The sequence below is a fragment of the Benincasa hispida genome, chromosome 4, assembly GCF_009727055.1.
Source record: "Benincasa hispida cultivar B227 chromosome 4, ASM972705v1, whole genome shotgun sequence".
In the NCBI taxonomy this organism is placed as follows: domain Eukaryota; kingdom Viridiplantae; phylum Streptophyta; class Magnoliopsida; order Cucurbitales; family Cucurbitaceae; genus Benincasa; species Benincasa hispida.
The window spans coordinates 48,350,156-48,422,244 of NC_052352.1; the positions used below are offsets into that span (position 1 = coordinate 48,350,156).

The 72,089-nt window shown below is 31.8% G+C and overlaps 3 protein-coding genes across 3 annotated transcripts; 1 reads left to right on the top strand and 2 right to left on the bottom strand.

The window, feature by feature from the left end:
- The first annotated feature begins 17,733 nt into the window (after positions 1 to 17,733).
- LOC120075637 (photosystem II 22 kDa protein, chloroplastic) lies at positions 17,734 to 21,625 on the top strand. The gene is made up of 4 exons (XM_039029215.1): positions 17,734 to 18,030; positions 18,124 to 18,237; positions 20,847 to 21,096; positions 21,183 to 21,625. Exons 1-4 carry the CDS (start codon positions 17,827 to 17,829, stop codon positions 21,428 to 21,430), a joined length of 816 nt encoding a protein of 271 aa, XP_038885143.1. The 5' UTR covers positions 17,734 to 17,826; the 3' UTR covers positions 21,431 to 21,625.
- Positions 21,626 to 31,350: 9,725 nt separating this feature from the next.
- Positions 31,351 to 32,964, bottom strand: LOC120075175. Its single transcript, XM_039028368.1, has 2 exons — positions 32,556 to 32,964; positions 31,351 to 31,823 (listed from the first exon to the last, which is right to left on the bottom strand). The coding sequence occupies exons 1-2, from the start codon at positions 32,812 to 32,814 to the stop codon at positions 31,513 to 31,515; spliced, it is 570 nt and encodes a 189-aa protein (XP_038884296.1). The 5' UTR covers positions 32,815 to 32,964; the 3' UTR covers positions 31,351 to 31,512.
- Positions 32,965 to 42,644: 9,680 nt separating this feature from the next.
- On the bottom strand, positions 42,645 to 44,424 carry LOC120075267. Its single transcript, XM_039028484.1, has 3 exons — positions 43,645 to 44,424; positions 43,071 to 43,189; positions 42,645 to 42,958 (listed from the first exon to the last, which is right to left on the bottom strand). Exons 1-3 carry the CDS (start codon positions 44,053 to 44,055, stop codon positions 42,808 to 42,810), a joined length of 681 nt encoding a protein of 226 aa, XP_038884412.1. The 5' UTR covers positions 44,056 to 44,424; the 3' UTR covers positions 42,645 to 42,807.
- Between the last annotated feature and the right edge of the window lie 27,665 nt (positions 44,425 to 72,089).

Genomic DNA, 72,089 nt, shown 5'->3' on the forward strand with positions numbered 1-72,089 from the left:
TCACAGTCACCTCGTAAATCAACGACTCTAATTAATTAGACAGCTAAATCCAAATTCAAATTTCAATTTGGTTAATTCAAATTTCAATTTGGTTAATTCAAATTTCAATTTGGTTAATTCAAATTTTAAAATTAATTTCAATAATTGATTTTAAATAAAGAAATAATAACGGAATCTTTTTTTTCTCTTTCTTTAATGCGAGATTTGAATTTATTGCTGCATTCAAGTTATAGTATAGCTTGAATAATTGGCTATTATTACTTATTTCTCATAAATATTGTTTTTCTTTTTATAAAATTCAGATTTTAACAATTAATTGTAATCCCGCGTGCTCTTTTACCTCATAATTGCATTGTTTTAATTTTAAGAATAAAACTCCCTTTTTCTTTTTTACCACTAATTTGGTTTGAGTATTTTTCTACGGCAAAAAGAATCAAATTTTTAGCTTCAAGATTATTAGTACCAATTAATTTTATGTCAATTGTATTGTATTCGTTTTAAATATAGCATTATAAATTATTTATATTGAATATTTAAATTTAAGAATAAAACTCTTTTCTTAGTAGTTAATCTCACCGACTTAATAATATCATTTTCTTATGGTAAACTTAAAAAATAGTAGATTGAGAGATTGTCATTCTTGTTTTTCTCTTAACTTTAAGGCTAACTAGTGAGTTGTTAATAAAATAATCGATCATTAGATTCATCGGGTGTTTTTTTTCAACGAATATTTTGTCATTCCTGAGCCAATTAAAATCGTTGATGTCTAATTACAAGTTCACATGGAGTTTTTAGAAAAGTCAAATTGTGTATTCTATTGATAAATTGAATAAGCTTTCAAAAGTAAACTAATTTAGACCATCTATTAAGATTCCATTCAAAGGTCGTTAATGCACAATTTTTACATGTGTGTAAAACTCTTTTTTAAGGAAGAGATTAGCACAATATCAAAGAAAGGTGCTTTTTGTATCAAGTGGTAGTAGCATATTTCATTAATATAAACAGTCTTTTCTCATCTTTTCTTATTCTTCTATTCTTTTATCTGCTTGTTTATGAAGAATTACTTGGTTATTTTCCTTAGTATCTTAACTTAGTTTTTTTTTTCCTTTGAGACTAATATTGTTATTTAAGTGCTTCCGATTAGGGGTGTCCATGAGTTGGTTGAAGGGTTTTTTGGACTAAATCCAATTGTTTGAGTTGTTAATTTCTTCGATCCAAATAACTCTTATTAAAAGATGAACTCAACATTTGGGTTGGGCTGGTTCGGGTTGATCGGATTATTTTTGTTTTAAAAGAAAGTAAGTTGTTAATATGTAAAAATTTGATTTAATTGTTTTCAAATATTGAATTAAGATTAACAACACAATTTCAATTTTTATAATGAATATTTTCTTTCCAAAGTACTAAAAAACTGTTTTTAGGAGTTGCTGGAGAACAAATTATCCAAAAAAAAAAAAAAAAAAAGATCAAACTTAAATAAATATATGTATATATGATTGTATCATAAGTAAAAAAATATACATTGTAAAGTTAATAATAAGTACGAGTTGGTTCGGATCATTTTAGGTAAACCCATGAACCAACTTAACCCATAAAAATTTCATTTATTTGAACCCAACCTAACCCAAATGAGTTGATAACCCAACCCAAATTGTATGGGTTGGGTTGGGTTAATCGATTCTTTCGGGTCATCAAGTTTTTTGAACACCCCTACTTCCGAAATTAACACATCAATATCAGATAGTATGTCAAAACGCGCATAAATAATTAACATATGTTACAACCAACTATGAAATTAGAAATTCAATTCTCCAAACCCACATATTGTAAAACAAAAAGAGATGGTCTAAATTGGTTTAACTATGAAAGTTTAAGATTTTAATTGGTACAACTATTAGTTTAAAACCAATTTACTGTTGCGACTCATTAAGTTTAAGGATATAGTTGATATTTATCTAATACTTAATTAATTATATTTCTATATACCTGGTTGTGTTTATCCTATAGTTCAACTGACTTAAAATTTGTATAATTAAAGTTAGAAGTTTGATTCTCTACCTAATGATCATCTTTTGTAATAAGTAGACTCATGATATGGATTAATAGATGTTCATACACTTATCCGATGAAAGGTTTTTTGTTATAACAGTTTTCTATTTTTAGCTTTCTGTTTCCAGCTTGCTGAATTGTAGTAAGAGTGGGTTGCTATTTTTTCTCCTTTATTTTCGTGGATGTAGTTTAGCTACTATTTAAGCTTAACAGCATTATCAATAAAAGACAGTTTGTTGTGCAATTCTTTTTTGTTCTCAACATTCTGGTATCAGAGCCAAGGTGGTTTTGATTTTTCAAAGCAACAGTCTTTGAAACTCTGCAGCAAAATGACTACGGAAGGAAATAAGAATGAAGGAAGTTTTGTACAGCCGAAAATTCCACGTTTCGATGGTCATTATGATCATTGGAGCATGTTGATGGAAAACTTCCTTCGATCCAAGGAATACTGGGAGTTGGTCGAACCTGGATATGTTGAACCAGCTAGCGAATTGTTGCAAACAGAAGCCCAGCAAAAGAAAAATGATGAGATGAAGCTGAAAGACTTGAAAGTAAAGAATTATCTCTTTCAGCCATTGATCGTGACAGTTTTAGAAAACCATTCTCAAGAAGAACACTTCTAAAGAAATATGGAATGCAAATGAAGAAAAAGTTTGAAGGCAATGCAAGTCAAGAGGTCTCATCTACAAGCTCTTCGTAGAGAATTTGTAAACTAAGTGCTCATTACCCTTCTTTTGAATACCCTTTTGGTTGCTCTACATAAACATCTTCAGTTAACTCACCATGAGAAAAAGCTGACTTAACATCAAGCTGAAAATAATTCCAATCCTTTTGGGCAGCTAGAGCAATAATCAATTCTTACTGTATCCATCTTGCCACTGGTGCAAAACTTCTGTGTAGTCTACTCCATATTGTTGAGAGTAGCCTTAGCAACCAATCGAGCCTTGTACTTACAATTTTTCCGTGCTCATTGTAATTTGGTTTTGTAGCACCACTTTACTCCAATCCTTTTAGCTCCAATTGGTAGTTCAACAAAGTGTCCACGTTTTGTTCTTTTCAATGGATCTGATTTCATTGTCCCATGGCCAGCCTCCAATTCCATCCTGTATAGCCATCTTCAAAAACAAATGGATCAGTTGATATCCCTATGTGCACAAAGCCTTTATAACGGATTAAAACAAGCTCCACGTGCTTGGTTAGTCGAATTGAAACAACATTTCATCATGAAGGATTTCAAAGGTGCGATAGCGAACAAACATTATTCACCAAAGAAAGTTTGGAAGGAAAAATTATCATTAAAGTGTGTATGTTGATGATTTAATTTTTACTGGTGATGATGAAACTATGATGTATTTATTTTAAAAATTCCATGTTGCGTGAATTCGATATGACCAACCGATTTGGGAAAAATGCGATCTTTCCTTGGATGAAGTGTTACAGACACAGTCTTCTGGTTTTTATATGTCAAAGAAAAATATTGCATTGAGGTTTTTGAAAAAGGTTTGGCATGCTGGAAAGTTAACTTCTGTGAAACAGCCAATTGTTCCTAAGTCCAAATGAAGTAAAGCTGGAATGGGGTCCCTGTTGAATGATACATATCAAAAATTATGTGGAAAGTTATTATCTACCTGCCACAAAGACCCGATATGATGTTGCTACTGCCTATATAATAGGTACATGAAAAACCAATGGAGATCAATCTTCAAGCAGCTTAAAAGAATACTTCGTACTTAAAAGGACTGTTGAACTATGAATTCATTACATAAAAGGAGAGAATGCCTGATTATTGGCATATACCTAATAGTGACTATTCTGGAGATTTGAAATCGAAAAAAGTATCAATCTGGTATGTATTTTATATGAGTTAGGTGCTGTTTCGTGGTGTTTCAATAAATACACCTATTGTGACCTTATCACTAACAGAAGCTGAGTTGTGTAGCTGCTGCAAATTTGTCTTGTCAAAGAGTTTGGGTGAGGAAAAAGTTTTGAAGAAGTTGGGCCATCCAGAGTGAAAGTTGCATACCAATAATTGTGTGACAAATAGTTTCAACCATGCAAGCTGTCAAAATCCAGTTATGCACGGTCGAGAGCAACATATTGATGGGAGTTCATTTTCTAAGAAATCTTACAAAAGATGGTGTAGCTGAATTGGTTCATTGTGGAAGCCAAGATCAAGTGGCAGACATTATGACCAAACCCTTAAAGTTAGAAGTTTTTCAGAAGCTTCGAAGGTTGCTGGGAGTATGTGAATTTTCAGAGGAAAACTAATTGCTTCTGAGCATTTAGTTTAAGGGAGAGAATGAAAGGTTTTTTGTTATAACAGTTTTATATTTTTAGCTTTCTGTTTCCACCTTGCTGAATTGTAGTAAGAGTGGGTTGCTATTTTTTCTCCTTTATTTTCGTAGATGTAGTTTAGCTATTATATAAGCTTAAGACAGTTTGTTGTGCAATTCTTTTTTGTTCTCAACATCCGAAAGGCTTTGTTGATTCACTACGTGATAATTTTGTCGAAAAAGATCAAAATAATGTATGTATTTCACTCGAGCCTTGTGACAAAAGGGAGTCGGTGTGGCGTAAAGTGAAGATTGAGGGAAGTAGAGAAAAATTCCCTTATGATGTAACATAGATGGGGTGATCTTAAAATCACTTGGCTAAACACAATTTTTTTTAGGATTTGAAACTTGGATTGAATTTTTTAAAATATTCTATAGAAAGTAAATAAAGAAAATTACACGTATAAGTAACATTTATAAATTTTATTTTCAAAAATTAAAAACTTAAAATTAACGTCTTATTTTGTTTATTTTTGTTTTGAAAAATTGTAATGGATGGCAATTTTAAAATAATATTTTAGATTTCACATCAGCCGATCTCTCATCGCCAGGAGGACTCTTCCTCCGAAGAATGTAGACTCCATTGATTAACCCTACGGAAGATCCTCTTCAATCATCCCCATTCCTGTTATTAAACCAAAGTATGAAGTTCAAATAGCCAAATAGATAGTAATCAAATATCTGATAATTATAAAATTGTTAAAATATGATAAAAAATTTAGATAGTATCCAAACATCAATCAGATAGAAATCAATATTATTGAAAATTAGATAGCAATCGATGTCAAATAACAATCAAACAGTAATCAGATACAAAATAAATATAATTGACAATCAACAATCGAATAGCAATCAAATAACAAACATTATCAAAAGTATTTAGTATAATTAAGAATATATATCAGATAGTAATCAATAAGAAATCATATAGCAATTAGTATCACCGACAATTTGTAAAAGATAGTAATCAGACATCAACTAAATAACAATTGATATTATTAACAATCAATATCAAATAGTAATTAAACAATTATCGCATAACAATCGGTATCATTGGCAATCCAATCACAATTAGACAATAATAGATAGAAAATCAACATGATTAACAATCAATACAATATAACAATAAGATAGTAATTTGATAGCAATAAGTATCAAATAGTAATCATTATCAAATAACAATTAGTAATCAAGCAACAATCAGATAATAATTGATATTTAGATAACACTTAACATAAAATAATAGTAAGTATCAAATAGAAATCAAATAACAATGATGTTGAGAAGGATGTGGTGGAAGCATTTGAACGATGTTATTTAAATGTTGGATTCCATCTCTAGCTAGTATTCTGAACTCTACATCTATATTAATGCCCAAGGTATGTTTTAGAAAATGTCAAGTTGTTACATATTTACCATCAAATAAAAATCAGATAACAATCACAAAGTATTTAGTATACAATAACTATTAAATGACAATAAGATGGAAATAAAAAAAAATTGTTCAATATCAAATAGCAAGGTCAGTCATAAATAGTTTTATGTCGATTATATTATGTTGTTTTGAATAGTATGGTAGTGGTATGGTATGTTTATGTTTCATATATTAGTAAACTAATATATTTACATATCAATTTGAGTTATAAGTAATTTTAGTATCATATAATAATCAGACAACAGTTAATATTATTGGCAATCAGATAACAATCAATATAAAATAACAATTAGACAATAATAGATAGTAAATCAGTATCATCAATAATTAATATAAAATAGCAACCATTATCAAATTGGCAAAAAAGTTAAGGTCGTTAGATAACAATCACTATAATCTACAATCAAATAATAATCAATATTAATAGCAATCAAACAATAATTAGATAGCAAATATTATCATTGGCAATCAGCATAAGATAACGATCATATAGTAATTAGATAGCAATCGGTATTATTGGTAATTAGGTGATAATCAAAGGACAATTGAACAATCATGCATTTTTAACCATGAGGACATTTTGATCATCCGATTATTTTTCTTGGGTTGGGCTTGTTACTTTTGTCATCCTGCAAACCTTAAGTTGTTGGGCTATGGATTTTATTTTCATTTTATGTTTTGCCATATGTGCAAGTGGTCCTTTCGTTTTTTGTCTTTAAAAATTAAGTTTATAAACACTAATTTCACCTACAAATTTATTTATTTTGTTATTCACTTTATATTGTTGTTTTAAAAAATCAAGTCGTTATTTCAAAATAAAAAATAGTTTTAAAAAATTTGTTTTCATTTTTAGGATTGGCTAAATTATTCAACTGTTCCTTTAAGAAATACGAAAACTATAATTTAAATATAAGAGAAAATTGTTATCAACTTATGGAAAGCAATCTAAAAAGTTATTAAGACGGGATTTTGATTTCAAAGTAATTTTAAATCAGCACTTGCATTTTAGAATTTTGTGTAGTAAAAAAAAGTAAAATACATAATATTTTGAAAATTCATTATTTGTAAAATGTATATTAGGAAAAAGAAAAAAAAAATCAAAGGATAGTAGGATACCACTCTGTCACCATCTCAGAGGCCCAATAGTTTCTCTCCAACTAACTTATCCACAGCTTATCAGTCCTATTTCTTCATTAGAATATTTTGGCTAAATTACACAAAACACCCCTCAACATTATCTTTATTTTTAAATATGACTTTGAAAATTTTCAACAACTTTTTTTTTTAAAAAAAAAAAAATTAGATTAAAATGGTTGGTACTCTGTTTGAAAAATACGTATAACTTTAAAAGCTTCATTATTATCTTTAATCTTTAAAAAAATATATATATTTAAAACTTACTTTTAGTATACGTATAAAAACGATTATTTGCACCTTGTAGATCGTCTTCCTCTTACGTTTTTCTCTCTCTCATCCACTTCAATATAGGACAACATTTTTCCATTTCTCATCTTTTTTTCTTCATTTATTTCAATACCTTTCTTTATTGCGTTATTTCATTCATCGATCTCTAAAACTTCCATCGTCTCTCTTTATTTTTTCTCTTATTAAATATCATAACATTAAAGAAATAGGAGGATCTCTCTCAGCTCCGAATATATGCCCAAATGTAAATATATAAAAAGAAAAATATTTGAGTGCATTCCGGGCTGCACTCATCTTTGTGTAGTTTATCCAACTGTCCAATCATAAATTATCTCATGGCAACTTTTTTTAATAATATTTTTTTTCATTTGTGATTGAAGAGAATGCATGAAGATGCATGCAAATTAGGTTGTATCCAAAGAAATTTTAACACTAAAAAAGTCAATTATTTTGAAGTTCTCTTAAGTTGGAAAAGAACTAATTTGAAAACAACTCATACACAAGTATACACATATATATAATTGGACGAGGAAGTGATAGATTGTAAATAAACGAGTTCGTCCCATACTAAAAAAAAGGACATTTTTTAAAGATATTAATGTAATTTGGTATGTTTTAACTTCTTTCTTTTAGTTTAATGGTATTAATACAATTTCTGAAAATTCATAAGTATCTTTTAAACAAAGTATTAACAATTTTCATCTAAACTTTTAACGGTAGGATATTTTCAAACATTTTTTTTAGTTAAAAAATGTGTTATTGAAACTTTTAAAATTTCTGAATATAATCTATAATTTAATCCAATATATTTTTTAATATCAAATCAAAGTTTCATAATTTCCATTTTATCATTATTAATACAAACAAATATTTTTTTGTGACTAATTTAATGATGTAACACTCAATTCCAATTTTTAATTTGGCTTTTAATCTGCATCTTTCTCTTATTTAATTACCATTTAATCTCTCTCTTTTTTAGTTCCTCTTTTTTTTCTTCTTCTTTTTTTTAAAGGCAAAAAAAACTCTGTATTGCGGATGCAAAATAAAAGTGCAACTGAGATTATGGATACAGTTTGCTTTGAGTTGAAGTTATTTTCTGACTTGTGGATTGTATGGGAATAAAATAATAAGCTATTTAGGTAGAAAAGTAATTTAAAAAAAAAAAATCAAAGGAAAGGTTTTGGGTCTATTTATACAGGCAGTGGGTCACATTCATATAATATTTGCTTCAATAATGAATATACCAAGGCACTCAATATTGAATTAGGTTTCCTTTATATCAATTTCTTTTCTTTTTTTTTTTTTTTCCATTTTTGTTGGGATTAGAAAAAAAAAAAGAGTGAGATAGAGAAAACTTTAAATAAAACAGTAACGTATTAGGTTTTTGAAACCTTTTGTTGTTGAAATACCATTTTAATTCTACTTCGAGACTTGTTCAATTTAATGTCTATAGACTTTCAATAAATCTCAATATATATATATATTGGGGGAGGGGATGGTAAGAAAATCTTTTCCACTTCTTCCTAATTTCCGTGTAAATGTGAATCTGATTTAATATAATTTTTTAAATAAAATTTAAGGGATTTTAAAAAATAAAAAAATAAGAGAAAAATATTTACGTAAATAGCAAATTTTAATTATACTTGGGATAGACATTATTACCAATGTCTATCACATACATCTACCAGTGATAGAACACACTCATAAAAGTCTATCGGTTATAGAAACTGATAGAAGTTTGTTATTATCAGAGACTGATAGAAGTCTGTCAGTATCTATCAATGATAAAAACCGATAGATGTCTATCATTGATACTATCAGTGATAGAAATTTATACAAATCTATCATTGATTGAGGTTGATAGAAATCTATCAATATCTATGGATGTTTTTTTTCCTGCTATTTCTATAAATAGGTTGACAGTTTTTTATCTGTGAAAATTTCTCTAAAATGTATCGATTTAATTTGTTATATTTTTTTCTCTAGATCATAATCAATAGGACTTTTCTTCTCAATATGTACCCAATGAATTATGATATCTCTTTCTTTAGAGATCAATAATTCCTTGCAAGATATTTGTTCTCCAAGAATAATAATTATATATATATAGGCAAAAAAAGAAGAGCAAGAGGGCTAGGAATAGGGGGGCAAGAGACAACAGAAGATTCACCATATGAAGAGCAATATGGGAGGATGGAGCCATAAGGTCCTTGCATACCAATTATTGAAAGTTGCTTCAATCTTTTTCATTTACATCCAAATCATTGATGTTGCTATAAAGTCAAGGGACCAATACTTTTTATGATTTCTTTCAAAAAAAAAAAATTCTATTGTAAAATTGCAAATTAAGTCGAATTTGAGACATGTGTTTTTTGGTTTCTTAACTTTTAAAAGTGTTTAATATACTTTTGAACTTTCGAGTTTGTATATAGCATGTTCTTGAAAGTTTAAAGACGTATGTACCTTTTAACTAATTTCAACTTTCTGTTTGATGAGTCTATTAGTATTTGATTTTTTTTTTTAAATGAAAAATCTATGAGATATAAATTTAAATTTGGAATCCTAAACGTTCAGTATTTTATTTAGAAAATTTTTAAATATTAAAAGATATTGAATACATTTAAGACCTATTAAATAGAAAGTTGAAAAATATAGAGATCTATTAGACACAAAATTGAAAGATGTAGGACTTATTAAACAATTTTTAAAGTTCAATGACCTATTTAATACAAAATTAAAAGTTCAAAGATGTGTTAGATACTTTTAAAATTTAAGTATTTGATAGATACAAACCTCAAAGTTAAGAGACTAAACTTATAATTAAGAAAAAAAATAAAAAATCAATAATAAAAAATACATTTATGTCTTTAGGTTTTGAATTCATTTTCTATTTGGTCCCAACGTTTCAAAGTGTTACATTTAGACCTTGTTTCGTAATCATTTGGTTTTTTGTTTTAGAAAATTAAGCTTATAGACACTACTCTCACTTCCAAATTTCTTCATTTGTTATCTCTCTTTTACCAATTATTTCAAAACTAAGCCAAATTTTAAAACTAGAAAAAATGGCTTTTAAAAATTATTTTTTCCCTCAAATTTTGGCTAAGAATTCAACCATTATACTCAACAAAGATGCAACTCATTGTAAGAAATGGGAAGAAAATAAACTTAATTTTCAAAATAAAAAAACAAAAATAGAATGAACCAAACAAGGCCTTAGTCCTTAATTTTTTAGTTTTGTTTCAATTTAGTCCATAAGTTTTAAAATGATATAATTTTACAATAATTCTTTGTGCATCCCAAGATACACCTATTGTTGGGTTGTATGTCTTAAAACTCGCAGTTTGTAAGTATTAAAGAATATGTAAATTGTACATGTTAAAGCCTAAATCCAATAAAGTAACGAACATCTGGCTATGGTGGATCAAGTTTAAGTATATAGCCAAAACAGTCTATAAGTATAAAAATAGGGTTGGATATCTTATCTTGGGGGACACTATGGATGCGGCCCACTTTATATTTGATACAAACGATGTGGTCCTGAAATCATTCATGTAGAGACATGCGAGTGAGGGGATTATTTGCAAAAGATGTTTGTATAATATTAGACCACGAAATAATCACTTTTCTTTATAATACCATTTACCGTTAAAACCGACTATTTCAATTCGATGATCTAAGGTAACTCGATATTAATCTCGAACTAACTATGAACTCTTGTTTAGTCGGGATTATCCTTTAATCTGCATGGATGAGAGTGGCTCAACAACATCGGCTCAATAAGCCTCTCATTTAGGGGTGAGGTCGAGTAAATAGTTGGGGACATAGTCCTACAATATGGAATTCACTCTTAACCGATTTCAGGGTTAGTAGATAGTAAGGGTGGAAATAGTTCGGCTCGGTTTGGTTTGATGGTCAAACCGAACTTAATCGAATTCTCTAATATGTGAAATCGAACCTATTTATTGGTTCAAATTGAACTGAACCGAACCGCATATATGCAATTCTGTTCGGTATTAAATTCGATTTTGGTATTTTTTAAAAAAATTATATTATATTTTTTTAATTTAAAATGGTTCGTTTTAAATTCAATTTTGTTCTTTAAATTAAAAACATTTCGGTTTAAAATTCGGTTTTAGATATATATATATATATATATATATTAGTTAAAAACGGTTTGATTCGGTTTCAAATTCAGTTTTGAAAATGAAACCGAACCGAACCAAATTAATTCGATTTCAAAATTTCTTCAAATCGGACTGAACCACATTTTTTTGTTTCACTGAGTTTTCGGTTCGGTTTTTAGAAACGGTTTGGTTTTTGCGGTTTGAATGACCACCCTTAGTAGGTAAGTTATTCCCTTTACTGACTCCTAGTCTTGAAGTAAGACCACAAATCAATTGTTCGTTAGTGGATCAATTGAGACTTAAGAACCAAGATGTATTATAGGGGTAGAACGGTAATTTTGACTCAGTTGTAAATACAAACAACTTGTGAATGATTGATTTACTAATGTGGTTAAATCAAGTGGACAAAAATATATCTACAATGAGGAGAGTGCAACTACTGGGTTTTAGTGGAATGATCCGATAGTTAACGAATGTCGGTTAATTCGGTTAAAACAGTTTAGACAATTAATATATGATCCTTGGAGCTCATGATCTATAGGCCCATTAGGTCCCCTACTAGTTCATAAACGGACTAAACCTTAGAATAGTGTGATGAGAGTTTTTGAAGCGTTCAAATTCGATTTACAAAATTATTAATTATATGCGATATAATTAAACGTTTAGTTATCGAATTAAACAAATTGGAAAATTAAAAATATTTAAATATCATATACATGAATAAGGATTCATGTTTTTGGATAGATTTTTTAATTAATTTAATATTTGATATTAAATTATTTTGATTAATTAAATTCTTTAGTTAATCATTTAAAATTAATTTGTTGAATTAATTTTATTGAAAATAAAATTTTGATTTTATGAAATTAAAATTGAAAATTGATTTTCACATTTTAAATATGTGTTTTTGTGAAAAAAATGCTTATTAAAATTGAAAATTACTTTTAAATAAGAGAAAGTGGTTTTGCCCTGTTTTCTCCACTTATAATCCCACTTAGATTTTATGTGTTTGGTGTCATTTAATTATGCAATGGGACTGCATGTAAAATTAGAATAAAAACACAAGTTTATTCAGATGAGAGGGTTCGTGCGATTTGAATTCTTGAAGAAATAATTGTTCTCTCAAGTTCTTCACCGATCACTAAAAATTTCTCCAAAATTTCCTAAAATTCATTCTCGTTTTGGATTTTACCATCCAATCTAAGGACCAAGATGATAATAGGAAAGATCTCATAGTGCTCTACAAACATTGGAGAGAAGAATCGAGTTGTAGATTGAAACTAATTGGAGGATTCTTCAAAAGTATTGTTTCTGAAATCCTAAATGAAATTTCAAACCTAATATGCTTGTAATCTAAAATTAATGTAGTTAGAGTGTTAAAGATCCTAATTGCTTTCGCATTTTAATTGTCAACATCATCAATTGATATCCGAACATATTTTTAGTATATTTTTTTTAATCAAATATACATTGTTTTCTTCTTCCAAGCTTCTTGTTGAATATTACTTATATTTATCAAGGACAATAATTTTTAGATTTTTTCATAAATTATTCTTACCTATGTAGATCTTGAAAAAAAAATTAATTTGCGAAATTTGTACCGCGAGAAACTTCCCTTATATACTTCTTTTAATTATAATAATAAACAACATAAATAATAAAGAGAACTGAAAAAGTAAATTGAGTCAGACTTTTGTGTAAAATAATATACTATTAAATTATTGGGATAGGAATTAGAAAAAATTAGAATAATTGTATAATTAGATGTATTTATTTAGGCAATATATGTACTAAACCCTTTTCATTAGCTATCCATCATATTTTCCCAAATTAAAATAAGGGCTTTTTACACTAATAGCATAAAGTCACTGTATATTTCATGAATAGCCTAATGGGCTAATATATTTCATAAAAGTGAAGCCCAAAAGTCATATTCACCCCTACCTTATTTCCACCGTCTTCCATCTGAAAAAATGGAGAAAAGTGGGGGTTTTTTAACCCTAAAAAAGTGGTAATTCTGTGTATATATGTTAGTATGTTATTTTGACATATACTAATGTGTATAGCAGTTATGATTTGTATAATGATTTGATGCAGTAACAAGTAGTATATTAAGCATATAATATGATGTATAAATAGTGTATTGATATGTTTTCTGTAAATGGTAGCTTGAAATCGAGACTTATATTTCATATATCAGTCAGTATATTTATGATTTTACAGAATTTTGAATTGAATTTTGGCTAATACACATTTAATATATTCGTCTAAAGTACATGTGGATATTTGTTCGTGATACTGTTATATATATTGGTATTTACGAATTATACATAATTTTTAAATGTATATGGGCTAAGATACAATTATTGATCTAAGTTATTCGTGTAAAGATTATGCGGCTATTCATTCATTATAATGTTATTTCATCTGTTTTTTCTTTTAAGCGTAGTGGGTATTTTATGATTAAGAACGGTATTTAATTATGATATACACCAGTGTGTTATGTAATGTTCTGGTGCAATACGAAGATGGTTCGTGTGAAGCTTCCTGGAGACCACAGTGATAGGTGCAAAAGCTACTAAAATAAATAGGAACACTGGAGTTATCTTTAGTGAAATAATGTAAAATTATAAATATGACATATAATGAAATATCGAAGAAACAGCCGATCATTTGGACGGTAGAGTTGTCCTAACAAATTACTAAAATTATGTGATATATCCCATATTAGTTCAAGGATAAAATAATAATAATTAAATAAAAACCCAAAACATTAATTACAATATATATATTAATTAATGATTATTCCAAAAAACTGGGTTAATTGGAAAGGTAAGGAAGTTTTTAAAAGAAATTAGAAAAAAGGATATCTCTCTCTCTTAAACTTCCGTTATCCTTCTGTCATTTTTTTTTTTTAAATTTAATTTAATTCCTTTAAAGTTTAAACTAATTATTTTTAGTATTGAAATGACACGATCTTATTTTTTTTAAATACATTTTTTTTCTTTTTCTAAAAAAAAAAAATATGGATAAAAATGTATTTTTTAAAAAATATTTATATTTTTAGCCATTCAATTTTGATCTCTAAATTTTATAATGTACAACTTTATCCTTAAGATTTCAATTTTGCTTCGATTTAGTCTTTACACTTTTAACTAGAGATGATCAATTTTTCTATGGGGACGGGGCTCTGTGCGGCCTCGCCCCGATTCCTCGATTAGGCGGGGAATGGGGGAGGGAGTGGGANCTTTTACATATTTATTTAGTATAGTTATCTAATGTTACGTTATTATTATTATTATATAAATATTACATTTAAATTTCAAATTTGATTATTTATTGGAAAAAATAATGAATATGTTTAAATTTGGATTATATATGTGAATAGTTTGATTTACATTTATTTCTTTCTACTAAAAAAATTAATTAACTTTTTTAGGCCAAAATTTGAGTAATTTATTTTTAAATTTAAATTGTCATATAAAACTAATCATAACAAACAATTTAGTGATAAAGTTAATTATTTAATAAAATTTACTCACATTAATGATTTAAACTAATTGACATTTTACAATAAAGAAAAATAACGGGAAAAAATTCCCTACGGAAAACCAAAATCTTTGTTAATTATAAAAAGTACATGTTTATACCAATAAGATGACCTTGGACTTGGAGCATCTAATCCAAAATCTTGATAATTTTGATGGAAACTATAGTCTAGAATCTTAACTTCAATTTTTACTCACTTTCCATCTTTAGTACTAATGCCTATCACTTTATTTAGAATAAGTATAATTAATTTTAAGTTATATTTCTCATCACCATTGAAATTAATTTATTGACATTTATGTCAAAGATTAAACATGAATATTTAGTGAAAAAATCGAGGTTAAAAGTGTAAATATTGAAACTTAAAGACTAAATTGAAGTAAAATTGAAATCTTAAGGATAAAATTATCACATTATACAAATATAAAAATTTTGAAAAAATTCATGGATAAAAATGTATTTTTTCAAAAAAAATATTATGTCATTTCAACACTAAAAATAATTAGGATGAGTACATCTCTGTTAAGAGACGCATTCCACGAAAGGACAAAAAATCAACCCCATTTTCTTAATTTTTTTTTTTTTTAAACTACACTTTTCTTCTAATTTCTTTTAAAGACTTCCTTACCTTTCCAATTAACCCGAAAAAAGTCATACCCTTTAATTCTGTCCCATTTTTTGAATAATATTTAATGAGAAATAACATGAAAAATTAATAAGAGAGAGAATTAACCATAAGGTTAAATTTGTTTTAAAATTATGAAAACAATCTAGTTATGGAACATATATCAAAATTAGAGCGACATTTTACAAATGTCTATCTAAATCTTTGTTGACATAAACCTCTTTGGTAATGGGCCGTTAAGGTTCTGCGTTGTTGGGCTTTTGGTGCCCCAAAAGGCCCATTAAATATATGGACTGAGTTCTGGCCCAGTCCCTGTCTGTCTACTTCACTGACAGCATAGGTGCGTGCTGAGCCGCTCCCACTTGGTATAGTTCCTTTTAAACGAATCTTCGGAATCTGTGTGATTGGAATCTTCTGGAAACATCCACACAAAAATGACATCATCTTCAAATGAATTTTGTGTATATCTCTCTCTCTCTCTCTTTTTTTTAGAACAAATGAATTTGATAACATAAAGTGATATTTCATCCTACCGTAAAATCTTGGTCTAATGAATTATTTGTCTCTTTTTAAATGTGAATTTTAAAAATTATTTTACACCAAGAATGAATATTGTATTTTTAAACCATTCTCAAAGATAATACGTGTTGTTTAGAAATTACAGAAGATAAAAAGAATCAAATAATAATAGCAGATTGATTACAATTCAACTAGATACAAATAATTATCTGGTAAAAATATAACAATAATTTTTAAAAGTAAATGAGATGAAATAATAAAGATTAAAAGTTGAAATAATCACGAACTTATATAAACTTCAAAATCTTGTTGGAAAAATCAACTAGTAGTGGAGACACATTTCTGACAAATCTTGTTTTGAAGACAGCTATTTGTTCTACATCGGTTGTTAGCGGACTACAATGATTCTTATCATGATACATCAACTAATTGTATTAGAATAGTAACCTTGAACTACTCATATCGGATAGAACATTGGGGTGTTTGCTCTCAACTTAAACTCGAGATCAAAAGAAAAAAATGAAATAACTCTTCAAATTTAAATGAGATATTCCAAATCAAATAAATAAATTGCTATTTATAGAATTCGTGTACTATGTTTGGTATTAAATGTTGAAATGCATTTTTTTCGGAGAACGTGTGAGGTGAGGGGAATTGAAACTCTAATTTTGTGGTTGATAGCACAAATACCATGTCATTTGAGATAGGGGTGATTGTGTCTTCGGTTTTGTGATCAACCAATAACCAATCCAAACCAATCGGTCTTATAAAGAAGAGATCCAAACTGATGTCTACTAAAGAAAAAGTCAATGGATTGGTTTTTATTTGGTTTGATATATTCTCGATTTGGTTTTTGATTTTTGACATTTTATTTTTTCTTTCAAATTTTTATTTTTGTTTCCATTTTTTTTCTTGAATTGGTCATTTTTGTAAATTTAAAATCAAAATTGGGTTCATTTTTTTTAGATTGAAATTGGGCATTTTTATTTTTATTTTCTTGTCACTCGCTAAATAAAAAACATAAATACTCCATAATAATTAGTTTTTTTTTTCTTCTAAACAATAAATATATATGCACCATAATAATTAAAACACTACAAGAGGCCTAATGTTAGAGTTTTTTTTTTAAGGTATGTATATACCATCGGTTCGGTTCGGTTTTGCTCAATTTTTCCAATCAAAATTCGTTCCGAACCAATACTTTTTAGTTTTTTCTAAATGCGAACCAATATGTTCAATTTTACACTAAAAAACCAAACCAAACCAATATTTATTGATTTTGATTGATTTATTAGCAAATGAGAGTTTTGAAATAGTATTGAGTGTAACTGATTAGGGAATACAAAATAATATTTACGAAGAGGTAAAGACAAACAAGGAATAGAAGCATACATGGTAGACATGTGAATTAATTTAATAAATAAATAAAAAAAAAAAAAAAAAAACAAAAACAATGAATTGGCAGTGGGCATAAATGAACCAGTTGTTAAGGTTTAGGACAAAACCCAACACAGGGGACTGTACTGGAAAAGAAGAAACCAATAATCCATCAATTCAGCATCACAGAAATTAAACGACGACGTGTCACTCTATCCGCCGATCCTTAAACTCTCCCACCAAATCCACACGTACAGTCTCCCCTTCCCTTCTCTTCCACCATACACTCTAAATCCCTCTCTTCTTCTTTAAAACCCATCCATGAATTAAACATACACTCTGCTAAAGAAAAAGCTTAGAGCACTTTGCCATTTTTCATTTCCCATTTCCATGGCGGCTCAAACCATGTTACTTACTTCTGGTGTGTGCGTCGGCCATGGCGTGGGTGTTAAGAGAGAATTAAGGCTTAGACCTAACGCCCAATTTAGTCGCCTCTTTTTTAATCCCCTGCCTTCCCACTCTGTTTCTTTGCCGGCGCGTGGATTCACCACTCTTGCCGTGTTTAAATCCAGAACCAAAGCGCCGCCCAAGAAGGTAATTATTTCGTTAATTTCTTCTTCTTATTGTTATTTTTCTGAGAGGAATTGAATTGATGGAATTTAATTATTGATTTTATTTGAATTTTAGGTTTCGAAGCCGAAGCAGAAGGTTGAAGACGGCATTTTCGGGACTTCCGGTGGCATTGGTTTCACTAAGCAGAATGAACTCTTCGTCGGCCGTGTTGCCATGATCGGCTTTGCTGTCAGTTCCTTTTTCTTTTTTCTTTTTTCAAAACGAAAGTTTATGGATCTACAATTTATCGTCTTTTCTACCTATTTGTTTTTTGTTTTTTTTTCCCCCAAAATTAAGCGATTTTTTTTATTTAATTTAAACTCAATATATTATATATATTTATTAAGTATTTAATTTTTTACATTTAACATCATTTTTAATTTAACTTATTCTAAATCCAATTAGAGTCTCCAAGTTTAAACCAAAAGAAATTTTAGGAACAAAAAAAAGTTTACATGAAAAACAAAATGAGAAACGGGTTCTCCAATGGAGTAAATTTTCCCATTGGAGACGATGATGGGGAACCTCTTCATCGTAGTTTCTTACAATTATTTGTATTTTAAGTATAATGGTTGAATTCTTTGTTAAATTCTAAAAAAAAATCAAGTTTTTAAAAACTATTTTTTTAGTTTCATTTTTTAAACAATTGGTACAAATGTAGATAACAAAGAAAACAATTTTTTGGGGTGGAGGTAGTGTCTATAAACTCAATTTTCATAGATTTAAAAAAATATCAATCGGTTAAGAAACGGGGCTTAATTTTTAATTTGTTGTTTTTGCAAATTATATCTATAGATACTATTTTTACATCCAGATTTATTCTTTATTATCTACTTATTAATGATTTAAACTTTTGTTTTGTTTTGTTTTGTTTTTTTTAAATATGGCTAAGAATTCAATCTTTTAATTAAGAAAGACAAATTATTGTAAGAAAGTGGAGAAAAAAAAACTTAATTTTCAAAAATAAAAAAATAAAATAGTTATCAAATGAGATCTAAATTACTAATTAGGGTTGTGTCATAATTTATCCTATAGATTCAATGTCTTTTAGATCTGTTGCAGAGCTATTTTGATTAATGATCGAGAATGTATAAAATTATATCTCAAAATATTTGTTTGTTATAAGTTATGATCTTGCATAGATTAGTGGAGCATGGTATTTATAAGATAAAGTATTGATTATCATTGTTGTTAAGCTCTCCACTTCACTTAAACTTGAACATGTTGTACAATATAATGAGAAATTATTTTTAATGACAAAATTACTTAAAATATTTTCAAATTATAGTAAAAGACTATGATAGATTGCGATAGACCGTGATAGGCTACTAAGACACAAAATATAACAAAATATTATAGTTTATCTATGATAGACTACGATAGACTGTGATAGACTACTAAGACACATATAGATATAGATAATAGTCTATTGCGATCTATCAACATAGATTGTGATATTTTACTATGATTTGTGAATATATATATATATATATATATATTTTGTTGATTTTTCTATATTTGAAAACAACTCTCAAAGACATTTTTTTTATCATTTGTTTTTAAATTCAAAGTTCAAAATCATTATAAATTATTAAGTATTATATAAACTTTGAGATTTCAATTTATTTGTGTCTAATCGATTTTGACATATTCATTGTTTTTAAATAGTTAATCCATTAGATAAAAATTTTGTTTATATCCAATGAAACCAAAAATTTCAAATTTGTTATCTAATAGATGTATTCTTATTAGATGTAAAATATGAAACTTTAAGAATTTATTAGCCACAAATTGAAAATTGAAAATTGTAATATTTCACCAAATTGAGCATAACTCAATTAACATAAGTGTTGGTGATCACGAGATTTGTGATTTAAATCTCCTACCTCCTATCATATTTTAAGAAGGTTGGGACACTTCTGTTAGAATCTATTAAAAATGAAATAAAAAATTTAAGAAATTTAAGGCCGTTTGGTAACAATTTCATTTTTTGTTTTTGGTTTTTGCAAATTAAGTCTATTTCCTCCTTATTTCTTAAATAATTTGCATTTTTCAGTACAATAGTTGAATTCTTAACTAATTTTTTTTTTTTTTTTTTTAAAAAATAAGTTTTCAAAAGCAATTTGGTTTGAATTTTTAAACTATTGGTAAAAAGTAGACAACAAAAGAAGAAATTTTCTTTTCTTTCTTTTTTTTTTTTTTAAAAAAAACTAAAACTTCTTTGGTAACTATTCAGTTTTTGTTTTTTGTTTTTGAAAAGTTAGTCTATAGACGATTTTTCCACCTCCAAATTTTTTCATTCATTATCTACATTTACCAATGATTAAAAAATCAAACCAAATTTTGAAAACTAAAAAAAATTAATTTTTGTTTTTGAAATTTATACATAAAGGTTGAGAGTGTTTTTTTGGACCTCAAAAATTCGAATTGATTGGGTTGACATCCAAAAGATCCAAATAAAGTATCAAACCCGACACAACTCTTAAAATTTAGATTGGATTGGGTTGTCGGATTATAATTTATTTTTTAAAATTAATTTAAAATACATAAATTTATCTAACATATGACTAAAAATTAAAATCTCATAAAATTTAAAAATTAAATATAAAATATTTATGATATTTATTACAAATTTTGAACAAAGATAAAGTTCATAACCATTTTAAAAGAAAAACTATTAAAATAATAATAATAAAAAAAATTCAATCTTTTAATAAAAGAGAGATACATATATATATATATTCATTTTATTATGGTAAAAATCATTATAAAGATGTATGACGTTGTAAAATTTGCAGGCATCACTATTGGGAGAAGCGATCACCGGAAAGGGAATTCTCGCACAACTGAACTTGGAAACTGGAGTTCCGATCTACGAAGCGGAGCCTCTTCTTCTCTTCTTCATTTTATTCACTCTTCTCGGAGCCATCGGAGCCCTAGGAGACCGTGGAAAATTCATCGACGATCCAGAACCCGCCACCGGATTGGAACGTGCAGTCATCCCTCCCGGAAAGAACTTCAGATCGGCGCTAGGTCTCAAAGAAGGAGGTAAATTACACCACAATCGACTTACTCCATTCTTCAATTTAAATCTCCATAACTCAAATATTGACAACGGCTCTGTTTTGTTGAAGGTCCGTTGTTCGGATTCACGAAGGCAAATGAACTGTTCGTCGGAAGATTGGCGCAGCTAGGGTTTGCGTTTTCGCTGATCGGAGAGATTATTACAGGAAAAGGAGCGTTGGCGCAGTTGAATATCGAGACGGGAGTGCCGATTAATGAGATCGAGCCCCTGGTTTTGTTGAATGTTGTGTTCTTCTTCATTGCTGCTGTGAATCCTGGAACTGGTAAATTCGTAACCGATGAAGAAGACGATGAATGAAGGAAGAGATGGATTATGCTTTTACTTTTCTCTGTACATGAACTTAGCAAATCCGCGTGTTCCTTCTCTTCGGGCTTGTGCTATTATAACAACATGTTTATTCTGTTTGAGCACCCAAAAAAACAACGAAATCATGTGAAGTTTAGGAAAATATGAGTCTTTTTTTGCTATTTAATATGCTGTTACTTTTTCTGACCTTTTTAGAGTACATGTCAATTACTATTTCTCTATTTCATACCATTTTCTTAAAAAAAAAAAAAAAAAAAATTTAAACATTTTGCTCAATTTATGAACATAGTTGAAAAGAATATGAAAAAATGTATAAAAACAAAGGGTCATTTAGCTAATTTGGCTAATAATTTTCTTTTATCTCTTAAGTATTTTTATCAGCTGATAATTAATATTAATAATCCTGAAATTCATTTTACTAGTATATGAGCTTGCTCCACAGATGTATTAGAAATGATACCTTGGGGCGGATGTAAAGCTAAGCAAATAGTTTCGGCTCCAAGAATATAAGACTGTGTTGGTTATAAGAGATGTGAATCTGCCTGTCTGATGGATTTCTTAAGTGTTCGCATTTATTTATGGCATGAAACAACTCGAAGTATGGGTCTAGCTTACTGATACGTTCTTTAAAAGCCCTTGAATCCGGAACTTTATTGTTAATTGAGGAAACATAAAACATTGAAAAGCGCAAGCTAATGCCGAATGAGCGATAAGTTTAATATGAACATAAATTTTCTCTTTCAAAATCATCAATAAAGTAGGCCAAATCACTGGCAAAGTATAAAAGATTCAATAACATCTCAACACATATTAGTAAAACAATGACATGATCATATCTCATAGAAAGCACATTATAAAGCATTAAAGAGTTATCAGAAAACCTCACCAACTCTGTGCCCAAATACTCGTTTACAACGGTAGGTTACTCTAGACAAAGAATGCACTTCGCGATGTAAACTAAATAACAAGGTCATACGTGCACTTTGAGCTGCCTCCGAGGCTAAACATAAATCCACACCACAGGCCCAGGTTACTCTGGACTCCCTGGTATACTTTGGTCACATCTGACCCCGGTAGCCCCCTGATCGCTTGAGCGGTACTACCATCAACATTCTTGAATTCACCATCAATAATTTTTCATATAAAACCATACAAATCACGATAATGTAAATCAAGTTTCAAATTACCTTTATAAATCTAGATCGTATAAAACCAATGAGAATTCATAAATCATGATTCAAATATTTTTGAAATAATAGTAAAGTTAAACAGATCATGCCACCACATTTCATAAATCATAACATACTATCAAACATATATACTTTTTATATCAAAACATTAAAAAATAAACCACTCACAGTCATGGCACAAGTTCCTTGGTTTATAAGCCCTCCCGATCTCAATTTGACATGAAATAAAGTCTCAAGGTTATTGGACACTCACAAGAGATTAAATTAACCCTAAACAACCCTTAGTGATTCATTGTGACTCATTGAACTCAATTTAACTCCTAAACACTCACATATTGCTTCTTAAGTCATTTTTTTCTCAAATTATCCAAAATGGACCAAAAATCACTTTAACATAAAAAATTTTTTTATTCATTTTATGGTCAAAATATCAAGAAAATCCCGACTGGGCTTAAAAAATGCTTACTGACACCCAAAATGCTAAAAAACACGCAAATGGACACTAAAAATAGGTGTGGGTGTGGGGCCCTGGGAATGGCGAGGCACGCGTGGACATGAGGGAGGTGGACGGGAGACGTGAAGCGCGTGGGTGGATGGTCGGACGGGCGTGTACGACTGGCCTGGGGGGTCGCTAGCAGCTTCCTCACCCAGTGAATTTCCTGCTGCAACTCGATTTTTCAAAGCTTTAGAACACCATCTTCAATTCAAATAAACTTCAAATAAATTTTATGGAACTCAAGAGGGACTTTTAAATTAGCTTACAAAAAAAATTGGGCACCAAAATCCTCCTCTAAGTGCCTTGAAAACTCCTTCAAAATAGCAAACTCATATTTACTCAATTTTCAGACAACCTATGTTTCCTTCAAGTTTTCTTAACCTTCTTGATCTCAAATCATTTCGGCAACCCTAGGGTGTCTTCTACACTCAATTAGCTTTCATTTGGTTCAAAAATTACGAAAATAGCATAGGTAAATTGGAAGAACTAGCGTTCCAAAAATATCATTCATATGCTGCAAAAAATTGTCTTTTCTTCATCCAATAAATTTGAGTCAACTAGCTACTTGCTTGTCCTATGTGGATTCTTCTCATTTTTCCTTATCCTTTTCATCCCTAATTAAGTTTATCGAGTTAAATTAACTTATAAATTTAGAAAATTAATTTTAAAATATTTTTCAACCTAAACACTCATTTTCACTCTCGACCTACTTGTTTTTTCTACCAAGTTTTATTCTTTCTTTCTTTCTAATACTTAGCTAATCACAACTCATACTCAATTGCTTCAACGATCGATACTGCTACTACGTTACAAAATAAATAAAAATGAACTTGCACTTGTAAAGTAATTTCAAACCACTAACTTCAACATTTAGCAACAAAACATGCTTAGGTCATATATTCAATGCGATTCATTTAAGTAAATTCTAAACTCACTTATTTAAGTTCATCCCAAGCATAAACAAATGGAAAAAGAGCAAGGGCTTACAACTATTCTACTCATTTGAAATTTTTTTTTACCATTTTTTACAAATCAAACTTCTTTAAATGTGTTGTTACTCTTGTAAGCCCTCTAAGGACATTTGTCCACTAAGTGTAGTTAATGAGTATGCAATTAATATGTTAGAGTTAGTAAGTTTGTGCTTGGAGTATGAAATTTTAATATAAAGTTTTCCAATAATTGCAAAAAACATATTAAATATGAGAGGATGAAGTTAGTTAATTGATGTGAAAAGTGGAGATAGAAAGATGGAATTTCTTAATAAATCTGAAAAGTAAAATAAGATGAAAATATAAAGTTATTATAAATGTGCAAACTTGCTTACTCTTGAAATTGTTGAGTTGTTTTTACCAACAAAGTTAGTAGTGTTTGGTACGGAGATGGAACGTAAAAATTGAGAAGTATGGACTTGTAAAATCCAATTCTTGTTTGGCTTAAGGAGTTGATAGATCCTACTACTAAGAAAACATCAATTTTATAGATTTATAGACCACATAATTGCTTAGGCCTGTTTTATAATCATTTTGATTTAAGTTGTCTGTTTATTAAAATTAAGCTTAAAAATATCTCTTCCAACTCTAAATCTCTTGCTTTGATATCTACTTTTTACCGATATTTTAAAAAATCAGTCAAAATTTATCTTATCAACTACTAAGAAAACATCAACTCAATATCTTATCAACTATTTACACCGTGGGCCTATGAGTTTATAGACTTCATAATTGCTTAGTCCCATTTGGTAATCATTTTGTTTTAAGTCTTTGGTTTTTTAAAATTAAGCCTATAAATACCTCTTCTACCTCTAAATCTCTTGCTTTGATATCTACTTTTTATCCACATTTTTAAAAACCATGTCAAAATTTGAAAACTAGTCCTCATCTGGTAACAATTTTGTTTTTTGTTTTTTTATTTTGGAAAGTTAAACCTATTTTCTCCATATATTTTAGAATGATATGCATCTTTCTTGAGAATGATAGTTGGATTTTTAGTTAAATTCTAAAAATAAAAATAACTTTTTAAAATTATTTTTTTTAATTTTTAAAATTTGACTTGATATTTTAAACTAATATCCGTAGACCTAATTTTCAAAAGAAAAAAAAAAAGCGGGATTTTAAACTTCACTATTTCACAACCACCCCATTCCGTTCCCCCCAATTTCCTACCAATAACAAAGAAAAGAATTCCCAATTCCCTTTCGTGCGTGTTATTTGACTTCGATAACTGATTATCTGAACCTTCAACTTCGCAGTTATGCGACAGCTTCCTGAGATCGAAGCATTTTAGCATAAGCTATGCTTGTACAACAAAATCGAGGATAAGAAAATCTTTTAAGCATCTCTTTCTTCATAAATTCATGGCCGTCGAAGCCTCCATTGAATGCGCTGAAAGAAAATGGAGAATTTAACGATCGTGAATGGCGGTCATGCTCGACTCGCAGAGTTCACCTCTACTCCGTTTACGTCTACAGGTTCTCTCTCTCTCTGAAGATTGATTGCTTTTTAATCTTTCCAAATAATTTGGTTTCTGATAATAGCATTCCCTGTTTCGCTGGTAGGGTTAGGGTTAGGAATTTGGAATTATGTTATTCTCTGATGGTTAATTTATTCTCAGTGGATGTCAATATCCAAATCATGTTTGAATAAGTGGGTTGCCTATCAGATATTTTAATCTAGAACTTCAATTATAGGATGATGTAGATGGGGGAGTTGTTTGGTGGCCATTCAAACTGTGAACAATTACAAATTACTAACACAATCCATGTCTTCTTGAAGTTCATTTTACCATAATACGAAATGCTTCGAGTATTTTATCTGTTCATGGGTTGCTTTCACGCAACCCAATCGAGGTCGATGAGTAGTTATGTTTTAGTAACTTAGGCCCATGTTACCAGCTGAAGCTTGGACTATCTGCTTTTATATCCGACTCATTCAGGCCCAAATTGTTACCTTTTCTCTTTATATCCGAATCACGATATTGTTTGTTCAATGTTTAGGCACAATCAAATACATGGTAATATTTGATTCCAATCACATGCAGGCATTTGACCCTGTTTCTAGTAAAAATTAGCCATTAATGTGTTACCGAGCAATTATTTAGTACATTTAAGTTTTGTTGGCCAATCGACAACCTTTTAGAATCCTTGGTTTTTAAAATCTGCGGTGTTAAAAGATTACTCTATGAATGGTACATTCATCATGTTAGAAGATTATTGTATGAAATTGAAAGAAATAGTCATGGACTTATTTTTGCCTGTCCTGGCCAAGAAATCCCGTTGGTTTAGGGAGGGTTGGTCTGGACTCTCGAGAAAGAATTGAAGTGTCGAATTGTTTTTTCCTTGTGACTTTATTCAACTCAGAACCAAAAATATAAGTTCGTAAGCTATGATAAATTTAGTCTCGAAATTGGAATCAAAAGCTGCAACAGCAACGATATACAACTCCTGTTGGAGTTGAACTAGTAAAAAGTTCATATTGCTATATTCTTCTTCCATTCTCTTTTGATTTTGATTCTTAGACAATAATATTTTCCCATTACATTTAATTTGAGATACTCTGTCTCTCTCTATCTCTCTCTCTCTCTCACAGTACGGTTAGTCGTGGCTACATTTGGGTTTTATGGTAGATTACCAGAAAACTGTAGAAAGTAAATAGTATTAATAGTTTATGTAGAAAAGAAAATTACCCAAGATGATGCCTGAACTTTTATTTTCATAAGTTCTGTTTATAACAAGTTTGATCGTGGTAATATTTATGAGTTATGACCTTATTGCAATTTAGTAGTCTTCCACTGTCTATCTGACATTGTCGACTTTGAACAGTTGGATTTAAGCTTATGTAGTTCTATTTTTAGGCTCATCTACTTCATCATAAATTCAAGTATTCTATACTTCTCCACTTGTAACCAAAAAAACTTAAACAGTTTGTTGAAATTTTTTGCATCTAATTTATCAAGTCTAGAGAAACATACCAACCTCAAGATACAACATACCTCCCTGTGGATATTCCCAAGCTTCGTAACATATTCTGTGATGTTCAACCGCCAAAGTTTGAAGAAGGGAGCCCAACAAGAACAAGTTTCAGAAACAACTCTTTCATCTTCATCAATCAGGCAAAAAACCACTAATACAGGTGAGAGTCAACATAATGAATCATTAGAATCTGTACAGGACAGACTTCCATGTTTCTCCATCATTTCTGTTCTGGAAACTGTTTATTGACAGTGAAGGAGTTGATACAATTATTGAACAGATCTTGTTTTATTTTTAATAGAAAACTCAAAAAATAAAAGCAACGAAGAGAGTTGCAGAAACGGATGGAAGAAGGAATGAGTGTCGGTTTCTCAAAGATGCATGTGGGCAGACACTTTGAATTGTTCAATCACTCATTATTTCTTTCCACCATATTTCTCTGTCTAGTTTGATACGTGTCCTAAGTTGTGTCTTTTACACACCCACATGAAAGAGGCTCCATGTCTTTTATTTTGTATTCTCAGCCCACCATAATTTCTGGGGATTTTTTTTTTTTCTGGGTCGGTGAGGTAAAACTGGTCTCATCAGTCATCACATCTGAACAGAAAAAGAAATTTAGAAGAACCTAAGATCTTTCCCAATGGTCGTTTTATATAAATAAAGGGGTTCCTCTAAGTACTGTATTCCATGTAAATTTGCCTAATATTCTGAGATATGAAAACAATACTTATTTCAAGTTTTCACCTTTACAAATAATCTGCGTGTCCAATTTGATCTAAAATGGGATGAGTCGTGAGTGACATGTAAAGGCGATTGGAAAAAATAACAGTAACCCACATTTAAAATTGGTAAAATTGGCGAGTACGCCTTTAGAATATTTCACTTTACACTTTTTCAAAAATAAATAATTAATGACTAATACTTTTATTTTTTCTTTCCTCTCCCCTCTTTCTGAATTCTTTTGAAATATAAAAATATGTTAAAAGTGAGAAAAGAGAAGCAACCACATTGATGGAACATCTTATACTAGTTCGTTAGGACAACAAATTTTCCAACATAACTTTACAATGACTTGATATTGTTCATTTAGATATAAACTCTCATAACTTTGCTTTTAGTTCCATCTTAAATGCCTTGTACAAATATTGTTTCATTTATATACTATGGATCTTCCTTTTATTTAGCTAGTGTGGGACTTTGGTCACACTCTAATACTCATCCCCTCGAACGAAGAAGCACCCAAGCTTCCTCGTAAATAGTCATCCACTTGTGTTTACTCTCAGGTAATCACTTTTAACCAGGCCAACTCTTTATTAGAACTCATTCTCTATCCGATTAGACTCAACCATGAATCATAATACTGTCATTGTGACACATCGACACAACTAAGTGTAAGGAGCATGATTTTTATACCACTTTTTAGAGACAATGAATCCTCCAATATATCTCCATAATGATATGATATTGTCCACTTTGAACATAAGGTCCCATGACTTTGATTTTTTATTTCACCCAAAAGGCCTCATATAATTGGAGATAGTTATTCTCACTTTATATGTCGTGGATCTTTCTCTTGTTTAGCTAATGTAAGACTTTGATCACACTCAGTATCAATCGTAATTTGGGTTTTGAATATATTATATGTTTAACCTCTCTCATATAATTAGAAAAAATTCTGTTCATTCACTAGTATCTTCTCTCTTTCTTCTTTCTCTCTTTCTCTCTCTCTTTTATGTCTTCTCCTCTGTTGAATGCATCAGTCATTTATTATTTGTTTCAAATGAAAAGGGATAAAACTTATTGTGTGAAGCCATGGATCAAAGGTGCTTTTGTATTATCGTTTTATGGATTCAGGAGGGGGAAAATGATAGAATTTTAACTACTCGTTTTCCAGGAAATTCACTTTAGGGAAATTGTTTGTGAAAGGGAAAATGAACAATGAACTAGAGCCTAAACATTAAAGAGTGCAGCAACCATTGTTGGGAGACAATATAGGAAATGGAGCCATAGAGAGATAGAGATAACTACAAGGGAGGGGATTGAAAGCCAAGATACATGTGAGCTCAGTTGTTGGAAGGGAACGGTGTGTGTATGAGAGAGAAGAGGGGAAAAAAGGAGGTGAGAAATGAGGGAAAGTACAGACAAAGACCAACCAAAGTTAAGTGTATAAAGGCTATTATTCATCGAAAATCCTCTTTTGGCTATGGAAGAATTTCACTGTTTGTAGATTGTGTGACCCAAAATAAGATGCTTATCTAAAGTTAGTTTGACTTGGAAGGAGTGGCATGTGAAAGCAAGCTCTTTCTCTTGTAACCAAAGCTTCTTCACTTTGTATCTTAGCACCAATTTCACTTCACTTGGTATGTAATATTTTGGTGGAACAAAGGTGCAGAGGGGTCCTCATTTTCCCTTCCTCCATACACTATGTTTCAGGTCATATATTTTTTTCCTTTTTCCCTATCTACCTCCCAGGAAAGAGAGAGGGAGATGGTTAGATACAGGTATCCATCAAAAATATTGAGTTGTGTGGGTGGAAGATGTAATATCTAACCAACCCTCAGCTTCAGTATGCACTTTCTAAGGATAAAATTGTCTTATTATTCTTATAGTTCCATCCATACTTTTTTTTCCGTTTAGGTATGTATCTTCAATCAAAAGGCTAAAAATTTGAGTCTTCCAATTTCATTCCTGAAACCCAACAAAGAAAGAAGGGGAAAAAGAAAAAAAAAAACATTTCTTTTCCTCAAATTGGTGACCTAATTTGGCCAATTTTCTATGATTAATATTATCTTCGAGCATGATACGTATGCCTTCTTTAACATGACACTCACACCTAAACTTTAAAGAATAACCCACTTTATCAATAAATAATCATATTCATCACTATTTGATGTCTTTTTTAACAGTTTTTTCTATTCAGTTTGATTATATTTATTTATTTATTTATTGCAAATTGCAAAATCACCTTTCACGTATTACATAGTTGCAATTATACCTACATCCTCAACTTATACTAATATTAAAATTGGACCCTCAAACTTACATGATTATAAAAACTGGACTCTCAAACATTTAATGGTAAAAATTGGATACTCAAATTTGTGCCTATGTTAAAATTGAGCCCCTATGTTTGTAAATTGTAGAAATTTGATCAATAAACATTTTCTTTGTATTTTAAAATTTTGATTTTTGAAACTAAATGTTCACGGGTCAAATTTCTACAACAAATCTACAAATTTAAGGGCTCAATTTTAGTAATATATAAGTTTGAGTGTTCAGTTTTTACTATTAATTACTTGGGAGTCCAATTTCTATAATTATATAAATTTAAAGGCTCAATTTAAACATTTATATTAGTTCAAGGACCCATCTTTTACCATTGAAAGTTTGAGATGCAATTACAACTTACGTGGGTTTTTTCATTTTGTCCTAATTTTTTTTAGGAAAAAACCCTTTTCCTTCGTGCTTTTTTTCCTCCAATGAAAATTATCAAACAAGTCTTAAACTATATATATTTTTTGAGCTCGAGTTGTTATAGATAGCTGGTTTTGCAACAATAATAAAATCATAAAAATTGAAATTTAGAAAATGAAAATGCATGCATAATTTGGTTCATACACCGCTGAAAATGTTTAATCAGCGGCGTTGATGTTGGTTTTTGGTTGATGAAGTTGGGTGAAGATTCATGTCTTGTCATTTTCGTCCGCGCCACAATGAGCTTTTCTTTCCTGGACCTCAACTTTGTGGTCCTTTTTCCAAATCAATGGTCCTCTCAAGAGAGGGCAATTGTGACAAATTGCCTTTGTCAAGGACCCTGCTAAAAGATGTAGCCTCTGCCTTATTCTAATCTTCCCACATGCACTCAGACTTTAGCTCATGGGAAGAGAATATCTAGGCTGGTGAGATTATGTCTTGTTTTTATTTTGTTTGTCTTTATAGATGGTCTATTTTTTTGGCATAAGTACCATCGCTCTCTTAAGTTATATACAATACAATAACAAGATATTTGATTTGTTCTACATATAATTCCAAAGATAATTCTTTTCTAATACAATTATCATGGTTTGAAAGATTTATATATGCATGTAACGACTCTTTTATGGTTCAAAATTTGAAGCACTAAGACAACTATAGGCCAAATTAGAGCAGTGTAGCTACGGGCCCCTCTTGCTCCAATGTTTCCCACGAATGGGAAAATTCCTTCTTCAGTTGTTTTATTTAATTGCAGTGTTTGATACTCAAGCATTCTACTTCTACATAAGAGAAAAAAAAATAAGAGATATATTTCAAGCACATTACAGAAGTTCATTTACACTCATAAATTCTTTAACCAAAAAAGAAAAAAGAGTAGTTGATTTGATTCAAATCTTTATACAAATCACATTTGAATTCCAGTCCACGCATAGATATTTTCTTCTGTCTACTCAGTGTTTCTTGACCTTGTCAGAGTTCTTATCCAGCCTTTCCTTGTCTTACCTCCTTCCACGTGGCAGACTGTCCCTTTGTTGGACCTTTTCCTTCTGATGAGCTGGAAGAGGTGGCCAATCCGCTTCCGCCACCTAAGCGAGGCACGGGTCTTGCCGTGTTCTATCACAGTCTTGGTCTCCTTGGAGTCTTTAGTCAAGTGGTGATTCCATGACAGGCTGCAGTTTTCCAGGTACACCTCTGATACCTTGTTCTCTTCCCACGACCCAACTCCATTTTTCCCAAAGTTGATTGAGATGAATGAGTCTACATTTTTTTTTTTTTGAGTGGGCCCCCATAAGAAATTAAAAACTTCAAAAAATAAATTCAAACACACAATATCTCTCAAACAAATATACAATTAACTAATATTAAAAGACAGAAAACTTGAAAGATACTCGTCAGTGACTCAGTGTTGTCCAGAACTTCTGTTTTGTTTTCCTTGCCCTACCCACCACTTTGTTTCAGATTTTTTACCACAAAATTTTGTCTAGTTTCTGCCTAATCTTTGAGATTACAGAACCTGTCTACTCTGATTCTCTGTAATAATTCCAACAATTCAAACTTGAACTTTTCCTAACTGTTGCTAAACAGTCTCCTCCACCGTTTACTTACTCTGTTTCTTTTTTATTCCTGTACTTTCTGTGTTTCTGACACTGCCCCTTTCTGCCAAGCCACTCATTTACCATTCCACCGTTTTTCCTTTTCCTTGTTTTGATTTCATTTAACTCATTTTAAACTCTCCTCTGAATACCTCATATTCCATCCTCATGGAATAGAGAAACAGATACACAACCACAAACCCATTAATGATTTTCTTCCTTTTTACCAGTTCTTATATCACACAGCTGAAAATGCCAAGGAACGATAATTTTCTTCATGATTATGAGATTTTGAAACTAGGAAAAAGGATGTATGATTTTCTTCATGATTCTGATATATATAATCGCAAAGCTGAAAAAGGATAAAATGCATATTAAAGCTGAATATAGGGACTACCTTCTTGACTGGTGGAGGCTTCATCGTCGGAATTTTCCGGCTTCCAATGCCGGAATTCGAGACGGCTAATGAAAGAGCTAAAAGCAAAGATCTTGGAGAGGTTAATGGGAGTTTTCCGGCAGCTTCGAGCTGAAGAGTGGTGGCGGCCTCGTCTGGACGCCAAAATAAGAAGCCTCTCATTTAAGCACAAAGCGCAGACGCCCACCACTTTTTCTTTGGGATGGAAGTAACAGAAGTTTGGATCTCTGTACACATTCATGCTTGATTGGAAGGCAAGAAAGTCGAGACTAAAAAATATAAGGTAAAAGGAGAGAAAAATGAGGGGTTGGAAGTGCGTTTGGTGTTGGTCATTTATAGTATAGTAAAAGAAAGATATGCAGCAAAGTAGGTCTTGGACTTGGCCCCTTTAGCTAGTAAATTTTGACCCAACCCCACCAAGGGCAAGGGCTTGATAAAGATTGGAAAAAAAAAAAAAAAAAAAAAAAAAAAAAAAAGAAAAGGAAAAAAGAAGACATTTTGGCCCACAAAGGTTGATTTCTTTTAGATAGGCCATGTTGCGAACATTTAACTTCAACTCCTCTACTTTCATGTCAATAGAAAAGGATCAGATTTTTCTTCCACTAGAAACTTCTTTGTTTCTGGCTTTTCCCTTAAGCTCCCCTAACTAATAATATGTCTTTTGATAGTTTAGGGTATTCAAAAATAGTCCAAAGCAAGCTCAAAAGCTTTACCAAAAGTTGTTATAAAGCCAAATTAGTTGTCTTGTGCCAAAATTATTAGGAACCATTTTGACTTGTGGTTTTAATAAATCTAGGTTAAGTTTGGATTTCTCAATCTATTTTCATGGTACAAAAGAATCGATTATTGAGACTTAGCTTTAAATAATATATATAGGATCTGTGGATTTGTTACTGTATTATTTTATGGTACAAGAAGTAGGTCCTATAAGTTTAGTTTTATGTAGTATGTTTGATTATAGATTCGTGATTTGAGATCAATAAATTCCTGTATCAAATAGACTGTATTTCTTTAACTTGAAGTATTCAAATCCAAACTCATGAGTCAAATGTCTCCATAGGTGACATTTTCGAGTTTTTGTAGTCGAACCTACATTTGAATTTGACATGTGAATTTACTTTTCTTAAATAATGTGATTCTCTCTTTTCTAATATGGAACTTTGATCGAATTTCCAACAGTCGTTCTCTCAAACAAAACCATTGAGTCTCTTCTCAAATATATTCATCTATCTGTCTACTACTATTCGAGCAGAGTCTTAATCTCCATGCACACATGTTTATTAGATAGAGCTTAACTACGAATCTTTTGCATGACTAAGTCATAGAGACAAACTGCTTATTTGCTCGACTCCTAGCTAGAATTCGATATGGCTAAGTTTGAGACATGATTCTTATACCATTTTTTAAGGGCAATGGACCCTTGAGATTTCCTCATAGTACAACCTTGTCCACTTTAAGTATATGTTCTCATAAAATTTGTTTTTGATTTCATTAAAAAGGTTGGATACTATCATAGTTGTCTTTTGTGGATCTATTCCTTTCCTAATCAATTTGGGTCTTTTGGTCGCATTTATATAAATTAAAATCTCGAACTTCTAAAACCCAACTATGACAATATATGGACTTGCAGTAGGATTAGCTAGATTGTCCATGACTCTACTAGGTCTCTTGTCCTCGCAGGTTGTGAGAATGTGAGATGGACTATCAAGAACCTCGAAGCCCTCACAGTGATGAAAGGTCTCTTAGATCTTTTTGTTTGGGTTGATGTTTCTTCTTCTCTCCCGATGATTATCGAGTCTGATTGCGCGGATCTTGTTGATGCTGTGAATCATTTGGGCGGCGACCTTTCTGAGTTGAGTTGTTAAGTTGAGGGAGATTATCTAGATTGCCTGGGTTGTGTCTTTCACTGGTGTTCATGAGTTTGTGCGGGTTGGGATTCTAATTTATAACCTGTTTGGTGTTATTTATGAGGAGGCTTGTGTACTAAGACTTTGGGTAGTTTGTTTTAATACTTTGTTTCCTTAATGTATTTATTAAAAAAAAAAAAGCCAAAATATGCGCTTACTTCTTCTGCATACCTAACAACCAAAGCATAAATTAACCTTGACCTTTTTCCTCCTTTGCCAATGGGTTTGAGTTTTAATATCAACCAAAGCATACCTATCATCAACTTGGGTCTGCATAAGTGGTTACTTTTGTTTTAATACAAAACAAGCTTCTAACCCTCATCAAAATCATGGTTGAAGCACCTACAACAAACTCCAACGTAGCTGATTGAAGCAGAATTTTCTAAAAGCTCTTAAAGCAATATGGGCACTGGAATCCCGATTATAAAAAAAGTGAAGGAAAAACTTGTGGGTGGCTCACAAGTCACAAGGGCTGTGCTGATCCACTAAACTGGGTGGGCGATGGAAGCACTCGTGGGATGAAACGAGAAAAAAGAGGGCAATACGATAAAGAATAATAATGGGAACAAATGAATGGGAAGGAGGAGAATGCAAATGTGGGCTGCCTATTCTTTTTTTTTTAAAAAAAAGGTAGAGAAATCTGCCAATTAAAAGGCTTAAAAAAGCAAAAGGAAAGAGAGAAAGTAATGGCCATATCCACATGGGAAGAGAGAGAGGCTCTGTTTCTAAGTAAGGTTGGGTAGGTACGCGTCATCATCATCAACCAGAATGGTAATGGGTTTCTTATAGTTATTATATGGTTCGAGTCTCGTGGAGGTGGACCGTTTGATTTCTTCCTTCCAAGCTCTTCGGTCTATTTCCTACTACTCTTTGGAGATCTAGTTTCAAGGATCAAACTGCTTTTTCTCAAGCTCCCTTCTTTTCTATTATTGTGCAAATTTGATAAACATTTTTGTACCCAAAAAGGAGATGTTTATAGAAAAAGGTTGACAGTCTAATAATAAACTTAAAAAGGGTCCAAAACATGTTTATTCAACTTCCAATAATAGTCACATGCACCGTCAATTATCTGAAACCTACACTTGAAAGCTGAGTTTGTTCCTCCATTGGTTATGATTCTATTGATAAAATTGAATCAAACTTTAAATCTCTTGGGCCGTCGCTGATCTAAACTTGAATTCAGAATGCGATTTTTTTCTTTCTAGTGATCTTTACTTTTCTTTTAGTGGTCCATTAGGCCCCATGTCGATAAAGGAGAAAGGGCGCCCTCTGGGAGCCCAAGGTCGAGCTTCTCAGCTCGACTGACTACCCGATGTAGAATTCATCCCCAAGATGGCCTACAAGTGAAGTCTGAGGCTAATCAAGTCTTCTCCATTGATAACTCTAACTCATTGTAAAGGTCTTGACATTGGTCTTAAGGCAGCTCACTCCCCATTTAAGGAACGGAACTTAATTTCTTTTTAGCTTGACACCACTTTGATCTGCATACTAACTTAAAGTTAGAATATGTTGGACAAAGCACCACACCTATGTAAGATCCCTCTTCTATAGAGCTACTCAAATCAAGACCTCCACTTGACCTTCAATATCTGACTTAACCTATCCATATTGATGAATTAATCTATTAGTTTTAGTTAAAATAAAGGGCTAGTTGCACAAATAAAAATTACCACATTCAAAATAATAAAAGATGTAGCACAAGGATAAATATATTAGAGATATGACACAAAATTAGTGCTAGATTGGTAAATGACTAAAGTCCTTCCTCAAATTGAAAACTATCCGTTATAAGTGATAACCACTAATAGGTACTATCAGTTACTATCATTGGTAGATGCTATCTGTGATAACTTTCCATTTGAGAAATATTGATACAACATTGAAATAGTAATACTTAAAATATTAACTTTCAATCTGCTATAAGTTATCAATGATACAATTTTATCAATTAGAATCAAACTTAAAATATTAACACTTAAGGCTATAAGTGGCTATCAATGATAAGCTTTTATATGTAGCTGACAACTTTGAAAGGAAACTATCAACTTTCAAAAATTAACATGAGCTATAAGTGATAAGAGTCTATTAATGAAAGATTTATAAGTGACTATCGTTGATAGCTTTTATCATTGATAGAAGTCATATCACCAATATCATTAATTCAATTGATATATACTTAAGTCATATCACTGATATATGAATATCACTCATAACTTCTATTAGTAGTTATCATTGATAGTTTCTATCAGTGGCTATCATCAATAACTTTTAGCAGTGATTATCAGTGATAGACTTTCATCAAATAGAATTGGCTTTTATATCATTGACATCATTGATATATGGATATCACCTAAGTTCTATCACCGATATCACTAATATCACTTATATTATGGAATGATAGCTTCTATCACTGATAATATGCTATTAGAGATAACTTTTATCATTCCTTTTTACTATCAAATAACATGCTATCATTGATAGTTTCTATCACTAATAACATGCTACTAGTGATAACTCCTACGCATCCCACTTACACTTTAGTTCGAGATTCAACTTTGATAATTAAATTCACCAAGTTAGCTATCAATCATAAACTTCTATAAATAGTTATTAACTGTGAAAGAAAATCATCAAAAGACTAAGACCTTGTTTTATAACCATTTAGTTTTCGGGATTTGTTTTTGAAAATTAAGCCTATAATGTTAGAGTATATCAACAAGCAGCGGAAGCAACAAGGATCAATAAGCATTCTGATTCATTAATTTTGGCAGTAACTAAAACATGCTAACATAATAACAAGAGGGTTTCAAGTCATACCTTTGTAGAACTTCTTGAAATCTTGATTCTCAGCTGCAAACTTCTCCAAATCTTGCGTAGACCACCTCAAGATCTTTCCCTCTATTCTCTTGGAGCTTTAGATTGAGTTGTTCGACTCAAAATAAGCTTGAATGAAAAGAAATTGGAGAACTCACTACTAAAACCCACTTGAAGAACAACTTCTTCAACCCGAATTTTTCAGCAAAAATTCTATAGATGCATGCCTCAATTCTACTCCAATCTTCTTTATTTATTGCAGGCCTTTCTTGCAAAGAAGATGGTTGCATGAGATGCAACTCATGCTTGGAGCTATTGAAGCAAAATGAATTGGGTGTGAGCTAGTTGAAGGTATTATTGGGAAATACCATAATTCCATTTTGTGTTTCAAACTTTTCAAATTTTACCAAAATGATTTCAAAAACCAATTTGATTTCTAAAATTGAAAAAATTATTAATTTTGCAAAATTAATTTTTCTAATAAAATTAATAAATAATTATTTAAACAATTTAATTAATTCAAATTAATTTAATATCAAATATTAAATTAATTTTACACAATTCCACCTTCATATATTTAAATCATATTTAAATATTAACTCTCCTATTCCGTTTAATTCTTAAAATTAAACGTATAATTATATCTCATATAATTACTAATTCCCTTAATTCTAATTTGAACGTTTCAAATTAACTTATCACGCTATTCTAAAGCTAATCCATTTACGAGCTAGTAGGGGGATCTCGCTAACCTATAGATCGTGGGCCCCAATGATCCGAGATTAATTGGCTAAACTCGTTACACCGAATTAACCCCATTTGTTAACGAAGTCGACCCTTCACGTTTCAAATTAAGCCCATAGTTGAACTCCCCTCATTGTAGATATATTATGTTCACATGATTTAACCATAATTAGTAAGTCGACCTTTCACAGGTTGTTCGTAATAACGGCTGGGTCAAATGTCTAGTTTACCCTCGAGATTACGTCTTTTTTCTCAAATTCCTACTGATCCTCTAATGAACAACGGGTTTGTGATCCAATCACTAAACCAAATCTCTTTCAATCTAGTGAGAGGGTGGGGCCCCTTGTTCAAGACCTAGATCCAGTACTTGAGAGAACAATCTTTCTCTTATCCCTAAATCGGGTAGGCGTGAATTTCGTCTTACATCCTATGTCCCTAGCTATCTATTCGGTTTTACCTCTGAAATGGGAGGCTTATTGAGCCGGTGCTGTTGAGTTAACCCTCACCTATGCAAATCTAAGGACGATCCCGAATAAAAAGGAGTTCATAGTTAGCTCAGGATTAAGGTCAAGTTACTTAGGTCATCGCTTTGAAATAATCAGTCTTAAATAGTAAATAATGTTATAAAGTAAAAGTCACCGATTTCGTGGTCCAATCTTGTACAAACCCATTTGCACAGGACACTCTCACTCCTCATGTCATAACATGTACGAATTAGGATTATTTTGTTTGTAGTACTTTACAACTCTTTGTAACAACTACAGAGTAGACCGCATCCAATAGTGTTACAAAAAAAAAGTACCCAACCTTAATTATGTACTATAGATAATTTTTGCTCTTTACTCGAACTTGATCCATCTTAATGTCTCTACATAAAGTTCAAGTATTCATATAATAACCATGAATCTTAGTTTATTGGATTTATGTAGGATTGTATGAACAGCAGCGGAAGCACAAGGATCATCTAAGTATTCAAATTCACTAATTTTGGAATAATATAAAACATGCTTCTGCAGGAAAAATGGGTTTCAAGACATACCTCTTGTAGAACTCCTTCAAAGCTCCTTCTCCAGCTGCAATCTTCTCCATATCTTGTTGTAGACCACCTCAAGATCTTTCCCACTATCCTCTTGGTGTTCTAGATTGAGTTGTGGGACTCAAAACAAGCTTGAATCAAGGGATGAAGTAGAAAAGCTCACTACTGCAGCCTTGTTGAAGAACCATTCTTCAAACTAAATTTTCTCTCAAAATTCTATAGATTACATGCCCGATTTTCACTCCAATCTTTTCATTATATTGCAGATCAACATGCAAAGAGAAGAGCTACATGTGTTGCAGCTCATGTATGGAGAAGATAAGGCAAATATATTGCTTCATGTGTGAGCTAGTTCAAAGATGGATAATGGAAAAAACCATTTTTCCATTTAAGTGTTTTAGTTTTCCAATTTTTCAATTTTATCCAAAAATCAAATTTTGATTTAAAAAAATGATTTGATTTTAAAAATGAAAAATTAATTAATTTCATAAATAAATTAATTAATAAAATTTAATTAATTTAATATCAAATATTAAATTAATTTTAACACATATCCATCTTTATATATTTAGATCATATTTAAATATATAAATTCTCCTATTCCGTTTAATTCTAAAATTAAACATAATTATATCTCATATAATTATTAATTCCTTTAATTCTAATTTGAATTCCATTTGTTAACTAATGGGTCATTCCACTAAAGCTCATAGTTGCACTCCCCTCACTGTAGATATATTGTGTTCACATGATTTAACCATAATCAATAAGTCGATCCTTCACAGGTTGTTCGTAATAACAGCTGGGTCAAATATCTGTTTTACCCCTGAGATTATGTCTTATTCCTCAAGTCCCTACTAATCCTCTAATGAACAACTGGTTTGTGATCCAATCACAAAATCAAACTCTCTCAGCCCAGTGACAGGGTGGGTCCCCTTGTTCAATACCTGGATTCAGTACTGGAGAGAACAACCTTTCTCCTACCCCTAAATCGGGTAGGCGTGAACTCCGTCTTACATCTTATGTCCCCAACTATCTATCGAGTCTTACCCTTGAAATGGGAGTCTTATTTAGCCAACGTTGTTGAGCCAACCCTCAACTATGCAAGTCTAAGGGCAATCCCGAATAAATAGGAGTTCATAGTTAGCTCAGGATTAAGATCGAATTACCTAGGTCATCTAGGTGAAATAGTCAGTCTTAAACAATAAACAGCGTTATAAAGTAAGAGTGACTTATTTCTTGGTCTTTATCTTATGCAAACTAACCTCATTCATGTACCATAGATCATTTTGACTATTTACTCGAACCTGATCCACTCTTATGTCTCCACATAAAGTTCAAGTACTCATACAATAGTCATGGGTCTTAGTTTATTGGATTTAGACTTTCATATAATTTATGAGATCAATAACAAGTATATTGATTATAGAAAATGTTTAGCATTTTTCAAACTACGAGTTTTTAGGACATAAAACTCAACAATTTAGACTTTTATGTATGCAATTTATAAAATCAATAATAAGTTTATTGACTATAGAAAATGTTTGTTTTTTTAAAAACTGTGAGTTTTAGGACATAAAACCCAACATATAGACATTTCTTCCACCTTTAAATTTCATCATTTGTTATCTACCTTTTACCAATGATTTAAAAAGAAATTCAAATTTCAAAAATTAAAAAAAAAAAAAAAAAAAAAAAGTAGTTTTTTTATAAACTTCCTTTTGTTTTTGAAATTTGGCTAAGCATTCAACTATTGTACTTAATAAAGATGTAAAAACATTGTAAGAAATAGGAAGGAAATAAACTATTTTCAAAAACCAAAAATAAAAAACGAAATGGTTACCAAACAAGGCCTACGCTATTAATAATAGAAAACATTAGTTACTATCAATTTTGAAAGATTGACACTTAAAACTATCAGTAGCTATTAATTAAGAAACTTTTATCATAATTATCAATAATAGACTTTTATAGCTAACGGACTTATATTGCTCATATCTACCTAAGTTCAATATCAATGATACAGGAATATAACTCATATCCATCTAAGTTCTATCACTTTATTGATAATTGGTATTATCGATACACAAATTTTACGATATCTACCAAGTTCTATCACTGATTCACGCAGTTTGTTAGTGATAGAAACCCTATCACCAATAGACTAAGTCTTGATAGAAGTTTATTGGTGTTAAATTTCATACTTTTAAAATCCTAGAAGAAGTGACGTTCAAATTTCTCATTTCGTTTCTAAAAAGAATCTCAAATTCAAGAAATTGAGAAAAATAATTCTGTCAATTCCTTAGTCCGAAACCTAGTTTTCTCAGTTCTTTGTTCTTAATTAAAAAGTAAAAGTAAGCCATAAAAAAATTTAAAATAGAAAATTTGAAGATAGAAAATGAAAATTAACAACGAAAAAGAATGAAAATTTTAAAATAAAAGTAATGAAAAAAAAAAAAGTCAAATGGAAAATAAATAAATGGAGAACACACAACAAGAGAAGAGAAAAATTTCTTCTCATCTACAATAGGTAGATGACATGATACTGAGGCCTAGTTCTGCATAGGAACAAATGTAGTGAGGCCCAGTACTGAAATGGACAAAATCCACATCTTTCGGTATTGAGACCCTGACCCATAAATGTTCGTGACAGTAGTGTTTACTTCTACAAGATGTCCAACCATTTTTATTAATTAGTTTCAATTCCTTCTCCTTCTATATGCAATTCAAGACGGAACTTGTTTTTTCCTGGCAACATCGGATCTAGTTGTACACAATTGGTTTGAACTTTGAAGGTCTTAACACATTTTTATCTCTCATATGTTGATTTAGTGATCTCCAAGACATTAGCATTAGCACGTTGGTCAGTTCGTGCTCTTACATCAGTAAACATCCATATTTTATCACACCCTTCTTTCTCAATAACCAAAACAAACAAACAAATAAATCCTTCTTTTAACATCATTTTACTTATTCCGGGAACATTTCTTTGTAGAACACAAAACACAGTTTATTTAGATTTTATAAGGTTATAGTATTTAGTCTTTGTGTTTTGGGTTAGAGATCAAATTTCTTTTCAAAGGGGAAGTATGGAAAGTAGAGATCAAAATTAAATTTGGACCCTTGTGTAAATTAAGATAAGACTTGGTCACTCATTCGTTGTATACATGAAAATTCAGTAGAATTAACTAGATTAAAAAATTAGAAAGTATATGTCCAAGTAGCCAAAGTGAACTTGGCTGACTTAGTGGTATTGATGTATTCTATGATTGATTGAGGTTCAATCCTTCACCCACAATTGTTGTACTCAAAAGTATATGCAAATTGAAAATTTTGAATAACATCCCATATACTAACCGTCAATTAATTTTGGAAACGTAGATTTTTCTCATTTTCCAGTCCATTTTACCCTGCCCAAAAACCACTGTTTCCGGAACTGGAAAATGTAAATCAATAACCTTACACCACCATTTAATTAGGATCCAATCAAAATATGCACACACGCACGAGGAGGGAAAATGAGATGCTTCGCACGATTGAAAGACTCTTATTCAGGATTCTCATAGATCGTTAGGCTAAAAAGATGCAATTTCATATGGTTAATAACACAGGACGATGACAAGCTTGTTAGTTGGTTTTACAGATTGCAGTAGTCTGAAGGGTTATACTAATTAGATTACAATACAACTTACTTCCAATTGGTCAGGCTTAAGCTCTCCAATTTAAGCAATCACTAAGCAAGAAGCCAGAAATTTTTCTGCCATCTGGTGTTGATTACATACCCACCCATATCTCTGCTCTGCTTTCTAACTCCAATGGTCAAACACTCTACGTTGTTTATGCACTGTTCCACCAAATCTCCCGCCCCACCACTCCCACAAAAGCTGCAATCAATTCAGAAACCACATTTTAAGTTCAAATATGAGTTGAAAAATCCATTAATAAAGTGGGAATTTGTCTGTTAGATTAGATTAGATTAGATTCGATTCGACCCACCAGCTGAGAAAAGATGGCTTTCTCTGTCCCACAACCAGCACCGACACCTCTAGCTTCTTAACTTGGTTTATCACTGTGGCCAGCTTCGGTCCCTCTATTACCAGCACTTCCACCTCTACCTGAAAAATATCATATAGACCCTTGTATTACATTACTGAAAAACACATTATGCAGCTAATCATGTGGTTAAAATGGAAGTGGGATCTCTGTTAGACACTGTAATAAAACATCCTTCGTCCCATTGTATAAGATCTGTTAAATCACCCATCGTACGAAAGCTTAAGTTGATGGTTAAGCTCCAACAAATAGAAAGAATTCAAATACATAACTTCCTACTCTAAACATGTTGAATCAAGAATGAACCCGAAAGCTTTATTTCTTTCTAGTAAAACTCTGGTTTGGGGATCAAACCATCGTCCTCTCTGAAGGAAAGGTATGCCAATTAAGCCAAAAGCTTATGCTGATGGACCATCGAAGATTTAATTATATGATCTGAGCAGCAAGGATGGAGCAAAAAAAAAAAAAAGGAAAAAGGAAAAAGAGGGGGGAGAATTGAATTGAATTCTGTACTAACCTCCGGTCTAGAAGCCTTGCAGAGAGAACCAAGAGAGTTAGCACAGAAAGAGGATGAGGAAGAAGAAGAATCTGCAGCAGAAGAAGAGTCGGTAGATGAGTTGGTAATGACATGAAGAAGAGTGAGAACATCGCCCTTGTTCGCCACATGAGTGAGAGCCCACATAGTTGCATGGTTAGATTGTGAAGTATTATCCACCACCACCATCACCCTCTTCCTTCTTGACATCCCACCGTTGTCGATCCCATACATGTTAACACCGCCCTCCATCTTCTGATTCCAACGATTCCCCTCACTGACACGCTCTTCACCTTCGCTTCTCCTAAACTCCCCACCCCACCTTCTCGAAGTTGATCTAGAACCCTCCCCCCTTCGACTTATCTGCCTCATAAACGATTCCGTACTTGGCATTTTCTCGAACACCTCGTCTACAACAGAACCAGACACAGAAATTAGTGGTTTAGATCTGTTTAATGGGTTATCAGGCAGGGATTGATGGATGGGACTGGGGCTTTTGCTTTCAAATTACAGGCTAAGTTAGGAGGAGCCTGTGTAATGCCATAACTTAGAAGTGTGTATAAAAACAGAGGTTAGAGTGTCACGGGAAGAGATGGGGGGGAAGGGCGTGGCTTTATTGAATAGCACACACATGGAACTGAAACACAATCACTGCTGTTTCAGTATGATGATGAAAGGTAAAGGATTCCCTCTCTATTCTCTCTCTTCTACCGAATTTTTTTTTCTTCTCTTTTGAATATTTCTTTTGGATCTGTTCTCCACAATCTGCCAACCTAAAGTGGGTAAAGTACGGTCAGATCAATATCAATTTTATTATTACTGACAAAAATTTGTATTAATTGGATTTATGTTGTGCTTATTTTGCTCTCCATAACTTTGATTCTACTATTAGTTGAAAGGGTTTTCGTTTTTTACTCGGGTAAGTTTGGAGTTTGGGAGACAACCATAGCATCATACATCAACTAATTTTGGTATATATCACTCTTAAAATATGATACAAACTTACATAATTGTAGAAATTGTAACAATTTTATAAATTTTAGAGTTCAATTTTTATTGTTTAAGAGTCGCTTTTATAAATTTCAGAGTTCGATTTTTTTAATGCAATGATTGATGGTATGTAATAACCATTATCACCATACTTTTGAGGATAATTTTTGTACGACAAGATTTGTTGGTTCCAAAAATTTTAATTTATGTAATTTGCATTTAGATAGTATATTGCCAACACTTAACTATGGTTGTTTCTTAAGTTTATGAATATGAGTTAATGCCTTAACTAACTAAGTTGCTCCATGTTGGCACGTATGATTAGTCAATGCTACATAAGAACAAGTCAAATAATTTTTGTGGCTTTCTAAACTTGTTTTAGGTCAATAATTTATAACTAATTAGTATTTAAAAGAAATTAGAATGTTAGGGATTAAAACAAGCAATTTCTTTTTTTTTTTTAATATTATAATTAAAGTGTGGGGTGGGGGAATCGAACCTCAAACTACAAAGTTGATAGTATGAACAGTATGTCAGTTGAACTACGCTCTTGTTGCAAAACATATAATTTCTTAGAAGTAAAGACTTCTCAACCATTAGTATATGCTCGACATGTGATGTAGAGATTTAAAACTTTATCTTTTTATTTGATAAAATATATTTTAGTCAATTAAATTATGTTCAAGTTATCATCAAGGGGATTTATGGGGTGAGAGGGAATCCATCCTCTTCCCTATCCACCTTTAAATTAATGTTTCTATAAAAAATTTCATTAAATTTTGTGGAGATATAATTCTCGTGAATAATTATTTTCAGGTTAGTTCTTTTATTTCAAAATTATCAATTAAATGAAATTATATTTTTAAATATCGTTTAGTTGAATAGTTAAGTTTTACTAAAAATTTCCCTTGGTTAAGTTAATTTCCAGACAAGACTTCTCATCTGAATAGCAAATTTCTTGAAGATTTCAAAAAAAAAAAAAAATATCAAAAGAATATTACCCATCAAATTATTTATGTCAATAAACAATTTAATAATTTTAAAAAGTAATCCTCTTCCCGTTATATTCATAAGTTAATAATTATGTCTGATGTTACTACTTTGTAGTTGTAGCGTGAAAATCTAATTGTTTTTTTTTTTTTCCTTAGAAATTATAGTACTTCAAAATATGAACAGATGATATAATTAATTACATAACACAAAAGTGAAATATTACGTCAACATCAAAGAATTCATTACGGTATACGAAAAAGAAAAAGAGATGCAACGCCAAAATAATTACAATAGGAAACAATGTCAATATCAAAGATTTCATTTCACTGTACCCAAAAAAAATGAAACGCAGTCCTTTTTTTTGCATGTTTTTCCCTTTTTTCCTCTCTCTCACTCTCTTTTTTCTAATTTTCCTTTTTTCCTTTTGGTGCCTGAAACTTCATTAAAAAAATGAGCATTATTAGTATTAGTAATGACAGAAATTTTAGTTGATTCGAATCCTTGAACATTATAATAGATTATTTTGCTTATTTTGCGGATAGGATCTGATGATTGCTACTATTTTAATTTAAATAATCTAATTTATTTTCAGATTCTAACGTTATTATTTATTATATGCAAAATGGACCAGATTCGACACGTGGTTTTGTGGGCCCGAAAAAATCATTTTGAGGGTAAAATTGTAATAAGATTGGAAGTGCCAGATAAAATCGTCTTTTTACTGGAAAATAGAATAAATAGTATTAATTATTATCTCTTTGAATTGGGGAACATGGAACAGAGGCATTGAATGAAGGATCAGGAGGGACTCGGTGGTTTATTACACTATTAAAAATGAGTCAAAATTATAGCTCAATTCCTAATTTATAAAATTTATAAAGTTTCATCTTAATTACAATTGCAATAAAAGTTTGAGTAGTAATTTAATCACTTGCAAAATTTAGAAAGAAAAAAAAAACTCATAAAATGAGAAAATTCTACTACAATAATTTGAGCGTTTAAAATTGTAAATGTAAAAAAGTTAAAAAGAAATATACCTACGCCCTTTGAAAAAGTTGAAAAACCTTAACTAAATTCAAAGATTAAAATATAAGTTTAAAGATAGTAGAAGGTAGATTGTAAATGATTGGATATAACCTTTTAGCTCAAGTCATAATTAGTGAGATATATCTAATCTTTTAGGATACTAAATGAAAATGTCTCCTTATAATATAGATTATTTTTAACCATATGAAAATGAATCAAAATATTTATAAATATAGTAAAATTTTATCGTCTATCTACGATCGTAGTAAACTACTATATATATCTATCTATTTCATTATAGATACAAATAATAGTCTATTGCAGTCTATCACGAATATAATGCGATATATAAATATTTTCAATAGTTTTATCATTTAAAATAATTTTTCTAATGATATAATATTAAAAAAATTTGGATCCAACACTACCCAAACAGGTGAACGTAGTATATTTGATCGAAGCCAAATATATATATATTTGTGAACAACTAGGAAGCACAAATACTTCTAATTGTGCAGTGAATCAATATCGGATACGATACGGATACGTCTAGATACGTGTCCAATACGTGATTTGAAGTATCTGTTTTTTTTTTTTTTTTAATTTTCAGATACGCGTATCTACTTTCAGATACGTGGAGGGGATACATGGGTCAATTTTTCTTTTTTTCAAATATATGCCTAACCACTTAAAAAAACCCATCTCACAACCCATTTTTATTTTAGTGTAGATTTAGGAGAGATTTTGAAATCATCAAAAATCACTTTTTTCATTTTTAAAATCACTAAAAGAACACACTTTGAATTACTCAAAATTAATTTAGTTTTCAATTTTACATTTTTAAATGCAATTTTCATATCATCAAAATTAGTTTTGAAGAATTAAACATGTTTCATAGTGACTTTTGAAAATGACAAGTTATTTCAACAATTTTAAAATCACTTCCAAACATAAAAGTACACTTGAGCAATTCAAAACAAAATAAATTTAAAATGATAAAAACATAATAATTTTAAAAAAAAAAAACGAAACATAATTAAATCTTCAGTTTTCCTTTCTCTTTCACTATTTAAATCATGATTTACATCCCCTTCATCTACAACTTCATATTGTACTTTTTTCCTACCATCTACTCTAGTTGCTCAACAATCACTCGACGTTACTAGATTTTTTTTTCAAGTATTCACTCTATTCTTGAATCTATTTTAATCTAATGTAAAATAAGTATTATAAAAATCAACTAGACAATATATATATATAACGTATCTTCGATGTATCCGTATCTTAATTTTTTAAAAACTAATGTATCGTCGTATCGTATCGTATTCATATCTGTGTTTGTGATTATTGGATGAAAAAAAACTAAACCAAGGATTTATTGTATTTATTATAGGGAAGAAAAAAAATAATATTATTGGAAAGAGATGTGGGTTAAATGGGAAAGGTGGGGCCCGGGGGAAATGAAGTTAGTGGGGCCCATCTGGGTGATTGGGAATTTCGATCGGAAATCAGTAAAAGTGATACACTACTTCTCTTCTCATAATTGCACCCGGGTTACCCGCTACGCCTTTCCCTTCATTCCACCTCATCCTCTTTTTTTTTGGCTTTCTTGCTTTTTCTTCTTTATTTTTTCTTTTTAATCTCAATTGTATTAAATTCTCCTTGCTAAGGTCATTTCAATTTCAATCTGATGATATTTATCAATTCATAATCAAAATTAGTGTAATTATAATAGAATTCTATTGATAAATTAATTATAATGAACCACAATCGTAAATTTCATTGTATTGTTTTTTTTATCACGTTTGTCTATTATTATTATGAATTTTGTCATATTTATTGTTATCGTTACTTTTACTTTTACTTTTGATGGTCAAACAATAACAATGACGATAGTGGTAACAGTAAATGTGTCAAAATTTATAATTTTTTCCATTGAAATGGTAATAATAATGGTAACTATACCAATAGCGGTAATGATAATATTAACGATATGATGTAATTTTCAAACGCGCTTTGTTCGTCAATCTGTTTGCGTTTTTATTTACAGATTTGGACGTGGGCCTCAGTATAGATGCAAAACACGAGTAAACAACACCAAATATAATCAATTAAACTCACTTTGCAAATTACCATTGATTTATTAACTTTAGACGAGAGTAGATGTGACCTGAATTCAAGAAATAGACATTTATTAGGTAATCTCAATTCTATTTTAAAACTTCATGTTTGAAAGTTAAATTAAAATATGTAGAGTAATATATACTAAATTATTGAAATTACAAAATAACAATTATACTAATTGAGAAGCTCTACAAGATACATTGAAGAGTGCACATGTTGCAAGGATTGGGAGGAAGGTAACAATAGTATGTTTCCCAAATGCACCATATGTTTTTCTTTTTTCTTTTTTCCATTTAAAAAATGTACTTTTGATCTTTGATATTTGAGTTAAATGTCTACTTGATCAATGAAATTTTAAAATGTATATTTTTTGTCTTTAAAATTTGAAATTTTTATTTTAAATGGTCCGTAAGGTTATCGAACTAAAGAAATATGATGTTATATGGTTGAAGTGACACTTGTTAAGTGATGTAACCATTTTTATTAATATTATACTGATTTAAATTTGTGTAATTTTTGTTTTGTTTTATTTTATTTCGCTCTTCCTCTCTCCTTCTCGGAAGAATTGTACAGATGCCCCTATGAAGATTAAATTTGGAAATCAATGATTTTGGCATGTGAATCTACCACTTTAACCCTAAATGGTATTCCTTCTTCCTTCTTCTTGGTATTTCTCATTTTTCTTTTGGCATTTTTTCTTCCGCCCTCTTCTTCTACCTAAGGAGCGAGATCAAAATTCGAAAAGCTAGAACGGGAATTGAGAAGCAAGAAGCAAGAAGCGAGATCAAGAAACTAAAAGTGAGAAGCAAGATCGAGAAGTGAGATTAAGTTCGCTCTCAATTTTGGTTTTCTGTAGGCAATTTCCTTAAATTGATCTTATATTATATCGCCTCCATATGCAAAGTTCTTCGTATTTCTTCATAACGTAAGCCCACTCTATTTCATATCCCAAATTCTGTCCATGTTTAAAATGGTAAATATAACTTAGAGCAACAAAATATGGTGAAGTGGGTATTCATAATTGGATAGGATCATACTCATCAAGAAACTACCCATTCAAAATAACGATAACTAAAAATGAAATAATTACACCCATAAAATTGACCAATTATTACGGAAAACAATTAATTAAAGAAAAAATAAAGCTTACCAATTCTAACGAGAAATTCCCAACTTAAAGTTAGTAAGTCAAAGTTAACCAATCTCAATTCCCCAAACTTTAGTTTAATTTTTTTTAACCAATTCGGATTCCATCTTTTCTATAAGATTGAGTTTTGTTATTATTATTATTACTTAAACTAGTATATATATTTTTTTTTATTTGTCATTCTTAGTTTTGAATTGGAAAAAAAAAATCTGATAAGAATTGGAATTTACATAATTTTATGTTTTCCAATTCTTATGAGAAATTTCAGGTAAGATATTTTTTCTTACCGAAGATTTTACAATTCTCACGGGGTTGTATCTTAAAAACTTCTTTCAATGTTTTCATTTTCAAATTATTATCATATCGGGCAACTTTATTATAAATTGGAATTTTTACCAACATTTTCCATAAGGATATTGGAAAGTTGACTTTTATATTAAAATTTTCGTAAAAATTGGATGAAATCTCGTTTAAAAAGATTGTTAAAAACGATTTTCCCCTGTCAAGAAACTTTTTTCCCAAATTATTTCCTTAAATTACAATAAATATATCCGAAACATCGGTTAAAATTTGCCAAAAATATGGAGACAAACAAAATAGAAAACTAAAGTTGAAGGTTTAAAATGGATACGAAAAGTTGGAAGATACTTAAATGAGGGACAAAATAGTATTATTGATGTGGGGCACCCTATTAAGAAATTGAAGAAATAAGAAAGAGGTTAGAAAAAAATGATATTTTTAAAAAATATGTTAGCTTTTAAAGACGAAAACTTTTTTAGGTTGAAAATAGCAATTTTACGAATAAATTCGTGTGAGAAGTTCAATGGCCAATGGAATGATCAAAGAAAAGCAGATGACAAAGATGTGCACAATAATTTTATAACCTGAAAGGAAAGTAAAGGCAACGAATAATTACCGACAAGATCTATTCCTTAAACGCTATCAAGACTCTTGTCCTAAAAATCTTAAGTTTTCCATTTGCCCTGTGTGGACGAGTATTGCCCTGAATGCCCAAGTATTGTTGTCGCAACCATCGATAACAAGAGAAAGGAGGAAGAAGGAAGAAGGAAGAAGAAAGTGGGGTATCCTATGCAATGAGTTTGCATAAGGCTGGATCGCGAAATAGTAATCACTAGATGTAACACCGTTGACTAGTCAGGTTTCTATTTCAATAGGATGACTTAGGCGACTTAGTCTTAATCCTAAGTATGTTATGAACTCCTGTTCATGAGGGATTGTCCTTTGATTTGTATGGGTGGGGGTGGTCAGTTCGTCGACCTAATATGCCTACCATTTTGGGGACAAGATTGAGTGGGGAGTTAGGAACATAATAATACAAGATGAAATTCACTCACCCCCTCCTTGAGGGTAAGTATATGAATGTTCTTAAGTGGTATCTACAGGACTTTAACAAACGGTCTTACCTTCTCATTAGCCCGAGAGGGGTTTCTGTTTATTGGTTAGACCATAAACATGTTATTCATTAGAGAAGCACCGGTACTCAAAGAGGCAGAGGTAACCCAAAGGTAAAAGTAAAACGGTAATTTGACCCAGTTGAAGTTACGAACACTCCTGAAGGACTAACTTGTTGGTATTGGTCTATATCCGTGGACACAGAAATATATATATAGTGAGAAGAGTGCAGTTGTGGATCTTTAGTGCAGTGTACCCACAGTTAACGAATATTGATTAATTTGGTTAATGAGTTTAGCCAATTAATCTCATATCGTTGGAGCTTATGATCTACAGGTCTACTAGGTCCACTCGTTAGCTCACTAGAGGATACTTAGAAGGGATAATTTGAAGTGTTCGAATTTGATGAAACTATATATTAATGAGATTAATATATAATTAATTGTGGATATGATCTATAATTAAATTGAAGAGCAATATTTGAATAAAACTCAAATTAATTAATTCAAGTGAATTAGATTCACATGAAATTAATTAATAGAGAGGTTTTGCACATATACATGGGATGTATATGATAATTAGATATATACATTAAATTGGGTTAAATGTTATTTAATTATTGTGTAAATTAAAATTAAATGAGTGTTATTTAATTGGGCTAATTAATTATAAAAAAAGAAAAATATATTGGGGAAGGGCTTGACTCTTCTAACCCATGGCCCTTTGGGAAGGAACTAAATACACAATTCTCATTGCAAGGGAAACTTTAACATTATACAACTCCCTAGTGTTATTGTGTAGAATTTTCTCTGAGCCTCTCTACTCTCCAAAATTTTATTCTTCTCTCCCTCCCAATATTTGGAGACCATTCATCCCTCTATTGGAATCCAAGAGAATAACGAGGTAACTTTCATGGTAATATTCGAGATCGCTCAAGGAGTTGTTCGTGATCAAGATCGTTTGGAGATCCATTCATTGGAACCTTAGAGAGGCTTGTTCGTGACATTAGGGAATCTACAAAGGTAAGAATCGTTCTAATCTTTTTCCTAATGCGTGTTAATCTACGTGTTTATACATTCTGTTTAGTATAATGATTTTGTTTATTGTAAAAATCCAATTGTAGGATGCAAAGCGTTCTAATACAACGCTTCTATTGCGGGATTCGATCCCTTCAAATACAAATATATATTATATATTAATTAATTTTTTCCCTTTCTTCCTCTCACATTCCCTAAAAAAAATAAATCCAAACATTTTACCCGATCATTTCCAAGTCTCCTCCTAATTAACCAATCCGCACCCACACATCCAAAACTACATAACCTTTTATTCCCTAAATTTTGAATTGAATTAACCCATAATTGTTTTTTTAAAAAAACAAAATCCAAATTTAGTCGTCTTAACCAACTGACTCAATTATTCCTAAAATCCAAAATACCCAAATATTTAAACAACAATTACCTGAAAATTTGGGACACACATTCTTACCTCTTTAAGAAACTTTCATCCTTGAAAGTTCAAATCCTGAAAAAGCTCCAGGTACTAGGCTCTCACCTCGTCCTTACGTTCCCATGATGCCTCTTCAAACTGATGATTCTACCATGAGACTTTCCCTAGCTCCCTGCTCCGCAAAACTTTCATTTCCCCTACAAGGAATTCTATAGGCTTCTTTTCGTAACTTAAGTTCTCATTCGGCTGTAAGAGCTTGAAGTCTACCATGTGAGATGGATATGTCACATATTTCCCTAATATCGAGACATGAAAAACAATGTGACTGCAAAAAGGGACGCAACAAGGATAAATGATAAGCTATAACATCGATCTGCTCTAGGATCTCAAATGGCCCAATGAAACATGGACTTATCGCCCTTTAAGCACCACTTTCAGGAATACCTTCTCACCTACTTCATACTTCAAGTCTTTACGCCTTACATCGACCTAACTTTTTTGTCTACTCTTTGTTGTCTACATCTGAGCTTTAATGTTCTATATTGCCTCATTAGTAACCTACACCAGCTCACTTCCTAGTAACTTCTGTTCATCGACCTCATCCTATCAAATGGGACACCTGCAACTCTTCCTATACAGGGCTTCAAATGGTGACATACCGGTAGTAGCCTGATAACTATTATAATAGGCAAACTCCATCAAATATAGATAAGAGTCCCAACTCTCTGAAAATACCAATGCACATGTGCGTAAACATATCCTTCAATGTTCAGTTCAAACATTCCATTTGACCATCAGTCTAATGGTGAAATGATGTACTGAATTCTAACCGAGTACCCAACACCGTTTGGAGGCTCTTCCAAAAGCTAAGTGTAAAACGAGGGTCTCTATCGGATACAATAGACACTAGCACCTCATGCAATATTACCACCACTTTCATATACAATTGCGTCCACTTATTCACTGAAATCGTAGACCTTCCAGGAATAAAGTGGGCTAGCTTAGTGAATCTATCCACTACAACCCATATCCCTGTATAACCCTTCGTTGTTCTTTGCAAGCCCACAATGAAGTCCATCGACATATGCTCCCACTTCCATTCTGGTATATTCAGAGGTTGCAACAAACCTGTCGACCTCTATCTTGGGGCTTTCATTTGCTGACACACCAGACATATACTAATAAACTCGGCTACCTCCCTTTTCATATCATACTACCAATAATACCGTTTCGAGTCCTAATACATCTTGGTGGTGCCAGGATGTATTGAAAAATGGGAGCAATAAGCTTCTGTCAACACTTCATTCTCAAGATCATTGTCTGCTGGCACACATAAGCATCCCTGTTATTGAAGACCATTATCTATGGATAGTGAGAACTCACTATCCCGTCTTGTCTCCACTTTATAGAATTTTTCAACAAGCAAAAGACCATCCTATTGAGCATTAATAATTCTCCATCTCAAGGTTGGTTGTATTGTCAATTGTGCCAATTGTGAAGTGACTTCCCCAACTGCTATAACAATCTCAGTTCTTTCAAATTTTTTGCGTAGATGAGTCTGTCTAGTAATTAAAGTTGTTGAATGGATTGTTCTTCTACTCAGAACATCTACCACTATATTCGCTTTGCCCAAGTGATAAAAAATCTCAAAATCATAATCCTTCACTAACTTCAGCCATATGCGATGCCTCATATTTAACTCGTACTGAGTGATGAAGTATTTCAAACTCTTGTGGTTTGTGAAAATCTGTATCTTCTCTCAGTACATATAGTGCCTCCAGATCTTTAAAGCAAAAATAACTGCTTCCAATTTTAAGTCATGAGTAGGGTAGTTTCGTTCATGGTTCTTCAATTGGCAAGAGACATAAGCAACCACTTTACCATGTTGTATAAGCACACATCCCAACCCTTTCTTAGAAGTATCACTGTAAATCACAAAACTCCCTAAACCATCTGATATTATAAGAACCTGTGCAGTACAAACTTCTACTTAAGATTATGAAAATTATCCTCATAAGATTTACTCCAAACAAAAGAAACTCTCTTTCGGGTCAACTAGGTCAGAGGAGTGGCTATGCGACAGAAATCCTTTACAAACCGACGATAATAACTTGCTAACCCAGAAAACTGCGTCCTTCACTAACTGTGGTTGGATGAGGCCAACTTGTAACTGCCTTGATCTTTGTGAGATCCACTAAAACTCCTTCATTCGACACCATATGCCTAAGAAAGAATAGCTATCATAGCCAGAATTCACATTTGGAGAATTTAGCATACAACTTTCTCCCTCAGAGTTTCCAGGACTTTCGGAAGATGCTCCTCATGCTCAGCCTCTGTTCTGGAGTAGACTAAGATGTCATAGATGAAAACTATCACAAAGGTGTCAAATAAGTCCTTGAACACTCTATTCATCGGGTTAATGAACACCACTGGAGTATTGGTCAAACCAAATGATATTATAATAAACTCATAATGTCCATATCTAGAACTACGTAGTCTTTTGGATATCGTTGTCCTTTATCCTCAGTTGGCGGTAACCTAACCGAAGGTCAATCTTGTAGAATATTGTAGCTCCTTGTAACTGATTAAACAAGTCGTCAATTTTGGGGTGTGGATACTTGTTCTAGATGGTTAACTTATCCAACGCTTACACTGGCCAAAAGGCCCCAAGCACCATAGCTAACTATCTTCCTAGCTTTTAAACTTGAGTCTACCCTAGACGAAGCCTCAGTCTTAGCTCCTCTAAACTTAAAGCTAGCTATCGCAAGCTATCGCAAGCAAGCTAAAGTTAACTTCTTTACAAAAATAATCTATGATGGTATGGTTAGCAGCAAATGAGTCCATGCCTAAAATAACATCAAAATCTAAGATATTTAGGACTAACAAAGTCACTTCTAACATATGCTCTGCTATTACATGCTGGCATGATTTTACCCTTGTGTCACATGAATAACATCTCCAGACGGAGTAGAAACTTACAACATTAAACGCAATGGCTTTAATTTTATACTAGCATGCTTCACAAACACAAATGATATAAACAAATACGTTAATCCAAAGTCAAACAATACAAGAGCATAATGTCCCAAAATAGCGACTGTACCTGTCACCACTGAGTCTGACTTATCTGCCTCACGCTGAGTTGTAACATAAACTCGACCCTACAATTGTTGTCGTTTTGAAAACCCTACTACAATTTCGGGGGCTAACCCCTACCATCTCTAGAACTACCACTAGGGCATTGATCGACTGTATGTCCTACCTACTTAAACCTGAAGCAAGTCCCTATACCAATCAAACAACGCCCTCAATGACACTTCTTACACGATTTGCGCAAGGCCTATCCCTCCTGAATTAGAAGGTTGCTGCTTAATATGTCATAATGGTCTGTCTATGTTCTGGCTCTTTTCTGGAAACTCTAAACCTCTCTAGACTGCTTTTTTCTTCTAATCCAAGGTGGGTTTTACTGCCAAAGACTTCAAAACTTAAACCCTGATGAACGGCCTACTTGTGCTGCCGCACAAAATGCTGTTGTGTAGGTAGTCGGATCAAATGCTTGTACGATGTCTCACACCCCATCTCAAAGTCCCTGAACAAATCTTTAAACCCTTTTTGCTTCAATGGATACCAAGTCGGAGGCGAAACAAGACATCTTATCAAACTCTTTCTCACACTCATCCACTATCATGGTCCCTTGCTTTAGATTTATAAATTCGATCTGCTTGTTGTATCTCACGTAGGCAGTGATGTACTTTCCGTAGAATTGTTCTTTGAATTGGTCCCACATTTCCTACCCTCGTTAGCATCTATCATCCTCTCTATTGAATGCCACCAACGCTTGGTGTTATCGATGAGTGCGAAGACGACACACTATAGTTTCCATTCTTGGGAAACTTCATATACTGGAAGATACCTTCTACGAAAACAACCACAACTCCGCCTTAGTAGGGTGCTTCAGTGACCTATAATGTCGGAGTGTCATATTTCTTGAATTCCCCTAAATGTCTAGCCTCCTCTGAAAGACTTACCACAACTTGGTTTGGTGGCTGATCCTGATTCTGAACTTGTGGTGTAGGAACCTGCAGGGGCAGTATCTGCTACGATTGACATGTTGAGCTATTTGTTCCACCACTATGCCCTTTAGTTACCTCAGCATAGCCTTCGTAACTGAAGGAATCAAATCCCGCAGCAGAAGCATTGTGAATGTTTTGCATCCCGCAATTTGATTTTTACATAAACAGATTCAGTATACTAAAATAAAATATAAACATGTAATCTAGCATGCTTTAAGGAAAAAGATTGGAACCAATTTTACCTTTGTAGATTCCCAAGCTTCACGAACAATCCTCTTTAATTTCCAATGAATGACTCCTTCAACGATCTTGATCACAAACGATTTCTTAAACAATCTTGAACACTACCACGAGAGTAACCTCATAATTCTTCAGGATTCCAATAGAAGGGTAGGTGGTATCCAACCATTGGGAGAGGGAGAGGAGAAGAGAGTTTTGGAAAGTAGAGAGGATTCTCTTTGTAACCTAGGGAAAATTTTGCACAATAACACTTGTGTGTTTTCTATTGTCAGTGTCTATGTCAGACTCACCCAAAACCCAAAGGAGCCATAGGGAGGTCTTTGTATAGAGAAGGGCCAAATCCTTTTCCTAATCTTTTTCCTATTTTCCTTTTCTATAGTTAATTAAGTAAAGAATACTTATTTAATTAATTAGCACAATTAAATCACACTTATTTAATTTAATTTGCACATTAGTTAAATAACTATTTATACATTAAATACAATTTAATGTGTATATATATATATATATAATTATCATAAACATCGTATGTATATGTGCAATACCTCTCTATTAATTAATTTATTGTGAATCTAATTATCTTGTTAAGTTACCGTTTTACCCTTGGGTTACCTTTGATTCCTTAAGTATCAATGCTCCTCTAATGAACAATTTATTTACGGTACAACCAATAAACAAAAACTTCTCTCAGGCCAATGAGAGGGTAAGGCCATTTGTTCAAGTCTCGAAGACAAAATTTAGGAGAACATTCAACTACTTACCCTTAAGGTGAGAAGAAATGAATTCTATCTGGTATTATTATGTTCCCAACTCTCCACTCGGTCTTATCCCCAAAATGGTAGGCATATTAGGTCGGCGAATTGGCCACCCTCACCCATACAAATAAAAGTACAATTCCTTGTGAACAGGAGTTCATAATATACTTAGGATTAAGACTAAGTTAAATAGGTCATCCTATTGAAACAGGAACCTAACTAGTTAACGGTGTTACATCTAGTGGTTACTATTTCGCGGTCCAGTCTTATGCAAACTCATTGTATAAGATACCCCCACTTGCATATCAACTATACGAATGCGTTGGATCATCGCGTTTATATCAAATACAAAGTGGGTTGTATCCATATTGTTATTAGGATAAAGTACCCAACCTTATCCCTATACTATAGACTTTTCAGGTTGTATCTTGAAGATTGATCCCTGTATGTCTCCACATACAGTTCAAGACTTATAAGACAGTCTTGGATGTTAGTTTATTGAATTTAGGGTTATTGAGGAAAAAAAATAGACAAACAACACAAATAACAACATTTATTGAATTACCATCTATAACTCTTTATTGATCACGATCAATTAATAACGTTTACTATCTACGAGTTTTGGGGCATAAAACCCAACACTAACCACTTCTCCAATTGTTCTGGCCATGGCAGTGTACTCGACCAGGATATCTAAAGGTGTTTGTATTTGCTGATGGCTATTAACAATTTAATTCTTAACAAAAGTTGCTATGAGATAGAAAAAACATATTTCTTGGAAAAAACATTTCATTCATAACAAAAAAATATGTACAAAAGGTTCATTATAAGGTTTAACAAAAGCAAGTAATTTACATCTTCATCAGCAACTTCTCCTACTGGATGAGCTGAGTAAACGGTCTCTAGGATCTAAGCAGTTTGTTTGCCTTTCTCTGCTTTCTTCTCTGCAAGATATTTAGGGTAATTTCTCTTCCAATGCCCCAGCTCGTTGCAATGGAAACATTTCCCTTTCTCTGCAGCGGTTTTCTTGCTCTTCTTACCATTAGGCTTTTTCCCTTTCCCTTTGTCTTTCTTTGCTGGAATACTCTTAGTCTGCGAAGACGAGGCAACTTCAGACTTGGAGGACATTCCTCTCTTCTTAGCAGAAGCAACATTTACTTCTGGTACTGGTTCCAGACCTTTAGTTCTCGAGATGGTCTGAAAAGCCTACAACTCATTAAGCAGAGTTTTCAAGTTGTATTAGATTTTATTCATCAAGGCATTAGTAAAAAATTGCAGAAAACTATTCGGAAGAGATTCTAGAATAAAGCCAACTTGACTTCTCTCATCTATCATAGCACCGTTCACTTCTGGCACATTAAAGTGGACCATCATGTCTAAGACATGTTCTCGAACATTGGTCCCCTTTTTCATGCGACTATTGTAAACGTATTTGATAGCATCATGCCTCCGGGTGAAGGACGATTGTCTAAACATCCGTCTTAGAGATTCGATAATCTCTTTGGCAGTGTTCATACCCTCGTATTTTTTCGCTAAAACGTCAGACAGGCTAGCGAGAATATAAGCATGGGCTTTATCATTAGCCTTCATCCATTTATCAAACGCTTCCCGAACAGTTCGGTTGGTATTTGAGCTAGGAATAGGAGGACATTCCTCCGTTAAGATAAATCTCAAATCGTCTATCGTGAGTATTGTATTCAAATTTGATTTCTAGTTAACATAATTATCCCCAATCAGTTTGTCCGAAACCAACAATTGTATAATAGAACTCGTCATTCTAAAATTATAAACAAATTTTATAAGTGAATTGCTTTTAAATCCAATCAAGTTTTAGTAAAGTGATAATGTACCCATAATCATTATTTTTTCAACGATACTTAAGTGATTTAGAAAAAATGCTATCGTGGGGCAGTTAAGAATTCCTTCACAAAAGCAAGACAATTCTTGACCAAATACTATCTCCAGAATAACTCATATTCCGATAGTCATTTAGTTATAGTTTTCGGTCAAGATCATTACTAACACTTAGTAAGTTTTGTAACTGTAAACCTGCCATTTTTTGATCTTACAGAACGATATGAGTATGCCTCTGAAATAGAAGACAATACCCAAAATGGAACTATAAGACCCTATTCATTTTACTGAAGCCTGGGTTGTTCCGAATCCTATGTTACAACCCTCCTTAGGGATCGCCGCGGTTAACGACTAACTAGTGCCGCATGAAAAACGACAGTAGACGCAACATAAGAATCTCACGGTTCAAACTAATGGAGGAGACCGTAGGACAATGTTGACACATTTCCTTCACCCACTTACTATGAACAACTTCCCCCATTCACCTTGTTATTGACCCATGCAAACACTTTCCATATAGAGCAGTCGAGGTAAAATCGATATGAAGTCGAACATGGATCTCACAGTGTGAACTCTTGAGGACGTGAGAGCTAATAACTTTTATTCTCCCACTGAAGTATTCTAAATGTTTGGGAATTTAACTTAGGTAAGATGGCTAATTTCATACAACCTAAGTCTAAGTAGTTTATTTAAATATAACTTTTGTAATTGGATTTAACCTACAATGTCTAGGTGATAAACCATTTTATTACCTCACATTGCTCACGAATGCTAATAAAACTGGTTACCAACGCTCAATTATTCGGCTATAATCCTCAGGTAGGAGGTATTCCGTAAACCGTCAACTTAAATACCCCCAGCCTTCGACAGGATTATATACCGGTTGAGTTTGTAACCATAGTTTTACAAGTTTACGACCTATTTTAACAATTAAAACAAGTGGTTAACCTAAGTGAGCATGCAGTTATTCTTTGTTATGGATTTTAAACGTCTAACCCAATTTTATAACGACTTACAAAATTTAGACATGCTAAACATCCACAACAAACAACGAAGGTATCTAATATAACTATTATATTAAACATAACTCTAACATACATATTATATATCATAACAATTATAACATACTGTCAATGCATGTATCATGCTTCCTACGGTAGGGTTTTAAATCTACATGGCATACTATTTGCATATACATGAATTCATTTAATTATCACATACATCTCATGCATAAACAATTAAATACTAACTATTACGGTTTTCGTTTTTGGCATAAACAAGCAAACAGATAGCTAACTATTACAAACAACTTCATAACCGTCTTTGAACCACTCGAACCGCTCCAAACCGAACCCAAAACAACTTAAATTGGGCTGGACGAGTATGAACCGGACCAACAAAGTCTGAACTGGACAAACCACAACCATTTGAGCCTGAACTAGATTGAACCTTGAGTAAACCGGTCGAACCGGTTGCTCTCGGTCCAACCTAAATATGCTTCTAAGGTCGATCGTGTAACGCCTGGAGGTAATCGTCTATCATCATCGCCTTGGGTTAAGAGGAAGTACACGATCGCATAGTGTTTGCGGAAAGCTAGACGATCGTTTAGCTCTATCGCATAGGACTAGACGATCGTTTAGTTCTATCTCAGTGCAATCTTTTAGCTCTATCGCATAGTACTAAGCAATCGTATAACACCATCGCCCAGCGCATTCAAGTTATCGGTTATATCCGTCGTAGCTAAACGATCGCATAACTCCATCGTATAGAACATCATCGCATCGCATAGCATTTATCTACACAATCCCTTAGCTCCACGACCAAACGATCGCTCAGCGCTATTGCGTAGCATTTCATCGCATCGCTTAGCTCGCATCGTCGCTAAATGATCATATAGCGCCATCATTTAGAAAAATCAACGAATCGTCTAGTTCCCACGACTAAAACTAAATGATCGCGTAATGCTATCGTATAGCAAATGAAAGCATCGCTTAGCTCCCGTAGGTACACAATCGTTAAACGCTCAACATCACAATAACCATCGCATATTACTAAACGATCATATAGCTTTTCTTCTTATCGTGTAACGTCTGGAGCTAAACGATCGTTTAGCAACTGGATCTCAGTAACAAAATTAAGCAGAAGCTGAAAACTCTGGAACAACAGCTCGACCTCATTCGCTTGTTTCTTCAACTACATCTTAATTTCAACTCTAATGACTCCAAATAAATTACAGAATCTTGCTAACACATAAATGCTCATCAAACAAGAGCCAATTACAAATTTAATTGAGAGATTAAAGAGAATTAAAATGAAAAAAACAGAGAAAACCATAACAGGGCAACAGTTTCATATATCTCATGAAAAAACACCCACCCTTTTCAAAATTAGACCAAATTGAAAGCTTAAAAGATGCTCTGATACCAATTTTTAGAGTGAAACAATATGCAGCAGAAGTATCAAGGATCCATAAGCATTCTGGTTCACTAATTTTGGGAAAAAATAAAACATGTTGTTCATAAAAATGGGTTTTCAGAACATACCTTGATGAACTCTCCAAGAAAATGTTTGTTCAGTTGTTGTCTTCACTTGATATCAACATGAACTACCTCAAAGCCTTCCCCACTATGCTCTTGGAGCTTTAGGCAGAGTTGTGGGACTCACGAACAACTTGTAGATGTGGAGAAACGAGAAAAGCTCACAGCAGCAGCAAGTTGAAGAAGACAGTCTCTTCTTCACCGAAATTTCTCTCAAAATTCTGTATTCTTCTACTTCTCCAACAACTCCAATCTTCTTTATATATTAAAATGAACATGCAAAGAGATGTAGTGCATGGCTTGCAGCTTATGCTTGGAGAATCAAAGTAGAGAAGATCATGGTTTGTGTGTGAGCATAAAGATGATGATAATGGAAAAAACTCTTTTTCCACTTTGGGCAATCCATGCAAAATGAATTTTCATTTCCTTTTTAAAACAAAAAATTACTTTTAAATCATTTTCATTTAAAAAATTGATTTTCTTAAATTAATTTTAAAAAATAATTAATTTAATATCAAATATTAAATTAATTATTGCACAATAATTATCTTTATATATTTAAATATTTATTCTCTTGTTCCGTTTAATTTGAACGTTTCAAATTAATTTTTCAAGCTACCCTAAAGCGTACCCATTTACAAGCTAGTAGGGGGACCTCGCAGACCTACAGATTAAGGGTTTCAACGATCTTGGATTAATCGGCTAAATTTATTAGACCGATCTAACCCCCATTCGTTAACTAATGGGTGATTCCACTAAGCCATAGCTGAACTCCCTTCACTGTAGATATATTATGTCCACTCGATATAACCATGATTAGTAAGTTAACCCTTCACAGGTTGCTCGTAATAACGGCTGGGTCGAATCTCTGTTTTACCCCCGAAATTACCTCTTGTTCCTTAAGTTCCATTGATCCCCTAATGAACAATTGATTTGTAATCCAATCAACAAATCGAATCTCTCTCAGGCCAATGAGAGGGTGAGGCTCTTGTTCAAGACCCAGAATCAGCACTTGAAGGGAACAACCTCTCTACTAACCCTAATCGGGTAGGAGTGAATTCCCTCTTGCACCCTATGGTCCCAACTATTCATCCGGTCTTATCTCCAAAATGGTAAGCTTATTGAGCAGAGAAAATTGGTCTACTCTCACCGTTTGCAGATCAAAGGATAATCCCAAACAAACAGGAGTTCATAGTTAGCTCAGGATTAAGGTTAAGTTACCTAGGTTATCACTTCGAAATAGTCAGTCTTAAACAGTAAACAGCATTATAAAGTAAGAGTGACAGGTTTCATGGTCCGATCTTGCACAAAACTCATTTGCACAGGACACCACCACTCCTCATGTCTCAACATGCACGAATTAGGATCGCTTCTATGTAGCACTTTACAACTCTTTGTAACAACTACAGAATAGGCCATATTCAATAGTGTTACCAGAATAAGGTACCCAACCTTATTCATATACTACAGATCATTTTGACTATTTACTCGAACCTGATCCACTTGTATGTCTCCACATAAATCTCAAGTACTCATATAATAGTCAAGGGACTTAGGTTTATTGGATTTCTAAAGAAAACAATATATTCAACAACAACTTTATTGAATTCTTAGAATAAGTTCTAATGTTTGCAAACCACGAGTTTTAGGACATAAAACCCAACACATCATTCTGTTGATTGGTTATATTAAATGGACACATTGTACAGCTGTAACGACCCGAGTTCAGGAGGGGTACATGAATGAACCGATATCACATCTGAATGAGAGGGATTCTGAGGACATGAAAGTATGGTTAAGAAAGGCTTACAAGAATTGAAAGTTACTACCAATATCAACAAGGTGCACCTTCCTTTTCGGTGGCTCAATCATGCTTAACTTGGAGCAATCATATGTTTGGGTTGACCTCCAAATTTTTCCTAAGATGCATGTGAGTGAGGACGAAGCATGTTTGAAAGGACCCGTGTTGGTTTGTGGGGACAATTTCACTTCTAGAAGCATTCAAGGCAAGTTTTACTTGTTGGTGATCGGGGATTTTCCAATCGCTCGTTGCGTTCATGACCGATTGAGAGAAATACGTGATGAAAGAGTTCTTCAAAGGTATTGTCATTCGATCCTAGTATTTAATTTAAGTAGCATGTTGTAAGTAAGTCTTCAATGCATAATCGTTGATGTTTGATTGTAAATATTTATGTTCTTTCACAATGGAGTTTGGAATGATCCGAACAATGTTGATAAACGCCTCGAAACTTTGATATGAGCTTCATAACATTAAGGATATAACTTAAATTAGACAAAAATTTATTGAGCATCAAAGAATCTAACAAGGATAAACCTACAACATCCAAAATCTTACCCAATCAGAATCCAACGAGCGGATGATTGGGCTAGGGTGACGGTCGGAGGAGGTTGCACGGCTAGTAGAAACGTTGCGACGCGGATGGCATCAAGGGTTTGTGGCAACAAAGACAGTGGCGGTTGAATGCACGAGAAGGAGGGAAGCGGCTCGGACAAGAGCTTTAGCGCGGCTAGCATGGACTCGACGGCGACGACTACCTGTGGCCATGGGTGGCGGCACGAATAAATAAAATTGAAAAAATTCAGGTCCAGCGGCGTGAATCGAACAAGAAAAAAGTAAAATTCTTGTTTTCTTTTTTCTTTTTTCTTTGCATGAATCTTGATAGCCCTAAACACATATAAAAATATAATTTTCTTTTCAAAATCCTAATTCTCATGTGAATACATACATTATTATATTGTATTTTTTTTTTCCCTTCTCCCTCTCACGTTCCAAAAAAAAAAAAAAAAAAAAAAAAAAAAAAAAAAAAAATCCAAACATTTTACCCAATCTTTTCCAAGTCTCCTAATTACCAATCCACACCTACACATCCAAAACCACATATTCTTTTATTCCCTCAAATTTTGAATTGAATTATCCCATAATAATTATTTTTTTAAAGAACAAAACTCAAATTTAGTTGTCTTAACCAACAAACTCAATTATTCTCAAATTCCAAAATACCCAAATATTTAAACTACAATTACCTAAAAATTTGGGACATCACATAGAGGAAAAAATAGAGTTTCTCAATAAATATAAAAAGTAGAGAAATGAGGAAATATGAAATTATTATATAAATATTACATTGAAGTTGAGTTGTTTACATGAACTTAACAAGTTTGTTGGCAAACTACCCCTAAAAATAAGAGTTGATAGAGTAGGTTTGGGATAAAATTTGAACGTCAAGGGTAAGCCAATTTTCAAACTTTCGGTGAAATTACTAAAACCAATTGAATAGTCTATAAATAACTTTGATAATTTAGTCCATTTTAGACTTTAGGGGGTGTTGGTAATTTTGGGAGAGTTTAGTGGGTGGGCTTGTTTGGCCCACCGATAAAACAAAAACAACGAGTTTAATAACCCACTATTTTACTTCCTCTCAACACCCCTAAATCGATGTGTTTTCTTTAACTCTCCCCTTAACTCCTTCATTACTCTCCCTGTTATTTCACTCTCTCATATTCTCCTTTCTCATCCGTTTAGTTCGTCCTCTTTGTCTCATCTATTTCTTTTCCTCATATTTTCTCTTATCAATCCATCATTTGAATCACTCTTTGCTCTTCTCTGTATATTTTTCTATGGCCGTTTTCATGGTTTTTTTCCCCTAAGATCTACTACGTGTGTGGTTATTTGTTGTAGTTTTGATTATTTGTTAGGGGTGGTCATTCAAACCGCAAAAACCGAACCGAACTGAACTAAAAACTCAATGAAACTGAAAAATTCGGTTCAGTTTGGTTTCACTTTCGAAAACCGAATCGAACCGTTTTTAACTAATATATATATATATATATATATATATATATAAGAGTAAAACCGAATTCAAATTGAACCACTTTTAATTTAAAGAAACCGAATTTAAAACCGAACCGAATCGAACTGCTTTTAATTAAAAAAAGAATATAACATGGATTTTTAAAAATACCAAAACCGAATTTGAAACAGAACCGAACCGCATATTCGGTTCGGTTTGAACCAATAAATCGCTTCCGTTTCCACCCCTATTATTTGTCTTCTTCCTCTTTCGTTTTTTTTTTTTTTTTTTTTTTTTTTTTTTTTGTTCAGATCAACATTTATTGGGAGTTTTTGTTAAAAAAATTTGGATCTATCTTTTCCCCTTTTTTTTTCAGAGGCCGATAATGATTTTTTTTCCAATACATCACTTGCTCCAAAATTTGTATTAAAATATCTAAGTTCGGTTTAAAATTCATATTTTTTTCATTTTCGTTTCAGTTAATTCATTCTGTGTCTTGTTTCTGTTTTGTGCATTTATCTGTATTGTTAAAAAAAAAATATCCATCTAAATCATCTCTTTTTTGTTTCAGATCATTGACTATATTTTTTTATTTTGATTTAAATTGTTTTTAGTTAATTGATCTTCTTTTTTTTTTCTTCTCAATATATTGAAATCAATATTAAATTTGTTTATTGGGGTTGGAATTTTCTGTTTTGTTTTGAAATTGAAATCTTTTTTATTTTTATTTTTCTATTTTCCATATATTAATTTTGCTTATTGGAGTTTGATTTCTTCGTGAATAATTGAAGGTTAAAAAGTGATTGTCAGATAAAAGGAAAAATGTCCATTTTGTTGTAATGTAACATGTATTTGTGTGGAAAAATATAATTATTTTGCAATTGAGTGTTTAAATTGTGTGATTAAAAATAAATATGCTACATTTTTCCAAAAGATAAAATAAAAATATTGTCTAATATTTAAGATTATTTAGTGTTCATGTTTGAGTGTTAAGTATGTTTAGAAGTGGAGGAAAACTATGTTATGTAATCAGGTGTTCAAAAATTAAATTCAAAATTGTGCATTTAGTATATGAATACTTTGTAAGAATTGTCATGTTTTAAGAATGAAAAAAATGGATTTTTTTTTCTTAAAGGTTAGAAAATTAAGTTTATAGTTGAAAATTAAAATCGAGGGTAGCAAAAAAAAAAATCAACTCAATTTTGCACCCCAAACATAAACTTTCTCACTCAACTCAAATCAACTCAGCACCACAAACATATACATTAATTATCAATTCAACTCAACTCAGCACCGAAATCACAAATAATTTAGGCTTCATTTGATAATCATTTCATTTTTTATTTTGTTTTTTTTTTTAATTAAACTTATTTCTTCTCCATTTCTTATCATAATTTAATTTTTCTTAAGTATAATAATTAAATTTTTAGTCAACTTAAAAAAAACACACACGAAATTTTTAAAAACTATTTTGTTTAATTTTCAAATTTTAGCTTGATTTTTTAAATTAAGAATTTTAAACAGATAAGAGGAAAAAAAAATTTGAAGTTGAAAATAATATATATAAATTTAATTTTAAAAAATAAAATGGAGATCATAACTTTTAAAACAATAATAGTTCAACATAAATAATTCAAAACACTGGCGCACGGTAAGTGTTTAGGGAGAGAGGAAGAGTTGGGAAATGGGATGACAATAATTATAAATCAATATCGTCACGTTAAGTGAGCCGTACAGTGTGTGGACATGGGGAATTGGTCCACTTAACTCCAATTTTTTTCCTTAAAAAAATTACCATTTTGTTTTAATTTATAATTTTTTTTTTATTTTGAAATTTTACGGTGAGAAGTAAATAAAAAAAAATGAGGGTAGAGACAAATTAGCGTTCCGCAGCATCATTTTTCTGTTCGGTATCAGCTCTGCTCTGTGCCACTGCCACACACTGCACTCCACTCTCCACTCGATAAATTTTGTCCCATCTATTTCTTCATAATAATTAGATTCATAATTAATTCGCAATTATTCTTCTTCTATTTTGTTTCAAATTTCCAAGTTTTATTATTTGAGCCCATATACAAGCCCAAGTGGGCCTTTTCTTTCGGCCCAAATTTCATATTGGGTCCATGGGCCTGTCTGCTGCAACATCTAGTTAGCCCATCACATAATTCTATCCGGCCCATCTTGTATAAGATGAAAAACGCCTTTTCATTGAGGAATTCGGAGTATATAGTTAGATTTTAGGTTTGATTGGACTCTCTAATGTGTGATTGTTAGAAACTAGGTTATTAATATCTAAACGTACAGGGTAATTGTGAAAGCGTAAGCTATCAATTTTCGAACACATATTGATTCTACGGAAAACTAAATAAATTAAATCTCTTAATGCATATATATCTCCTTCACCTACATCGAGAAGATTTAGGAAAGGCATGGACTCCAGTTTTCAATCATCTTAGTTAGAAACACTTAAACTTAGTATACTAACTCTAATTAAATTCCTTATGTATTCTCTAGTTGGAGAGTGGGAAAAATATGTGAGTAGTCAAAGGCTTTGAGAAAGTGCTATTGTACTCGGGATCGGGAGGGAGAATTATTATGTGTGATTGTAACAATTTTTCACATAGTGGATTTCTTTATTGTGGTTTGTGGTTTTTCTCCGAACTGAGAGTATTTTTACGTAAATTCTTGTATTTCTAGTTTTATTGCTTTCTTATAATTTCTCTGTTATTTTTCTACTTATTCATGTGGTAGAAGTTTGAGGTATTTCCCAACAAGTAGTATTAGAGCATTAGATTTGGAGTTTCTTGAATTTTCGAGTATGTTCTGCGGTTGCAGCATCGTTTGAGCTTCTACATCGGTGAAGAATTTTTAAAACGAGTTGCATGTGTGAATTGTTCACTATTTGTTGTTTTACTAGGAAAAGAAGTAGATATGTCAAGCTTTATGAGTTCGGTAAAGTTTAATGTGGAGAAATTTGATGAAATGATCAACTTCGGCTTGTGGCAAGTGCAAGTCAAGGATGTGTGTGATACAAATTGGGTTACATAAGGCCTTGAAGGGAATACATGACAGTGGTGCTTCTAAAGAGTTAAGCGGTGATGGTGGTCAAGAATAGTCTAGCGATAGTTCCAGTAAAGGTTTTAAAACATCCAACATGAGCAATGAAAATTGTAATGAGGTGGATTTGAAAGTTGTAAGTTGAATCAGACTAAATTTGGCTAAGAATGTTATTGCAAATGTGCATGAAATTTCAACAGTTAAAGAGCTTTAGGAGAAGCTCGAAGCAATGTATCAAGCAAAAAGCATCTTAAATCAGTTGTACTTGAAGGAGCAAATTCACACATCGTGAATGGTGGAAGGTACAAAATATCATATCATTTGGCTATTCTCAATGACATTGTTTCTGAGGTGGAGGTGATAGGAGTGAAGATAGAAGGTGAATATAAGGCACTCCAACTCATATGGTCACTTCCTTATTCTTTTGAACACATGAAACCAATCTTAATATACGGGAAGGAAACTTTAGTATTTGCCGAGGTTGTTAGTAAATTTTTGTATGAGGAAAGAAGACTGAATAGTGAAGGACGTACGGTTAGACATATTTAAATAATAATACATTTAAGTTTAATTAAAGTATGTGCTAGGTATGCGGATTAATAATTTATCACATTGGCTTATTTTGTTAGATTGTGTCATATTATGTGACCTAATCAATTAAGATCCTAGATTCCTAATTGAGTATGAACTCATCGGATAGAAGCCCACTTCTAGTTAATTTTAATGGGAACCTAATTGAACTAATATATAAAGAGACATTAAGGCTATGGTCTCCAATATACCAAAACAATAAGCGTCAAGCTTTCTTGAATCTCATGTAGAGAGATTCCACTAAGAGCATTCGACATTTTGGTTAAGGAAGACAATAGCCACTTTAGAGCCCTTGTTAATCTTTCAATGAAATCTAGTACGTATATATACTTGATAATTTGACATAAACGATCCTAGGATTTATCTATTCAATATAGATGTAAAATATTTTTGCTAACAAGTGGTATTAAAGCATGAATTTTATGTTAGATTGTTGGTTTATATTTGTTTTTATTGAGTTTTTATTCAATTTTGGTCTTGGTTAAAGAAAGAGGGTTTAAAGATTTGTTTTTTTAAAATAATAATTTTAAAAAAAATAAATAAATAAGGTACAGTGTGCAGTCGAACGGCGACTGTAGATCTCGCCGGCGGAGGGACATCACCGACGTGTATTCTTGCCGACGACAATGTCATTGTTTTGTTGGTCCTTGGCCAATTGCTTTTGCCCGCTTTGTTTATTTGACGAAATTGATGGTTTTTTTTAATTATTTTTTAAAAAAAATTTAATTTAAGGTTACAATTGGTTGAAAATCTTATATTTATCCAGAATTAATCCATTTTAATTCAATCTGAACTTCTATTGGAATAAATCAAAATCGTTGGTAATTCCTAAGACAATTCCTTTTTAATTAGGAATTGGTTTATGATTACCTATTTAATTGGTTTAAATTATTGAATTTATATCTCTTTTTCAATTAACACTTTTGTGATATTAAAAATTTTAGTTTTTTAAATGGGTGATTATATGAATGTAAATCTCAATTTTAATTGATAATTTTGTGTCTAAGTTCTAATCAGATTGATCATTATCATAGATTAAATTTTAATTTGATTAATCACATTGTAGTTTTAAGTTTAATTGATCATGATGTGGATTTAAGTTAAATTTTGATTAATTATGTCGTGGACTCAATTTTAATTGATCGTATTGTGGATTCAAGTTTAATTGATCATGTTGTGGTGTCACCTTCAATATGATTGGTAACTTTTGGAGATATTCACATGTTTATGTTATTTAAATGTATTATATGCAATTATTATGTAAATTTTAGTAAAGATTTTTGGTATTCTTGTCTATTATTTTTGTACAATGATATTAATATATTATTATGTCTTATAATTTGGATTGAATTGGTCAAAATAATATGTTACCAAAGTTGCCTTTGTTATCTAGATTAGTTTAATTATGAAATATAAGATATGCATATTCATGCGGATGATTATCGGTCCAAAAGAAGATAATTATTTGGCCAAATTGTGGGTATGCATGTGGTAATGAGTATGTGACAATTATAAGGTTTGCTCATGTGAAAAATAGTCTATTCAAAGAAATGTTGATTTTTTACAAAGTTTATTGTTAATACTTAGACTACAATATTGAGAGTAACATTCACAGTTGGTGTCTGTGCCCAAACATATACTCACAATCAATGTTGTGTTAAGTATATTGTAAAAGAGGCCCACCATATATATGAAATTATTTTTCATATTTTAATTGTGAGTATATGTTTTGTTGTTTATTGTTTTAGTTGGTTTTAGTCAAATATTTGGAAATCTAAGCAAATCTTGAAGTTTGCTCCATTATTGAATGGAGCAAACTTCAAGATTTGAAAGGAAAGCCATACTTCTCGGGTGTATGGATCTGGACCTTGCATTAAGGACCGATAAACATATTTCTGTTTGAAGGACTATGAAGTCTGATGCGAAAGCACGATCGGGCTCAATTATCAATTTCACATAAATTAAAATTCATAAAAACCTAGTTATCCATTCTAAAGAAAAAATACATCATACTTTAACACATTATAGAAGGAATTTAGGGTTAGTCACACTTACCCTTAAGCCAAAAGAATCTATGTGAATTTCTCTCGACGAACAATCATAATCACAAACCCTTTGATGATCATGAACAAAAAACCAAATAGTCAACAGTTTGGACACTACCACAAGATATTCCTCTGTATTCTCCTTGGAGTTGAGAATTACAGGAGTGTGTGGCTCTGTTGATAATTTTGGAAAGAGATAAAGTTTTGGTTTAGAGGATAAGAGATTTTTGCAGAGCAGATCAATTTTAAAAAAATTCAAATATTTATTTTCTCTCATTATAAACGTTATGTTATAATGTATCAAATATATCATATATATTA

Excerpts from the sequence above, each read along its gene's own strand:
- LOC120075637 (XM_039029215.1), top strand. The coding sequence starts at position 17,827 with ATGGCGGCTCAAACCATGTTACTTACTTCTGGTGTGTGCGTCGGCCAT. Across the intron at positions 18,031-18,123 it reads CCAAAGCGCCGCCCAAGAAG|GTTTCGAAGCCGAAGCAGAA; the intron begins GTAATTATTTCG and ends TTTGAATTTTAG. Across the intron at positions 21,097-21,182 it reads GCTAGGTCTCAAAGAAGGAG|GTCCGTTGTTCGGATTCACG; the intron begins GTAAATTACACC and ends GTTTTGTTGAAG.
- LOC120075175 (XM_039028368.1), bottom strand. The coding sequence starts at position 32,814 with ATGAATGTGTACAGAGATCCAAACTTCTGTTACTTCCATCCCAAAGAA. Across the intron at positions 31,824-32,555 it reads AGCCTCCACCAGTCAAGAAG|ACTCATTCATCTCAATCAAC; the intron begins GTAGTCCCTATA and ends AAAAAAATGTAG.
- LOC120075267 (XM_039028484.1), bottom strand. The coding sequence starts at position 44,055 with ATGCCAAGTACGGAATCGTTTATGAGGCAGATAAGTCGAAGGGGGGAG. Across the intron at positions 43,190-43,644 it reads GCAAGGCTTCTAGACCGGAG|GTAGAGGTGGAAGTGCTGGT; the intron begins GTTAGTACAGAA and ends GATATTTTTCAG. Across the intron at positions 42,959-43,070 it reads AAGCCATCTTTTCTCAGCTG|CTTTTGTGGGAGTGGTGGGG; the intron begins GTGGGTCGAATC and ends AATTGATTGCAG.